General features: G+C 49.7%; 2 protein-coding genes and 1 long non-coding RNA gene across 15 annotated transcripts in view; 1 reads left to right on the top strand and 2 right to left on the bottom strand.

Moving 5' to 3' along the window:
- GPR55 (G protein-coupled receptor 55) overlaps positions 1 to 8343 on the bottom strand; it is a 16273-nt gene extending 7930 nt beyond the window's left edge. The window contains exons 1-2 of one of the 3 annotated variants that reach the window (XR_012373731.1): positions 6742 to 6852; positions 888 to 1167 (exon numbers count right to left, since the gene is read on the bottom strand). Coding sequence is in view for 1 of the 3 variants with exons in the window: in XM_025889844.2 (XP_025745629.1) it covers positions 6742 to 6856 (115 nt within the window). In the remaining 2 variants the exon portion in view is untranslated. Of the gene's footprint in view, positions 1 to 887; positions 1168 to 6741; positions 7012 to 8297 lie in introns of those variants that run through there. The other 2 variants (XM_025889853.2, XM_025889844.2) reach the window with 2 other exon arrangements.
- A 32384-nt stretch (positions 8344 to 40727) lies between these two features.
- Positions 40728 to 56255, bottom strand: LOC112837495 (uncharacterized). Of its 7 annotated transcripts, none has more exons than XR_012373726.1 (6): positions 56116 to 56255; positions 55664 to 55780; positions 53937 to 54051; positions 48371 to 48491; positions 42503 to 42665; positions 40728 to 41392 (listed from the first exon to the last, which is right to left on the bottom strand). It is a non-coding gene; the product is annotated as an uncharacterized lncRNA (long non-coding RNA). The 7 variants fall into 7 exon arrangements; XR_012373724.1 differs by having other exon boundaries at positions 53978 to 54051; XR_012373725.1 differs by having other exon boundaries at positions 40728 to 41381; positions 53978 to 54051.
- On the top strand, positions 52002 to 69651 carry SPATA3 (spermatogenesis associated 3). 5 transcript variants are annotated; one of them, XR_012373723.1, is made up of 5 exons: positions 52002 to 52818; positions 62767 to 62910; positions 64040 to 64293; positions 68628 to 68825; positions 69482 to 69651. XR_012373723.1 is itself a non-coding variant. In XM_025889815.2 (4 exons), the coding sequence occupies exons 1-3, from the start codon at positions 56630 to 56632 to the stop codon at positions 62870 to 62872; spliced, it is 597 nt and encodes a 198-aa protein (XP_025745600.1). In that variant the 5' UTR covers positions 56478 to 56629; the 3' UTR covers positions 62873 to 62910; positions 69482 to 69569. The 5 variants fall into 5 exon arrangements, 3 of the variants coding, with proteins under 3 accessions (XP_073733511.1, XP_073733508.1, XP_025745600.1); XR_012373722.1 differs by lacking the exon at positions 64040 to 64293 and having other exon boundaries at positions 69482 to 69647; XM_025889815.2 differs by lacking the exons at positions 52002 to 52818; positions 64040 to 64293; positions 68628 to 68825 and adding exons at positions 56478 to 56945; positions 60521 to 60695 and having other exon boundaries at positions 69482 to 69569.
- Positions 69652 to 70186: the final 535 nt, after the last annotated feature.

Raw genomic sequence — 70186 nt, 5'->3', positions numbered from 1 at the left:
GAGCCCCTCCCAGATGATCTCACATCTTTATTTTTTTATTTTCTTTAAGATTGTATTTATTTATTTGAGAGAGAGAGACAGAGAGAGCACGAGTCGGGAGAGGGGCAGAGAGAGGCAGAAGCAGACTCAGGACTCAGGACCTTGGGATCATGACCTGAGCCGAAGTCAGACCCTTCACTAACTGAGCGACCCAGGCGCCCCTGCTCACATATTTAAATGACATTAATATCGAGCCCTACAAACATCTGTGAATAAACAAACCAAATTCCTTGGAAACTCCTCTGAAAAACTGATTCACAGCAGAAGAGGTTTGAGGGAGAAAATTTGGACGCAAGGCTTTCCTACCCAACTGGGTTTCTGTGAAGGTGTGAAGATCATAGAAAGCCACCATCGGATAGGTGTGGCTTCCGGAAAGAAACAGACTCCAAGAGGCAAATATTTAGACCTCCACGAGATAATAACAATGAAGAATAAAAATACAGTTACGGCGAGGATAGTTACAGATGTAAATTTAAAAGAAAAACACCGTAAAAGAGGTCACTTAAAAAAAAAAAACAACAAGAGTTAAGACCTTAGGTCAATTCACAAAGAAGGAAGAATATCCTTGGGGTGTATGGGGCAGGGGGTGGGAGTAATGGGGTACAGGTGCAACAAATATTCCATAAAAGGAAATTAAAATTATTGTTCTATTTTGTTTCACTTTGATAATTACAGAAAGTGTAAGAATTTTTTTTATAACCTTGAAGTAACTAACCACTGCCTATTGAAAACAGGATGCTTATCTTCAAAATCACCAAAGAAGATAAAAACAAACAAATCGAACCCTATAGCAAAAGAGTAAATAGAGTGGAAAAAGGAATTTGAGGATAGAAATGACGATAAACATAAAAAATTCACACTTTCCTTTATTAACTAACATTTTTAGTTCAATTATGAGATACAACTCTTCATTGCTTATGTTGAAGATCACAGAGAATGATAGAGAAATGGTCAAAGTAGAAGTCCCATGGGGCGCCTGGGTGGCTCAGTCCGTGAAGCGTCTGCCTTCGGCTCAGGTCATGATCTCAGGGTCCTGGGATCGAGCCCCGCATCGGGCTCTCTGCTCAGTGGGGAGCCTGCTTCTTCCCTGCCTGCCGCTCCCTCTGCTTGTGCTTTCTCTCTCTCTCTCTGACAAATAAATAAATAGAATCTTAAAAAAGAAAAACAAAGTAAAAGTCTCATGGTGATATATATGGCAGACAAATATGAACAAAAAGGAAGTCAGAGTGGCAGTATTCATACCCAACCTTATAGAATTTCATAATAAACCCACACATCAGAACTAAGTTTATTTTACATTAATAAAGGAAAAATTGTGAAGGCCTATATAGTTATCTTGTGCACAGAATGACATCCTATAAGAACACGTGAAGTATAATTGCTAGAATTTCAGGGGCCATTGACAAAGACACACCTGAGCGGCAGACTCTCATATACTGTAAATTTGAATAGATGAAGTAGGCAAAATAGAAATTAGGATGTAGAGTTATGTGAACAATAGAATGAATGCAATTTAATTAATAACTCTTGAAGTTGGTTTTAAACAGAGAGGTAGAGGCGTCTGGGTGGCTCAGGTGGTTAAGCGACTGCCTTCAGCTCAGGTCATGATCCTGGAGTCCCGGGATCGAGTCCCGCATCGGGCTCCCTGCTCAGCGGGGAGTCTGCTTCTCCCTCTGACCCTCTCTCCTCTCATGTTCTCTCTCTCATTCTCTCTCTCTCAGATAAATAAATAAAATCTTTAAAAAATAATAATAAATAAAAATAAATAGAGAGGTAATCCACTTTTTTCTCGAGTATCCAAGAAACGGTTACCAAAATGAATTATCTGCCTACCAAGAAGAGAGTCTTCCACTTAAAAAAAAAAAAAGCAGAAATGATGTTGGCTATATTCTGAGCACAATATGTAGAAACCTTCTTTTGAACAAAAATCTCTTTTTGTTAAAACATTTTCACATCGAGTAATATGCCAGGGAAAGAAAATACACAGATACATCAGATGAATGATGTTCTTTCTTTATGAAGGGTATAAAAAATATATAATATGAAGACCCTCAGGAGACAAACAGGCAAAAGACAGTTCCCAGAAGAGGATTTACAAAGAGATAAAACTTTTGCTCATCATTTCAATAAAGAAGCCGGTAAGGGTTCTGTGAAACAGTCATCGATATGCTGGTGAACGTACACAGCTTCTAGATTTGATAACTTAGAGTACAAGTCAGAGAAACCTTATTAATCTTTCATCCAGTGGTTAAAAATTTACTTTAAGTAAATCAAGGAAAGGAAAGAAAAGTTGTGTACAGATAGTGTGTTTAACATTTTTTCTGATAGCAAAAAACACACACGCATTTAAATGTCAACCAGAGCTTAACTTCACGATGGTAAATCTACTCAATGGAAAATTTTTCTGTCTGATTATGTTACGTTTATGCTGACTATGTTAAGTAAAAAACCCACAAACTATAGAACGATACATTCAGAATGACTTCAACTGTGATTAAAAAAAAAAAAAACCACACATAGGGAAAAAAAACCTAGAAAAAAATTTCCATATGCCCAACATTGGTTACATTCTAACAGTTAGATGGTGGGTGCTTATTCAATCTTTTAAATCTTCCTCCCTCTCTCTCTCTCTCTCCTCTTGCTCTCTCTGTGTATATATTTTTCTACTTAATTGATGATGATATGAAAACAACTTAGCTTTTTTAAGTTGTAGTAAATGCTGGGAGAAAAGGAGAAAAATAAGAGTAGTTGTTGACTTTCCCTAAAAAGAAGAAAAGTCTGGGTGTGTGTTTGAGGCAAGGCAGGGGCGGGAGTGAGGGTCACACAAAATTTAAAGGAATGCATTGGACTAACCCAGGCTCAGCTGATGAAACATCAGTGTTGCCGGGCCAAAGATGAACACTTCAACAGGCAGCGTCTGACGGACGCGGGGACAATGCATGACAGAATTAGAAGTGACAGATGAGAGAGCAGGTGCCACTTCAGAGAGTAGCAATGGCAACAAGAACCTGATCTGTGATTAAAAAAAAAAAGTTTCATCTGTCCACAGGTCAGCCATCACATCATAAAAATTGTGCACAGCATAAGGAGTGAAGACTGACACAAAAGACATTCAAAATGCAGATTTCACCATGGAGAGTGGGTCAAGGGAAGGGAAGATATTTACAGAAATCCTCCCAAAGCTTGGACAGCTGTTAAGAGAAACAAATGTCGGAGTTAAAACTTAAATATTTTCTAAATTGGATATTCAGGTTAAATTATCTTTTCTATTGTAAAGGGACCCAAGGAAGAGAAAATTCACAATAGAAACTAAACATGAAAAAACTGCCACGGCTCTATGTAGACAGCAGGGGGGTAACCCTGTGGAGGTTTACACAAATGTAACAATTACATAATAGAATTACAATACTCCCTAACAGTGATAACACTCCCTCTAAAAAGGGGCATTCATTAAAAAAATAAAAATAAAAACCCAAACCTAATTTTTTTTTGCCGATAAGAAACACAGAGAAAACAAAAAGGCATAGACAGAGTAAAATGATAGGGTAATTTGGTTTATCAGGCACACAGAGCTCTAGAAAACAAAAAGAGAATATGACAAGTAATTTTTTTTCGTAAAAAGAATTGAGAGAGTAACACAGAGACTTTACAGAGGTAAAAGTTACAATGAATAATTAAAACAAAACACTTAATTTCTGTTCTAATGCACATAGCGAAGAAATATATAATGGGAACATGACAGAAATGCAAAAAGAAGTAGAAACAGAAATATAATTGTAGGTAGAGACCTTCATGCTCCCCTCTTGGAGTATCATCGATCAGGTAGACAGAGAAATTTTGAGCTCCAGACAGCCCAATTAAAAAGGCAGATCAGTGAGGACTAAATCATAAATCAAGGGAATACACTTTCTTTGGGAGAAGACAAGGATCTTTCACCAAATGGATCCCATTCCTGGGCCTCGCCCAGGACTTCAAGACAATGGCAAGTCTACCTTTTCTGTCTCAGACCACAAAGAAAGCACAACTATTTGCTGAGCGCCATGATATTAATAATATATAATAGGTACTTTTATGCATTCTCTTAAGTGATCTCTTCAGTAATGTGTGTCAGAGATAAAATCAGAACTACATTACTGAAATACTGGAAAGAACGAATCTGTATACACAAAACGCAGAGGTAGTCACAGCTTATGGGGAAATGGAAGTTCTAAGCATTCTTGCAAACAGGAAAGATGATGAGAAACAAGAAGAACCGGGCTATACTGAGGATCTAGAAGAGGAACTTGGGGTGATGGTGACCCTTCCACTGCTCTGATCACCTGTGCCCTGGGGGCTGTCTCTCTGCTCAGGCTGCATGTGGAGAGGCTAGGGGACCACAGCCCAGGAGAATATGTGGAAAGGACTAGAGTTGCTCACGATCTATAAAAGAATAGACATTTTAGCATCCCCCAATGCTCAAGACATGCTCCACCGTATGACTCCACAGAATGGGCTCCAGATGGCATCAAGAAGGACCTGCCTTGCTAACAGAGTATCTGACAGCAGACAGAGCAGTCTTGCTATGTAGTGAGCTCTCTGTCACCAGAGGTATGTAAGCAAAGGCAGGAGATCCATTTATCCAGAATGTTGTCAGGGGAATTCACACAGACAGAGGATTTTTTTTTCAATAAAATGGAATCTTCTGTCAATATATTAACGTATTCTAATGTTTAGTGAAGAGGAGAGAAAATAGCCTGTGTGTGAAGAGGGACGGGCCTGGGAGTCCAGAGGCCTCGGCTCCTGGCTCTCTCTGGCTGTGGGGCCTCCGTCTGGGCTCTGGGTTCTCTCCTCCGAACAGCAAGGCAGGAGCCCGTGGCCTCACCGAGCTGGCTCTCTCTGCTAACGGGCCAGGCTCTGGGCTCTGATTCCTGCAGCTGCCTGGGCCCACGTCCCACCTGGGGCAGCCCCAGGTGTGTTATGCCCAGCGGTGACACCTAAACCCAACTGTGTGGCCCAAGCCAAGCCAACCCTCCTTCCAGCAGCAGACGGACTTTGCAGAAACACCAGCAACGGTAAGAATGGAACTTCAGGAGGTTTGAGGGCTGAGAAGGATCCCCAGCCCCCCTCTCTTTTGCTGCCAAACTCCTCATCCACAGGGAGCACTGTGGTGTGAGCCACCTAAGAGAAGGGAGGGCCAGCCGTGGCCAAGCAGAGCTGATACAGCCTGAGGGCTGTAGTATGAGGAGGAACACTGCCCTGGACCAGTGTCGTCCAGGTTCCTTGCCTGCGATTCTTGTCTCCTCTGGGGGTGCAGCGCTGAAACCCACAGTTAGAATAAAAATATTTACTTGGATGCAGTCATCCGCCACTAACACCATAGCGTAAATAAGTCCATCTGTCTACATCTGAGCTAGGCTTTTGGCCGCCACGATGCGAAAAGGAACAGGGCACAGAGGGGACAGAGCACATAGAATCTCCCAGACTCCAAAATTTTGCTGGAGCTGCACCCTGAGCCTCACGGGTTGGAATGGAGTTGGAGGATGGGGGGTTCAGTTCAGGCACTTGAGCTGTGGCCGTCCCTGTGCTTAGTGTTCTGCGGTGGGAACTCGGCACATTCCTGGAACGTTGTTATAATCATGCCCATTTTACAGATGAGGACGGTGAGGCTCAGAGAAGCTAGAGTCTACCTAAGATCAAACAGGTGGTGAGGGGCCTCACTGGCACTCACATTGAGTTTCTCCTTTATCTTCCCCACCCCCATCCCAGCTCCCCATCAGCATCACCAGCAAGAGCATCCAATATATCCAGGAGTCCCCCAGCGACCCCCTCCTCACTTTCCGGCATGCCTGGTTCCACTTAACATCTCTTCTTTCCCCTCAGACTCTCCCCTCCCCTACTAAGAACCTCATCCCTTCCTTCAAATGCCCACTTCCCTGATCCATCTGCATCACCTGAGGTGATTTCCCTACTGTGGCCAAGTGGGGCCGGTCATCAGTGTACCATAGGGGTACACATAGGGAATAACCCAGTTACAATACATAAGAGCAGTCAAAGCTGCCCAGTTGCTTCCTGCACGATCAAGCGCTTCCATCACTTACTGCCCTCAGGAGCCCCATGAGGAAACAAACTGTCATTGCTCCCATTCTCCAGAGAGGTACACCAAGGCCAAGGTACACCAAGGGAAGTTTACACAACTGGTAAGTGGCTGGCCCGGGCTCCCAAGCCCAGCTGTGGCCTGCCTGGAACCTGTTGCTCAGGGGCTGTCAGGTGATTCCTGTGAGTGTGTCATCTTGGGCTGTGGGTGCTTTCCGGGCCGGTTCAAGGAGAGCAGGCAGTTGGACCAGCATGAGTGTTGGCACGCAAGCCCAGCTCCCCTGGGGAAGGCTCCTGGGCTACCTACCGTGAGGTCTCCCCACCCCAGCAAGAAACTGCAACCCTGAGTCAGATCAGGAGGAAATTGAGGGCTCGTAGGAAATGTCACTAACATCAGGAGTCCTCTGCCTGCCGTTGCTATTTTCACAGAGACTCGTGGGGGCTGCTGGGTTGCTGGGGTTCCGGCCTTCGGGGACACTGGGTCTGGGCAGATCTGGACAGAACCCAGGCCATGGAGGCCCCGCTGGCCTCAGAAAAGTTACCTGCCATCCGGAAAGCCAGGTCAGTCGGTGGCTCTGTGCCTCGGTTTTTGTAAGTGGCCCTGGTGGGGGGTGGGGGTGGGGCTGTTACCTGCTGGGGGTCCAGCGCAGCTGAGTGAGCTGAGAGATGTCATTTGTCCTCCCAGCTTGGTCACCAGTCTGCTCCGGAGAGCACCACTTCCCTCTCTGGGGCTCAGCTTCCTCATCGGTGAAATGAGGGGGTGGGACCAAGATGCTTTTCAAGTGGCTCTTTCCCTCTCGGGTCTGGAGAGGGGCCTTGCGGAGGGTCCCTCCCCACCAAGTGTAGAACCAGAATGGGGCAGGGGGAGCATGTTTCCAGGAAGAGGGTCTCCCTCCCATGACCTCTCATGCTGACTCAGCTTCCAAAAAGAGGGTGGGGGTCGTGGGGGTGCAAGGAGCACGGGGTGCTCGCAGAGGTGTTAAGAAGCCTGTGGAAAAGCCAGGCGTCACCCAGGGACAGCCAGCGTCAGGAAAGGCTGTCCTGACTTCCAGCCCTTTTGGGGCTTTAGGACGCAGGACTGCTGCCCACACACAGGAGGGGCGTAGGGACCAGGAGATCCCATTAGAGACCAAAGCCCGGGCTATTTTTACAGGCCGGGCATGCTGTGACTTTCGGGTGTCTACTGGAACAGAAACTCCCCGAAGTGGGCCTGGGTAATTCCTCCAAGCATATGGTCATCTCTGCAGAAATAGCAGCTGTGTGTGACTGTGGGGAGGTCACCTGGCCCTCCAGAGCATGGGCTCCCCATCGTTGGGTGAAGGGGTTGACAGAGCCAACTGTGACACCCTTTTAAGCTGTCACTGTGACTCTGCTCAGGCAGAACCAAGTTCACTCCCTGCTCCAGGCCCCCAGCTGGCCTGGGAGGGGTCAGCACTGAGGGGCTCTCGGAGAGCGGTTCTCCACTCCGCCCCTCCTCAAAGAGAGCCTCGCCCACCTCCCCTTCTGGCTCTCTTCTCTTTTTTTAATGAATATTTCTGTTGTATTGTTGTTCCTTCTTACCTAAAATTTTGAGTACTGCACCTGGTTCAAATACACTGGTAAACATATACAGTAAGATGTCTCTGCCCCACCACTGCCCAGTCCCCGCCCCCGCAATCCAGTGTCCACCTGCCCCTCGGGGTACCACTGACGACAGCTTCTTCCAGAGTGTCTGTACCAGCACACGTACATACGTGTTCTTGTTTTCTCCCTCTTTTAACACGAAGGATTGAGTCCTACGTGGGCTGTTCTGCATACAAGTCATCTCTCACCCTCCCTCTCTTGAAGAGCTTTGCTAATGGCCCTCATCAAGGGCGTTAATGGTGGACTCCCCGCAGGAGAGTGTGTGGGCCAGAGAGATTCTCCTAAGGGGTAGGCCAGGCAGGGACTTGCCCAAGGCCCCACCCATGGCTCCGGCCTGTTCAGCCAGCTCCTCTCCACACACTGGCCCTGTCCTGGCCCTGGGGAATCACAAATATGAAGACTTTTTTTCTCAGAGGTTCCTCAAACCTCCCAGAACCAGTCCCTCTGGTCTTGCCCACCCTCTCATCTTTCAGAACAAACCAGAGGCTCTGGGAGCCTGGGGGGATGGGGGAGGCGGTCCTGCCTGCCCACCAGCTGGGAAGCCCAGAGTAGGGGGCTCGTACCTCCAGTTTGACCAATGTCCTGAGCAGCATCTGAGCTCCACGAGCCACTTCCGTGTAGGGCGAGGAACAAGCCACTCTGATCGGCTTTGCCAAAGAGCGGCTCCCCAGGACCTGGGGACTCACCACACCCTCTCCCGTTGCTGCTTAAATTTGCTCCCTCGGTGATTAAAGTTCGCCCTGCACTCATGGGGCATCGCCTCCAGGCTTGCCCCCATGGGGCATCACGGGGCGTCAGAGCTGGGCCAGAGCCATGCCGGATGCCCTCCAATCCCACCACGGGGGAGCTGCTCAGGGACCAGGGACAAAGGACAAAGTGGGGACAGAAGATGCTAGAAGCACAGAGAACAGCCTAAGTGCAGACAGGAGGAGGGAGAAATGTGATGTTTTGGGTGAGGGCCAGGAGTCTCTGTATGAGACAGCAGCTGAAGCCTGGGTATGCGGGGGACAGGCAGAGCTGAGGCTGGGGGGTTGGCCAGACCGGAGAAGAGCAGGGGTGCTCAGAGGACCCAGGGAACAAATGCAATGGACCAGAAGCCATCCCGTCAAAGAGAAAGTTCTGGAACGGTATAATGCCTTTCTTCTCACGCCCATCCAAATCAGGACCAGCTACAGTGGGATGGGCAGTTCAGGGACTGGACGCAGGACAGACTCCCTCAGGTGGCAGGGCCAGGGTGGGGGGAGGGCAACAGCAGAAACAGGAAGGAATCGGGATGGGAAGGGGGTGTCTGAGAGAAGGGTCGCCATCACCTGAGGCAGCCTGATTCCAGTGAGAGCCATGCCCTCGTGTAGCTGCTTTGTAAACTTGGCTCCTTGCTTACCTTCGGTAAATTGCAGCCGTACATTCCTTCAGTCAACAAGTATTGTTTTTGTTCTTGTTTTTTTTTAAGATTTATTTATTTATTTTGAGAGAGTGAGAATGAGAGAGAGAGAGAGTACATGAGAGGGGGGAGGGTTAGAGGGAGAAGCAGGCTCCCCACCAAACAGAGAGCCCGATGCAGGACTCGATCCCGGGACTCCAGGATCATGACCCGAGCCGAAGGCAGTCGCTCAACCAACTGAGCCACCCAGGCGCCCCAACAAGTATTGTTGTCACAAGTTGTGACAACTTGTGATCACTAGTCACAACGAGTCTGTACCAGGCAGTGGTGATCAAGACAGTAGCATCTCTCTCAAAAACTCTTTTCAGGAGCTGGCATGACAAGGGGGGGTGAAGGCACCCGGCAGGTGTCTGGTACTTGATGACACTGAGCCCCCCAGCCCCCACTGGCATTATGAAAGCCTCAAGGGTCTTTGGGAAAAGAGCAACATAAGGAACAGGACCTTCCTCATTGCTGAGGGTACGGTCCCAGAAATAAGAGGAGGCCTCAACAGAGAAACTGAGGACCAAAAGGCAGGGAGAGCACGATGGGTCCAGCCCCTCTGTGCCCTCCCACCCTCTGATCCCAACCTCCAGGCTCTGCCACAGTTCTGTCCCCAGGCCCGTCCTATGCCTTCAGCCTGCACGACTCCCCTGGAGCAGAAATGAGGCGCTTTCCTGGAGTCTGAACCAAGTCCCCCGACACCCCTCCCTCCCATGCTGCCCCCTAGTTGCTCCAAAAGACAGCTGGACCCTAATCGCCGCCTGTAGAGATCTAAAACGTTCAGCCTCCTTGAAAGTGGGCACGGGGCAGCTGACAGCATCAACGTCAAGGCGAGGTGGAGTAAAAGACACCGCGCGGCGGGGGGAGCAGGGAGGGGGACAGCAACCCTTTAGAACTCACCCCTTCCCCTCCCACACGCCCCCTCCGGCTCTTACTGGAAATGTAGCCGTGAGGTTAAGGCATAAAGTTCTGGACTCTCAGACAGCTGGGTGTGGGCTTTCCTTCAGTTCCTGCCACCACTACTTGAGTAAATTGTTTTGGGAGCTCCCCGCCCCCCATATCGTCCTGCCTGTAGCCATGTATGGCCCTGATGGGACCCAAAGTCCCCCTGAGCAAAAGCTGTCTTCAAGCCAGCATACAGAGGGGGCCCTTCCCGTGAAGGTTACAAAGACCCGGGGGTTCTGGAAAAGATGGACATGCAAAGCTCCCCCTCCTGCTGAACTCCGGAGAAGAGGTTCTGTGATTTATATCGGAAAGACCTCCCACTTCCAGGGAGTTTCAGAACTCCAAGCAGAGGCCCCCAAGTTAACACAAGGGCTTCTCTGGTCTAGGCTCCCCGATGCCCCGTGGGGGTGGAAAGAGCTTCCTGGACGTTCCTCTGCTCCCACCTGGCAACCAGGGCCCCCTGCCGCTCCTGCCTGGGCCCTGGGCTCCTTGGCATCTGTCAGAGGCCATAGCCGCCAGGAGTTGCACTTGTATGTTTCCTAGGGACGTGTGGGGGGTTGGGAAGGGTGGATCCTTTTGAAATATTTTTCTCTTCATGTTTCCTTTTGCATAAAGTGTACTAAGTCTCTAGCCTACATGTCCATCGGGTGTGTAATACTCTCCTTCACACTTCTGTTATTAACTGTCTACCGTACTTTTTGTGAGTGTTTTCGCCCCACGCCACCCCTTCCCAACCCTCCCCCACGTGCGCACATTTTTATATTTGCTTTGCTGCATGGAAATTGTCCATTCGGGTGTAAGAGTATGTCCTTTTGTTCCCATAAACTGTCTTGGGCACTTTAATAATGTGCGTATCTTCACTGCGCCACAGTTAAAGTACGGTATTCATTTCCTTCCTGAAAATCTTCAAATTGATTTTTTTTTTTTAATCCTAAGTGGGAGGATAAAAAAAGACTTCTCCAATACTGAGCACCTGGCAGGTCAGAGCTATGGGGGGTCCCAGGCACCCCCCCCAAGTCCTCTCTAAGGGTGAAGGCAACACTCCCATTCTCATGCAAAAGCCCTTTGTCCTGGGGCCTCCTGCCCCCAGACTTGGAGTCCTCCACCTCTGCTGACTCATTGTCATCGAATACCTGCCCTTCCGGCCCAGCTGGGCTCAGTCTCCACAGCTATCACCCAAACCCTGCAAGGAGACTTCATTAATGACAGCAACAGCACCTTCCACCGTTTATATCAAGAGTCCTCGGGGTCAGTCAGCCGGCAATGCACTTTATAAATAAAATCAATTCATTCCCCAAACCGCCTATGAGGTATAGACTATCATTAGCCTCATTTACAGATGGGGAAACTGAGGTGCAGCACAGTCTTGAGCCTACAGGGTGCCCCAGGAGCACAGCTGGGGTTGGAAAGGGTTGCGCTCAAAGTGGTGGTTGTGGAGCTCCAGGACCCCTTTCCTGGCACAAGGTCGGCCCCATGCCCCCTCCCCCCCACATCCACGACACATTTCCCTCCAACTTCACAGAGAAAATCTGGCTAGTCAGGTCTGACCCTCGGGCAACTTGTCCTCAAACCAGTGCCGTCTGCACCCAGCCAACAACCCCAAGGCATTTCTGCTGCTTAGGGGAACCCACCCCCACCGGCAGCCCATCCCGCCTGTCTCCTGGGGGGGGGGGGACGTCCTCCCTCCCGCCAGTTGTCCCTGCTGCTGGTGAGGGCTGTCCGCAGGACGCAGAAAACGTTAGCCAAATGTCCCAGGAACAGAAATTCATCCCCTACTTGTTGATTTTGAAGGTAGGAAATTATTCATGAATTGGGTGGGTACTTGTTCTAAGGTGACCAGAAATCTTCATTTATGCATTCAATCATTTTAAAAACTGCAGAGACCTCTGTGAAAGTCTGTTAAATTCTGCTACATGAGGCATGGGATGTTGTATGAAGAGAAAGCTATTATGGAAGGGAAAGTTTTCAGTATTCATCAAAATAATTGGACCTACAGCTCTTCTAAATGAAGAGCACATGAGTATGAATATACACGTGATGAAAGGCACCCAGGCCTCGGGCAAACACCCGCAGAGTTCCCAACTCAAGAAGATGGCAATGACCAGGACAGTCTCCACTGGGCCCGAAGGTCACGCATCTTTCAGCTGCCCAGATGTGTCTACAGCCTGGCTCTCTGGCTGAGTCCTGCCCACCAGCCTGACCCAGAACTCCACACCCCGTTCCCTGACGCCACCTCTGTCTGGCTGGTTCCAGCCCGAGCACTGCCGCCCAGGGCCCCCAGAGGTCTCGGTTTCCTCATCTGGCAAGGGGCACAGTTGTGCTGCAGGCAGGGCTTCCATGCCTCTCCCTCAAGAATTCTCTGCCCCTGCAGTCACAAGAAACTCGGAAATCCTAAAGGAACAGAGGCAGGCAGATTCCAGAACCCTGGGTCAGGCTCTCCCCTGTTACTGGCAGCAATGAAGAAAAAGCAGTGTTACTATTATCCTGCTGCCCCCAGGCTACCCCCTTCCCTTCTTCCTTCCCTTGCCCCTTCCCCCCTACCTGCTGCCCTCCAGCCCTGCCTTCTGCAGGCCTCCACCCTGGGCCCTTGGCCTGGTGCTCCTCCTGCTGGCCCAGCTCGCCCAGCCAAGCTCCCACCTCTTGCCAGCTGGCCCCCTCCTGCCCTGGAAGCCCACAAGGCCCGCTGTCCCCCCAGGTTCCCTGGAGTCCCCTGCTGCCCCCGCCCTGCCAACCTCCCTTCCCCACCCTGCCCGCCCGCTTTCTGTCTGGCCTCCCTCTCTGCTCTTCACTCTGCCTTTGCCCTGCCCCTCCCTTCTGGCCCTGGGCTGGCCTCCAGCCACCTGGCCAGACCACTCAGCTGCCCCTACTCCCCTCACACCCAGTCACCTCCTCCCACCGTCTCTCTACCCTTGAGCCGTCCTGCAAACCTGCCCAGGGACCTGGCATCTCCGCCCGGGGGCACCTGGATTTCTGGGAGCTCTGGGAGTCGGGCACCTGCTGGGCACAGGGAGCAGCGTGTGCCTGGCCGCTGCGGGGCAACCCCGTGGGCCCCCTGGCCCCCCCCATCTCCCCAGTGAGTTCTCAGCCACGTGGGGGTCTGGCCTGGGTCATCCAGTGGGTGCCCTTCCTCAGGATCGGTCCACAGGCCCAAGAAAACGTGACAAGCTGCTCTGTGTCCACACTCGGGCCCCTCCGGGCCCTCAGAGTTCCCTCTGGGAGGGGTGGCTGGGCTCAGTGGACTCAGGGTACCTCTCCCTGCAAGACTGTTCCCTCCCTGGGGCCAAGCACAGCCCCCCTCATTCAGAAGGAGCAACGGCGCCCTGTGCCTGGTACATACCCCATTCCCCAAGCCAGCCTCCCCAGGAGACAGCAACCAGGGCTCCCTCTGGCAGAGGGAAGCTGTGGCGGCGGGAGGAGAGGTGAAGCCCTGCTAGAAGGTGCTGGGGCCTGGAGACTTGCAAGGAGGGGGGAGGAAGGGACGCCTGGGTACTTGGGGGGAGGCATTACCGGGTCTTCCCTACGCAGGCTTGGCCTCGGAAGTCCCTGACTTTGGTTCCTGAGGTCACGCCTGCAGCCACGCTAAAGCATCCTGTGCCCTAGAGGGCCTCTGGTCAGCCCGACCTGCTCCCACCCACCTTGCCTGCCCATGTTGCCCCTGGGATCGGACGCTTTCCTCATCCACCTCGTAAACTCCCTTTCAATGTTAACAGCTCAGTTTGCCCTCACGGGGCACTGGCCTCAGCACTTGTTTTGCCTGTTGGGGGGCCCCTTCGCCACCCTGGCTGTTTCAGAAGGCTGCCTTCCTCCGCTGATGACAGAACTTGGTGGCTTCTAACCCAGCCCTGGCTCTAGAATCACAAAACCTCAGTTTTCTTTTTTTTTTTCCTTCCTTCTTTCTTTTTTTTTTTTTTTTTTTTAATATTTTAATTACTTGAGAGAGAGAGAGCACAAGCAGAGGGGAGGGGTAGAGGAAGAAGCAGTTCTCCCCGCGGAGCAGGGCGCCCGATGCCGGGCTCCATCCCAGGACCCTGGGATCACGACCTGAGCCCAAGGCAGATGCTTAACCCACTGAGCCACACAGGCGCCCAAAACCTGTTTTCAAAAGGCCCAAGACCTCTCTGCACTTCTCTCACCGAAAGTTGGGCAAGGATCTCAAATTCAAAGTTTGGTCCCCAGCCACTCTCTCAGCAGCTCCCCACGCCCCCATCCTTCAGCTCCACTGGCTTTTTCTGCCCCAGGACCTCAGGAAGATAGGTCTGGAGACCAAACTGAGGTGACCAAGAGCTGTTCACAGCCTGAATCTTCCACCGAAAGCCCCAGCCCCACGTTCCTGGTGGCGGGGAAGGTGGACACAGGCCAGACGCAGCAGTAAAACCCAGGCTCGGGGCACCTGGGTGGCTCAGTCATTGGTTGTCTGGCTTCAGCTCAGGTCACGACCCCGGGGTCCTGGGATCGAGCCCTGCGTCGGGCTCCCTGCTCAGCGGGGAGACTGCTTCTCCCTCTCCCACTCCCCCTGCTTGGGTTCCCTCTCTCGCTGTGTCTCTCTCTGTCAAATAAATAAATAAAATCTTAAAAAGAAAAACAAACAAACCCAGGCTCGGCCAGTCTGAGGGCGGAGAGCAAAATCCCTAGAACTGCCCCAATCCTTGGGCCCCACCCAATGCACTCAGCAAGGATACTTCCTGGGCAAGAGGCAGCTTCCCCTCAGTAGACCCCAATGCTACCTGGGGTGGGGTGAGGGTGACCAACTATCCTGGGTGCCCAGGGCTATAGGGACCTCCAGGACAGTCCTTGACAAACAGGGCCGAGCTGGCTACCACGGGTCGGTGAGGAAGCTTTGGGGACTGGCCATGGCTCCAGTCTGCAGGTTTCTCTCCCTACAGAGTCCCCACTTCTAGCTGCCTGTGTCCAGAATGCTCTGACACTCTTTGGCTTCCAGGATGCACATGGGTCCCTCCTTTTCTCCTCCTGGACAAATGAGCACACGCAGGAGCCTTCGCTGCAGGGACTCCTGGGTCTGAGAGCCAACGCCGGGGGTGGAGCAGGTACTTTTCCTCTTGCCCCCACAGATGGCTGGCAGGCACCCCAGTTTCAACACCACAGGGAACCACATTTCCAAGAAAAAGCTCCCAGCGCCATGATGTGACAAAGGGGCTGTGTGTTACCTGGGGCTGCACTTGGCTGTCAGCCCGTGGGAATGTCTGAAACAGAGAAGCAGCTTCAGGTTACACAAAGCGGGGTTGCAGAGACTAGAGTGTGTGGTCCCTGGGCCCCGCAGCCTCCCCCAGCTCAGGGGATGAGCGGTCCAGGTGGTGAAGGACGATGGGACTTCACATGTCTGTCCATTATTTTCTCTGTCAGGAAGTCTGTCCTTCTTAACTGGCTCCTAGGGGGCGCAAATGGGGAGCATACCACTTTGCCATAAAAGGGGGCTTTGTGCAATTAGTTGAGTCCCCAAGTCCCCGAGTCCAGAATAATTATGCTGGATGTTGTGGTCTTTCCTCAGAACTTCACGGGCTCACAGCCAGAATTATACACACTGACCCTGAGATGCACACACACACCCATAGACACACATGCACGTGGGTATGTACCCCCCCACTCACACACGTCCACACCCAGAGATACACCCTAACCTAGAAACACACACACACAAACTCATCCAAAAATACATGTGCAGAGACACAAGGACCCACCCCTCCCCCCACACACACATTTATTCCCCCGTACACACACTCAGTTTCAAATACATGTATTTGTCAAGTCACACAAAATATTCAGACAAATCGGGCAAATGCGTAAGGAGATCTAAAGTCAGAAAACTACACATGCTCACACACACACGCAGAGCTAACTAACGCTCTCAGATGGCACAGTCCCGAACTACACGTAGATCCTATGCAGATCTGTCTAAACACATAACTGACCCACAGCCTCCTGTCCTCCCCGATGACCGTAGTTCTGGTGTCCCAAGTACACCATGCCCAGAGCCCTTAGCAGGAGAAAAGAGAGCAGATCATTCAAGAGACACCCAGAGAGGACAGAGCCAGGGGGCAAATTTGGCCTGAGCCAGTGACAGTGACATAAAGAGTCACCTTCCTGCCATATGGCACAATCCAATTTACACATGGCAGCCCACAGGCCAGGGGAAAGCCCCCAGACCTCCGACCACCTCAGGATGCAGGGGGAAAATTGGAAAATATTCCTGCAGCCTGCATTCCAAAAGTCTTTTGGTTCTCAAAGTTCCCAAACCCAATCAAAACAATTAAAGAATGAATCCTATGGAGAATTACATATGAGAAAATAACAACGCAGTGCTTATGAAAGTGAAACATTTGGTTAATTATGATGTATCTTGCATGAAAAAATTGTATTTGATTTTTAGCTACATGGAATAATACATAAGCTATACCATAGCTTTAAGAAAATAAACGGGTGGAGTTTTTTACAAGAATTACAACGATGCGAATAAACAAGCAGTTGACAATGGGAAACAGGAAAGAAAATGCAAGTGATGGGAGGAAATTCTCTTTTCCTACACTTCTGCAAAACGGGCAAATAAAAATTAAATCTAGCCAGCCACAGAGAATAAGGTCACTATCTCCAGTGTTTAGAGATACTTTCTTTGTAGAAGCAGAAGGAGTCCAGTTTATTGAGTTTGACACTGAGCACACTCCTGCTAATTTGTCATTTTGGAAAGATCCAGCTTTATGTACGATGTTTTAGTTCACTAATAAAGCATTAATGAGGACCTGCCATGTGCACGCCATTGGGGATACACAGATGAATACAACTTTCTTTAAACTCTAAGGTTTCTTGGAGGAGATGGCGCCTGAACTGAGGGTGGAGGAAACATAGAAGGAAATGTGAATTCCAGCAGTGGTTAGGAGACCAGGGGACCAAAATGAAGCAAGGATGTGGTTTGTGGAGACAACAGCGGTTCTGAGGCTTTTGACACTAGGACGAGATGGGTCATGGGAGAATTCGTAAGGAGAAGCAGCATGGGGCTTCAGGACTAGGCTGGCGGGGAAGAAGCGGTTCCACTTTGGACCCAAGGGTTTGGGGTACCCCAAAGTCCCACCCACTCTCCATGGGGATATAGAAAGGGGCGTGGTCAGGGTAAAGATAGCAGAGGAACCTTGCTGGTTTGTAGGAATAATTCATAGTGTAAGAAAATAATCAAGGAGCTAACTCCGTGGAAGAGAACTAGTAAAGGAGTTGGTGGAAAGACTGGAACCATGAAGACAGAAAGGAGCTGGTCAGAGGTAGAACAACAAGTCACAAAAGGCAAAGGAAGCACCAAGGCAAAGAGCTAGCCAACATGCGAAGGAGCCTAGAAGGTGAGGTGGGGCCAGTACTGAATCTTGGGAGGGAAAATCAAGAACATTTATTGACAGTGATGCTTTTAGAGGTCCTACCCACCCAGAGCACTAAGGAAAACATCAAGAAGTAGGTTTCAGCTTATGGAAATCAATTGTCTATCAAAACTTTGAGTCCAACATGATCCCTAAAGATAAATTGGCCAAAGCTTGTCATAACACAAAAATGAATTACTAGAAACTTATTTATCAGACAAGCTACCCAGGGCTTATATTAGGTGGCTTGGCTGGAGACTAAGTGGTAAGTAATATTTATGATGATTCCTCTTATATAAGTAGTACCTCTTCAGTCTAAACTGAGCCAGATCTCCTACGCCAAAAAATGTTTCCCTGGTTTTCTTTTTGCCTCTCTAGTCTCCCAAGTTTATTAAGAAATTTTAAAACACATGTTAACAAATTAAATGCAAATTTAACAAATTTTAAATTGGTGTCCTTGAATAAGATGGCCCTGATTCTAGGTTGGGCCTTATGACCGGAAACATTAAATAAAAATGTAGTATATAATAATTTGTAATTTTTTGTGTGTGGTTCTGGGTAAAAATGTGAGCCATTGAAAAATCTCGCTCTGGCTTGTTCAAAAAAAAAAAAAAGTCATGTGGCAAAAGTCCTCATCTAGGAGAACATTAATGCTAATTTCCCAAAATCCGTAAACCATGTAGCATAGATGCTGTTGAAATCACCAAATAAAATAGAGAATTGACCAAGGAGAGCAAGATGCTTGAATCCTTTAAAATTTGGTGAGTCATTCTCATATTAATAATTGGGAGACCTCACATAAAAAGCTAGTCAGGCAAGGACATTCTGAACAGCCACTTGAGAAAGTGAGGCTGTCGGGATGGGCTTCATACGGGATCGGTTTTCTTTACCATAGACCATGTAATGCTGTTTACTCCTTCTAAAATATATAAGAAGTACAATCAAAGTTCTCTTTCTATAACCAAATTACCAAAAGATGGTTGAGCCAGCCCTGCATACCTTAGCCTTTCGTCCTGTTTTTCTATGAAATGGTTTGAACAAGTATTTTATATTGCTTTGGAAAATATTTGCTATTTCCTGAGGGCATCTCGTCTGAAGGAAGGAAAGGTAGGGGCAGCTTAGCTGGTGCTGGTGGTGCTGGAATCAGGAGGACTGTAAGTGAAGATTCCAGATACTCCTTCGGCTTAATTCTCCCCGCTCTGGAAACTAGGAAACTCTACAGAATCCCAAGCAGTAGGCAAAGGACGGGGCTTGGAGGAAGCCCACGCACTTGGGCAGCCCTAAGCTCTCCATAGGATCTCATGACCTTGTTTCTTTTCATTCCTCTTGAGCCATTGAAGGACACCATTTTGGGTGGGAGGAAATAAGACCTCCAAGTCTAATCATTTGCTCATGAGAATCTTGATTCCAGCTGCATCTCTTCTGGGTCTCAGTAAACAACTCCCTTTCTTAAGAGCTCATTAAATGTTGCCCCCAAATATCACTTGAGAAGGAAAGCGGGCTACAACATGACTTTCATCATCTCAGCACCTGAGGTTGGAAGCATGATGCATCTTGGAAGCTTGCCTTAAGAGGACAAACGTGCAAGATGGGCAGTGATGGACCAGCTAACAATGAGCCCTTCTTAGCCGTGGGGCCTGGCTGAGCCTCTGAGAACCCAGTGCTTACTATTGCCCTGGGGCAGGAGGCTGGAGTGCTCTGGGTGACAGAGTTCCTTTCCCATGGAGCCAGGGCCTGGAGGGGACTGAGTGTGGACACAGAGCAGCTTGTCACGTTTTCTTGGGTCTGTGGACCGATCCTGAGGAAGGGCACCCACTGGATGACCCAGGCCAGACCCCCACGTGGCTGAGAACTCACTGGGGAGACGGGGGGGGCCAGGGGGCCCACGGGGTTGCCCCGCAAGCAGCCAGGCACACGCTGCTCCCTGTGCCCAGCAGGTGCCCGACTCCCAGAGCTCCCAGAAATCCAGGTGCCCCCTGGCGGAGATGCCAGGTCCCTGGGCAGGTTTGCAGGACGGCTCAAGGGTAGAGAGACGGTGGGAGGAGGTGACTGGGTGTGAGGGGAGTAGGGGCAGCTGAGTGGTCTGGCCAGGTGGCTGGAGGCCAGCCCAGGGCCAGAAGGGAGGGGCAGGGCAAAGGCAGAGTGAAGAGCAGAGAGGGAGGCCAGACAGAAAGCGGGCGGGCAGGGTGGGGAAGGGAGGTTGGCAGGGCGGGGGCAGCAGGGGACTCCAGGGAACCTGGGGGGACAGCGGGCCTTGTGGGCTTCCAGGGCAGGAGGGGGCCAGCTGGCAAGAGGGCCCTGTGCTGGGACATAGTGAGCCAGGCACGGGGTGCCCCAGGCTGCCCCTGTTCTCCCTGCCTTCCTCCCCCAGGCCTAGTAGTAAGGACCACGGAGAAAAACCTCTCCACTCGGACCCCTTCTGTCATCTGTCACTCACACAGTAATAACCTCGTGCTAGTGAGATTCCAAGATGGACCTCCAGGAGCCTTCCTGGGACAGTGACGGAAATTACCGGAGACTAGACGCTGCGCAGGGACAAACCTGATGGGGGGAAGGGTGAATCAACTCCTCTCCCACCTGTGACCGAATGGTTTTTCCTAGAACTTCTTCGAGCTTAACAACCGGTACTAGGGAACCTTGTTCCCTAGTTCTTAGATCCTAGAGCCCTAGAGTTCCTAGATCCCTAGATCCTAGATCTAGTGGACTCTCCTCGCAAGAGCAGCTGACCCTTAAGTCTCTCCTCGAGATCTTTCCTTGTCTCCAGCAAGTGCCCAAGGAATCCTGAACCCCTCCAGCCACCCCCGGGCCACGTGCTCCCGCACACCATGGCTCGGCGCCGCTGTCCAACAATTCTCAAGGGCCCAGGGCTGCCATCTTTCCTCTGCCACCTCTTCACTGACCTCCCCGCCCCTCCTGACCTCACTGACCTCATTATAAGGGCTCCTTGCGAACAACCCAAGATACCAGCACGTCGTTGAGAAGGAGCCCGGTGCCTGCCTCCCTCGTGCCCACAGAGGGAACAGAGCCCCAAGGGGAGGGTATGACAGAGCCCCAGGCAGGGTGTGGGGGTCCGAAAGTGAGGCTGGTGGGGTTGTTCCCCCTGCCCAGGTGGAGACAGGGGCAGTCTGTCGAGCCTCCCAGAGATCCCAGCGGCCCAGCCTGGCATGGGAGCCCCTGTCTGATCCCCACACACCCAGGGAGGGGGTGGGAAACCATGAGGTGCCTCGTGCTGTCAGCCCTGGGGGTTCTACATCAGGGACCACAGCGGGACCCTGAGCTCACGAGAGGGGGAGGAAGACGTTGAGCGTCCAAGCTAGAAGGAGTGGGGATAGGTTAACGCAGCCTGTGGGAGCTGATGGCCCAGGCCACGTGAGGCCAGGCATCTCTGTGGATGCCACTCAGCATGGATCAAAGAAGTCCCAAGGACTGGAGGCTGACGGGTCCCACACTCCCTGCACAGCCTCACCCCCACACGCATGCAAGCCTGGGGACAGAGGAGAATCCCGAGTTAACCAAGACTGGGGTCCTCAAAACAGAAGTTAAGTCCTGGGAAAAAATGAAGACGCTATGGTCCTGTCACACTTGAGTCTATGAGCAGGGATGTGTCCCGGCCTCATGAGCGTGAAGACTTGGATCCCGGGGGCGGGGGGGATCCCCACAAGTCTGGAGGCAAAGGGAAGAAAGCTTGCAGAGGGGACTGGAGGGGACATGGTTCCCGTAACCACTGCGGTTAGTTCAGAGGGAAACATCCACAGCCCACAGCCAAGATGACTGTGCCATGGCACGAGAGTTACCCCTCAGAGTGAGAGTGAGAATATCGTGCGTGAGCGGGGGCCCCAGGAGTGACTCACGCCGCATGATGTCAGTCAAGACGTTCAGACTCTCTCGGGAGTGGGAAGAATGTACCTGAATGCTCTGTCACAAATTTACACCGGGCTTGCCCGCCACCACTCCTCAGGAACCGGCCACCGTCTCAGAGAGGACAGAGAAGGCCCACTGTCTGCGGTCACACGGGGCATCCTTCTAGATGCCCTGCCGGCGAGGGGCACAACACTAGGCCTTCAGACATAGTGCAGCGCTGAATTAAGACTGCATCCCAACCACAGCCGCTCCCCTGGTGCAGAAGGTAGATATCCACACAGATAAGATGCCCCCATATCCTCCTCCGTGTTCGCTGGAGCCTGCACCGCTTCCTCCACCAGCCTCTACGGGAGGGAGGGTGCCAGCTGGCTCAGGCCCCGGGCTCTCCTTTGTGGTCACTGATCCTGGCCAATGGCAAGCAGAGAGAACACTAAAGAAGAGCCGGAGGCTCAGGTGATCTTTGCAAAATACAGTGCGGGTAGAGAGGAAAGCCCTGCAGAACACATCCCGGGGAGTGCGGTTGGGTGGCTGGGATTTGAGAGGGAGAGCCAGGGAGGGAGGGGGTTCAGGGAGGCAGCCGCCTGGGTATGGAGCGTTTCCAGGGGGTGTACTGGAGAGAGGATTCCAGTTATTTGCTGTGCATGGAGCAGGTCCTCCCAGACAAGTGACTCAGTTTCCTCAACAAACCAAGGACACGAAAAGAAAGGAAGGGGGGTAGACTGTTAAGAGAATTCAACGCATTTCCCTCCAAAGGTGCCCTCATTTGAGTTCTGACCTGGTTCAAATAAACCAACTGTAAAACGGCACTTTTGAAACAACTGGGGGGAAATCTGAGTATGAACTGGGTGGTAGATGGTATTAAAGACTGACTTTTTTTTTAAGATTTTATTTATTTATTTGACACAGAGATAGCAAGAGCAGGAACACAAGCAGGGGGAGTGGGAGAGGGAGAAGCAGGCTTCCCACCTAGCAGGGAGCCCAATGCGGGGCTTGATCCCAGGACCCTGGGATCATGACCTGAGCCAATGGCAGACACTTAACGACTGAGCCACCCAGGCGCCCCTAAAGACTGACTTTTGATTTTGTTTCCTATGATGATGGCACACGGCAGCTGCATTAAATGTGTCCTTAACAGGGGCGCCTGGGTGGCTCAGTCGGTTAAGCATCGGACTCTTGATTTTGGCTCAGGTCACGATCTCTGGGTAATAAGACTAAGCCCCAGCAGGGGGGGGGTTTGCTCTGTTTGAGATTCTCTCTCTCCCTCTGCCTCCGCCCTCAAATAAATAGATAAATCTTAAAAAAAAAGGAAATGTCCTTCCCCTGGGTGGCTCAGGCAGTTAAGCATCTGCCTTCAGCTCAGGTCATGGTCTTGGGCTCCTGGGATCAAGTCCTGCACCGGGCTTCTTGCTCAGCCCGGAGCCTGCTTCTCCCTCTGCCTGCAACTCCCCCCCCCCACCCGGCTTATGCTCGCTCGCTCTCTCTCTCTCTCTCTCTCTGACAAATAAATAAATAAAATCTTTTTTTTTTAAGAGTCCTTAACAGAACAGACACCCCCTGAAGTACTGGGCTGAGATGACATGAGGTCAGTGGAGGGATGAAATCCATGGAAAAATGTTGGTGGGAGTTGACTGTGGTGGCACAGTGTCCCCGGGGAGATGGGGTGGGGCCTGGCTGCTGACCATACCTGGACCAGGCTGCAGCCGGGGGGTACTTTCTCCCCTGGCAGTGACACAAACAAACCGGACTGGCCCCCGGGGCCCTTGGGGACTACCTGGGCCAATCAGGGTCACGGCAGGTGGGTGTTCAGTATGGTTCTTTAGGACTCTACTGAAGTTCTTTGAGACGCGCTCCCAAACCAAACACCTTAGTCACCTATTTTAGTGAACCCCACAAAGTAAGTAGGAACTGACATAGGTTCCTGCTTAACTGTGGTTGACCTAATCTACGGTCAACTTTCCCGTCATTGATTTTGGTATATTCAACTTTCCAACAGCCTCATCACCCTTGGCCACCAGACAGACCAACAGCTTCTGCCTCTTTTACACCCCCAACCTGGAGAAAGCCATTTGCTGTCCAATGGCCATTTGGAACTCTCGCCTCAAGCACCTGCCTGGCCAGGTGCCAACAACCGATAGTGCATCTTCCGTAGTTTTGATCTGCGCCGCCATAGTTTTGCTGGTCATGGGACTATTTCACTGAGGTTAGTCTTTATTGGTTTATGACTGTGAATGGAAAAGTGAAAGCATTGACACCAGCGGTAGGAAACAGCAATTCAGGGAGATGGAAGTCGTGAGGTGTGCAGAAGCTGCCAACCTTGAACCTCAGCCAGCCACATCCGAGACGTGAGCCAGGTGTGCTCCAGGGTGAAGGACAAGAACCCAATCCCAGAGTTCGAGCACAATCCGGGAAGAGTGCATCTAAGTTGCAAGGTGTAATTAGGGATTTTCTTGTATTTTCAGCCCAGGGGAGAGAGGACCCTTTCCACATTCCCTCCCCCCTTTCCCACTCACACCGAGTCTGTCGCTGGATTTGATGTCTTCAGGGTTTTTTGGTTTGTTTGGTTTTATTCAGTTCATTGTACTATTTACAATTTATTTGAAGAGTCTCATGAAAAGATCAATTCATACTTTTGTTTTCTGCTCTCCCTTTTCTGTACTCCATTTAAGAAAGAAAACCTTTTTTCCCCTCAATTCTGAGTATTGTCCTTTTTATCTCTTCTTTCCCACTTTTATTTCTTCTGCTCTTTCCATTCTTCTTCCTCACTTTTCTCTCATTTTTCTCCTTTCCCCTCCCCTAGCCAAAACTCTCATAACAAAAGTGGCACAGATAACAACACCTTCCTTCTTCATATGAATTGAAATTGTCTCATATCTAAATAGAGACTTAACGACATTTGAAATAAGCTTTTCATTATTGCTCATCCCATTCAAAGAGGTAATGTGTATATTTTAAAAACGCATCTTCACATGTAATCAAAGAACTGAAAATGAAAATGAGGTGTTTTATTCATGTTAAATTGGCAGAGATTTGTTAAATGGCAATTCTTAGCGCTGGCAGAGGTCTAGGGAGAAGGACCTTCTCTGGTGGTTTCTAGAAGGCAATTTGGCAACATGTATCAAGAGCCTTAAAAATAGGCTACCCTTTGACCCCGAGGAACACAAATGTCTACAGTTCCACTTTGCACCAGATGTAGCTTGGAATGGCCTGGAAGCTAAGAAGTGAGAGTTAGAAAGAACGTTTCCCCCTATCTTTGGGTCCCGAGAAGATTAAACTGGGGATGGAGGGTGGGGTACTGGACTTCAGGTAGAGACAAATGGTCGAAGGTGAGTCCTCTATGGGGTAGTAGGCCTACAGAGAGGGGGAAGCCTGAGAGAGAGCATCCTTGGGGAATTTTGGTGATGCCTGGTCCCACCCTTGGGTTGCAGAGGCTCAGGGAGAATGGATGCCCCAGGGAAGCTGGTTCTAAAGTGGCCAGAGGTGAGGAAGGAGAGACACCAGCAGCAACCAGGAAGGTTTTGTGGATCACAGAGCATTCCTCAGGGCTTCTGAGGTGGGCAGGATAATGCCTTCCCCACAAAGACATCCCCTTACTAATTCCCAGAACCTGTGAATGTGTTGAGTCACAGGGCAAGGGGAATCCAGTTTAGAGATGAAATTAAGGTTGCTAATCAGCTGCCCTAAAAATAGGGGGATTAGCCTGTATTATCCGGGTGGGCCCAATAATCACAAGAGTCCTTAAAAGCAGAAGAGGGAGACAGAAGAGAAAGTCAGAGGGATACAATATGAGAAAGACCCAACCCTATGTTGCTGGCTTTGAAGATGGAGGGAGGGGCCCTGAGCCAAGGACGTCAGGCAGAGCAGGCTCTGGAAGCTGGAAGAGGCATTCCCCCCTGGAACCCCCAGCCCTGCCAACAGCTTGGTTTCCACCCAGTAAGACCTGTGTTGGACTGCCAACTACAGAGCTGTAAGATAATAAATTTGTGGTGTTTTAAGTCACCGAATATAAGGTCATTTGTTACAGCAGACAGAGGACACTGACGCAGCTTCATAGACACTGTCAGGGAAGAGAACCTGGTAAAGGCCTGTTTATCTTGGGTCTCTGGGAATGTAATGAGGGCACTGAAGGCAGGATCACCTAGGAAGCTGTAGAGGTGAGATACATCCAGGCTACAAATGCCCAGTGTAGACCCCATCAAAGACCATGAGTAAGTTTGAATCTACACACGACCAGAAGAGAGGGCTGGTGGTCTGCTGGGTCTCCCGGAGCCACCTGCCCTCAGAGGATTCCCAAGGCAGGTCCTCAGTCTTGGAGGCTCCGAGATCTGGTGGGTGGGCCTTGTGGCGCTCACGTTAGCCAAGCTCATTCTGAGAACCACAGCCCCCAAGGCTGCAGGCCCGAGGGCTTCTGATGAGCAGGCCTTGTCTCGTTGGAGCCAAGATCCCCAGGGAGCAAAATCATAACCAGAAGGCTTCCGAGCAAGTTCTGTGACTTGAGTATTTCACAGCCATTGCTACACAGCTCGACTATCGTGTCCACAATAGCTGCTACTAGCACCAGGTCTGCTTTGTGTACCCTTGGGCCTGCTCTCCCCGGCCCACCCACCCCCACAGAGTGTAGATGGAGCTGCTGATGGCCCATCTATGACAGTCCTTTTTCAGTGTTCTCACAATGACAACCAAGCCCTTGTTCTGGCCCGGGAGCCATTCCGGCTCCTGAAGGGGACTTGGCTTAGTGCTCTTATGGGCCATTATCTGTGGATTTTAAACCTTAGCTTTCAGACAACAGTCTTATTTCCCTTCTTTCCACATCATTGGCAGAAGCCTAGAAGTTTCTGTGCACTGTCAACATCTCCCAATTTATCTGTTCTTGAGACAAAAAAAATATCTTCAGAGACAGGGGTGTGACTGTGACAGCCTGGGCATCCACATGGCTCTGGGTGCCCCCGGAGGCCATTTTTGTCCCCATCCCAGCCAGCTGCGAATACCAGCTTCACCTCTCTTTAATGGAAGCCCCACAGTGTGGGCCACCTAGCACCTCTTACCCAAGTTGCTCCTGCTTTGTCAGTTTGGAAGCCTCTTTGGCTTGAAGACCAGTCCCTCCCTCTCCATTCTCCTCTCAAAATCTGTAAACCTCAGATTCTCTGTAGTTTCCGGGGCTCTTTGTCATATTCGGCATCCTTCTCAACATCCCGACAGAAAGCCAACCATGAGGTCTCCCCTAACCCCCTCACCATTCACCACTACGTCGCTGTATGACCCTCAAGGTAAGGGATTTAACTAGTCTAAACCTCCTTCTTTCATTCCACAACTATTTACTGAGCACCAATTAAGTGCCGAGCAGTGACTTAGAAAAGCTGCTAGAGATATAGCAGTAAGCAAACCAAACCAAACCAACCAACAAACAAAAAACCCCAGCTTTCTGGGAGCTTACATCCAAGTGAGAGAAGACAGACAATAACTGACATACTTACATACAAGGTCAGGCTGGTGAAAGGTACCAGTGAGACAATTAAAGCAGAGAAGAGTGATGGGGATTGAAATTTGAAATAGGATAGCCAGAAAAGGCTTACTAAGAAGGTGAGGAAAGACCTGAGGAAGCTGGCTTCAGTTCCTTGTTTGTAACATGAGCACGATAATAATGGCATTTACCTCATCAATCGTCCTGAGGATCAATTAAGTTAATACACACAAAGCATTCAGGTTACTACCTGGCCGATTGTAAGTGCTTCACAGATATTAGATATTGTTATAATCATTACTTTAACAAATGCTTTTTTGAAGACTTTAGTGTTTTTCCAGCATTCGGTTTAGTCTGTGTTGGGAATTCAAAGATGGCCGCGTGACACGAACGCCAGGATGGTCTTTCAAAAATCGTAACACAGACGTCACTAATCAGCCAGCGCCCTCTGCCTCCCTGAGCCAGGAATCCGTCTTAACACCGTCCTCCAGAACCAGTCCTCATCAAACAATGGGAATCGGCAGGTGAAAAGAAACCAACGTGCCATCCCTTAATGCAATTGCTGTTAGGGACGGATTCATCTTTTGAACACCCCCCACCCTCCTTCCCCGTTTACTGTGTGACAGTAATTTCCTCTGTCCCCAAGAACTGGCATTCCATCTCATTCATCCTTCCTGTGACATGATCACCTCCATCTGCTCTGAGTGGCAAAGAAAAGAATAAGTCGTAGTCCGCTATTGACATGATGTAAGACAATCCAAATCAACATAGACGCTGTTAGTTGTCTAATTGTTCTGTTATTTCTTTAGGGATCACCCAGTAAAAAGATCTTAACTTGCTACTTTCTATGTTTCCCTGAGGGGACCAAGGGTCTGAGTCATGATTACAGGCATGTGTGACAGGGAGATCGGATGTTCTTGGGAAGGAAAGCGGCTTTCACACAGACTCCTTGTTCTTCCCACGTAATTGTGAAATTTCCACAACATAAACATACGCTTTTTTTCATTGCACTCTTTCCTGAGCCTGCTCGAGGCAGTCCTAGTGTCCAAATATAGGAGCGCATTAGTCGTATCCCGACTCAGGGGCCTAGTAAACATTAGCTCAGTGGAAATCTTCTTGGAACTGTAAAGCAAAACCAAATATAATTCAAGTGTACAGAATGATTTTACTTACCTTGGTGGACCAGATGTCCATAAAGAAGACACACAGGAAAATGCGGCCAGAAAAGATTACGCCTATGTCTTCAAGACAGATACTCTCTAATTTTCCCAAGGAGGGAGTCTCAATGCCTAGGCCAGTGGGAAGTCTTGTCCTAGCATTCATCTGGAAGCTGGGTTTTATTACAAACTTTTAATTTTTTAAGATATCAAACTTGCAAAAAAGTTGAAAGACACCCATTTACCTTTCACCAATTTTTCTAGCTACACATATATATGTATATCCATACCTTTTTTTGCTGAATGCTTTGAAAGTAAGTTGCAGACATAAGATCACTTTCACCCCTAAGTACTTAACCTGCTTCTACAAAAAGGAGGATAATTCCCTTATATAACCAAAATTCCATCATTGCACACAGGAAATGTAGCAGGGACACAATCATATTATGTAATAGACAGTCCCTATTCAAGTTTCCCCAGTTATCTCCTAAATGTCCTTTATATCCTTTTTGAAAAAAATTATTCTCTTGGATCCGATTAAGGTTCACACACTGTTTAATGTATTTTCAAGTAGAGCTGTCCCTCCACCATTTTTGGTCTTTCATGACATTGACATTCTCTAAGAGTCTTATGGACTATTCCCCAATCTCTGTTTGCATAATTGCTTCCTCATGATGGAATTCAGATTAACTATTTTTGGGCAAGATGCTACTGGAGGTGGTGTTATGTCCTTCCCTAATAGATAACATCAGGAGGCACAGAATGTTAGTCTGTCCCACTATTTATCAATCTGATTTTGATCATTTAGTTAAGGTGAGCTCTGACAGATCTCTCCCCTGTCCTTAATACATAATCTGCAAAAGGATACTTTGATACTGTATGAACATCTCGCACCCAACAGCGCTTCACTCAATGACTTTAGCATCTGATGATATTGACTGAATCCATTATTATGGGAGTCTGCAGAATGGCGATTATCCAATTCTATTATTCCTTCTTTATTTATTATCTGGCATTCCTCTGTGAAGACAAGCTGAAACCTGGGTCTCTGTCATAAATCCCATTTGAAGCAGCAGGAAATCCTCTGCTGGAAGTACAATTAAGCACAATGTACTATGTGGTCTCCAGTTCCTTCTCCTCATGCTTCTTTCCCTCCAACTGCTCCACGTATTGAGTGCTTTGTGCCCAGCGCTGTATAAAGTGCTTTCGGTACACCTGATCCCTTAATTAACTCCCAACCACCATGGGGGCTATGTGGGAGCAGTCTCATCCTGCGGATGAGGACACTGAAACAGAGAGAAGCCACTCGCCCAAGGTCATCTAGTAAGTGATGGACCTCAGATTTGGAACTCTGGTACATTTGACTAAAAACTCTATATTCCTGCCCAGCCACTTTCTTAAACCACTGTGTTATCCCTTTTTGTATACATATGGAACAATTCAGACAGTAAACAGTCCTTGATTTTTGTTGATTCCTAGAGAATTCTTTATCCTTTCTCCTGAGTATTGGCCATGCACAGCAAAAAGGCCAGAGGAATAAAAAGAGTAACCGTGGGATTATGGATCATTTTCCTTTTTCTCTTCATACCTATCTGTATTTCCCAAGTTTTCTACAGTTAACATGCATTGATGGTTTGGTCAAATTTTTAGTTGTCAAGATTCAGAAAAGCTCCTCCTAGGAGCCATCTGTTCCTGTTGGAGCCAGGCTCATGGGTTGGACATGTGGACGCATGTCTGGGCTTATGTGCTAGTTAGAGGCCTTTTAGTGACATAGGTGATTCATACTACACCAAACCAACTGGGGCAAGAATCCAGTTCAACTGATGGTCCATTTTCCCAGAGTCCTTATCACAGCCTGGCTTTGTGCAAGACTACAGGCAACCATCAAGGACAGAGAAGACTGAGCCTGAGCCTTGGACCTCAAACTGTGTACAAAGTAACAGCAAGACAAGGAAACACACAAGAAACAGTTTTGGAGAAGGACAAGATAAGAAATGCTTGGCAACAGAAAAGAGCAGTGGCCATCATCCCTGAAGGTCAGATACAGGAGAAGTTACTAAGGCTTCAACAAATTTCTAGAGGGGAAGTCAAAATCCCAGACCAGAAAATCATTACTCTGAGCGAGTTTGTAAGATTCTGGGCCTTTATAACTTTCTCATGTTTCTTATTTTTGTTACTCCCCATCTGTTTCCCTATAGTCTTCAGCAGAGGGAGGAAAATGCCTAAAAGAAGAATTAGTAGGAAGATAGAATCGCAATATCAAACTGTAGAATTCTGCAACACAAGAAGCCACCACAAGGCAACTCTCACCCGTAAAGAGCTTGGAAGTCAGTTCCTTCCATCCTCACAAGAAAAAAAAAAACCTGAACAAACTGAAAATCAACAGCTTTTCTTAGTTCTATTGGAGAATTGAGGCCATAGGGCAAACCAGTAGCCTGAAATCTGGAGAGCGGGGGGGAATACAGAGAAATGTGACTTACCGGGAGCAGAAGCTGCCATCGGAGCCTGCAATCCGTAGGAATAGGAACCCTCGAACAGTCTGATGAACTGCAGGAGGGTGAGTGTGGCCTAACCTGACAGCTAAAAGCCCTGGAGTCCCACGCTTGCCTGGGCTTTACTTCCAGGAGCCCCACCAGGCTCTCACTGTGAAGGTTCCGGAAAAAATCTCCATGTGTCAACCAAGGGGAGGGAAAAGTAACCATTTTCCAACACACTCAGGGGGAATGTAACCATTTTGAAAGGCCAGAGCATTTTGTTCTCTTTAATTAAGGCGTGAATCCAGAGAAACTGCTTTACCAGAGCCTTATGTGTCCTAGGGCGAAGGGCAAGGAGAGGATGCCAGCTCCTTCAGCCTGCCGGCCTCAGCTTTCATCACCCATCTGTTCCTGCAGGCTGTCCACCCCCTCCTTGAGAGCCCTCAACACTGTCATCATCAGCCTTTTTGATTCCCTGACAATTCCAGAATCATTGTCCTACCTGAGTCTGGTCCGGATGCTTGCTTTGTCTCTCCAGACTGCTTGGTTGACTTGGAGTATGGCTTGTAATTTTTTTGTTGCAGGTCAGATGTGATGTATGAGATAATAGGACCTGAGCTAATCAGGCTTTTAGTGTGTGGTTTTAGGTTAATCTGATGAGGATCTAGGCTGTGTTTAACATTTGCTGTAGTTTTTGGTGCCAAAGACTTCAGTTTCCTCTAGACTCCTGCTTTTAATTTTTTTTTTTTTCCCTCTTCTGTTGTTTTGGGTTTCCCTAAGAACTCCATCTTAAATTGTCTGTGTCTTGCAGCTCTCTCAGTCATAATCCACTTTTATTATACTGGAGTCTGTTGATATGGTGGTAAGTGTAGTGGGTGGAATAATTGCCCCCAAAATTCATGTTCATGTGGAACCTCAGAATGTGACCTTATTTGGAAATAAGATCTTTTGCAGATGTAGTTAGTTACATTAACATGAGGTCATACTGGATTAGGGTGGACCCTGAATCCAATGATTGGTGTCCTCATAAGAAGAGAGCACACAGGGATATGCCCAGATGCACAGAAAGAAAAACAATAAAGATACTGTTGAACCGAACAGCGCCATCGATCAACTAGATCCAGTTGGCATTTACAGAATACTTCACCCAACAACAGCATAATACACAGTCTCCTCTCGCTCATATGGAACAGTCACCAAGCTAGATCACATTCTGGGCTGTAAAGCAGATCTAAACAAGTTTAAAAGAATAGAAATCATATAAATTATGTTCTCAGACCATAGTGAAATTAAACTAGAAGTCGGTAACAGAAAGATAGCTGCAAAATCCCCAAATATTTGGAAATTAAACAACACATTTTTAAATGACATATGGACCAAAGAAGCCACAAAAAATTGTTGTGTAAATGAAAATGAAACTAAAGCTTATCAAAATTTGTGGGATGCAGCAAAAGCCGTGCTTAGAGGAAAATTTATAGTATTGAATGCACATACTAGAAAAGAAGAAAGATCTAAAATTAATAATCTATGCTTCTACCTAGAGAAACTAGAGAAAGAAGAGTAGTAGAAACCCAAAACAAGCAGAAGGAAACAATAGCAAGAATTGGAGTAAAAGTCAATAAAATTGAAAACGAGAAATTAATAGATAAAATCAACAAAACCAAAAACTGGTTCTTTGAAAAAAAAGGCAATGAAATTGTTAAACCTTTAGCCAGGGTAACCAAAGAGAGAAGACAAAAAGTACTAATATCAGAAAAGAAAGAGAGGCAGTCACTACTGAACCCATGAACATCGAAAGGATAATATAGGACTATTACAAACAACTCTATGCCCACAAATTTGATAATTTAGATGAGATGAACCAATTCCTAAAACACACAATCTAGGGGCACCTGAGTGGCTCAGTCAGTTAAGCATCTGACTCTTGATTTCAGCTCAGGTCATGATCTCGGGGTCCTGAGATCAAGCCCCGTACTGGACTCTGCACTCAGCGCAGAATCTGCTTGAGATTCTCTCCCTCCCTCTCCCCGTGCCCTCCCCCTGCTTGTGCTCTCTCTAAATAAAAATAAATAAATAAATAAATAAATAAAATCTTTTTTTTTTTTTTAAACCAGAATCTACCAAAACTCACATAAGGAGAAATAGATAATCTAAATAAGTCTATTCAAAGAAATTGAAAAGTCCTTCAAAAAAAATGAAAGCACCAGGCCCAGATAGTTTCACTGGTGAATTCTACCAAACATTTAAGGGAAAAAAAAATGATCTGACAGAAAAAAATGCTGCAAGAATTAATGGTGACTGGGAAAGGCATTTATTTTATAAACCAAAACAGTTATCAAGAGCTGTCCAATACATACAGCAGAAAGTAGACTGAGAGTTGAGAGAATGTGTTAGCTAGATAACTTTTTAAAAAACAACTTATCCTTTATAGTGCAACACATAATGCAGATCTACATGAGAATATTAAGCAGAATAACAAAGATTAAATTTTATCACAACTCTAATCTCTATAAAATTGTTTGATGTACTTGCATTTATAACATCAAACTAAATAAATTAAGATGGGCTCTCCAATTTTTAGTTATACAATTTAATTAATTTAATTATACATTTACACTATGAATCATTCAAGTAAAAGCCTAGTTTGGGGATTCTTTACGTCTCAAAATTTCGCAAGGTTGAAAAGTTCCAAACTCATGTAAAACAAAATCCACGACATACTTGATAAGGGATTGATATTCAGAATATACACAGACCTCCTAAAACTCAAAAACAAAAACAAAAATAAACAACCTGATTCAAAAACAAGCAAACAACTTGCATAGACATTCCTCCAAAAAAGATATACAAATGGCCTATGGAAAGCATAGGCCTAAGCGCATGGAAAGATACTCCACATAACTAACCATAAAGGAAATGCAATCAAAACCCCAGTGAATCCAGGGGCACCTGGCTGGCTCAGTAAGTGTGATGAGGAAAATCTGTGTCCGAAGATGGCTGACCGAGCCAGAGAGAGAGTCCCAGTCCTTGCCCTGGGGCATTTCCGGGTTCTTCTCCCTGCCCCGCCAAAAGTGCCAAATGGAAGTAGAAGTGTATAAATTACCCCCTTTTCTTGTGCTCAGGGCTCAGACCTTTGGAGCCCACCGGCGTTAAATAAGCCTCCTATCCTCCAAGATCTCCGAGTGCCGCTTGGTTCTTCCATGGGGCCATCCAGTCCAGGTTCCGTAACAGGCGGAGCATGCAACTCTTGATCTCAGGGTTGTGAGTTCAAGTCCCACGTTCCATGTAGATGTTACTTAAAAATAAAATCTTAAACATACCCACAAACGCTGAGTCCAAAGAAGACATACAGATGGCTAATAGACATGAAAAGATGCTCAAAATCACTCATCAGGGAGATGCAAATCAAAACTACAATGAGATATCACCTCACACCTGTCAGAATGGCTAAAATCAAAAACACAAGAAACAAGTGTTGGTGAGGATGTGGAGAAAAAGGAACCCTCGTGCACTATTGGTAGGAATGCAAACTGGGTGCAGCCACTGTGGAGAACAGCATAAAGTTTCCTCCAAAAATTAAAACTAGAAGTACAAAATGGTTAAAACGGTAAATTTTATGTTATGTATATTCTATCACAATTTTTAAATAAATAATAATAATGCATGATAGAGTATCCATATCAATTATTGTCCAAACTGGGACACTTCCGATTGTGGAAGTAGATGCTTTTAACAACTAGACGGAGACTGCAGGAGTAACCTGACTGTCCTGGGAAGCCCAAGGACCGCCCCCCTCCCAAGACCCTGCTCCGACCTCAGTTGAAAAATATCTACCTATCTCAGTTGAAAGTGTCTTTTTAGTCTGACAAATGTTCAGTGGAGTAAGTAGGGTTCTCACAATTAACAATGCCAAGAAATAATTATTCCTGTTTCATAATCTCAGACTTCAAAAATTTGGCCACGAAACTTTTATTTATTTATTTTTAAAGATGTATGTATTTATTTATTTTGAGAGCGTGCGCATGCGTGTGAATGGAGGGTGGGGCAGAGGGAGAGGGAGAGAAATCCTCCAGCGGACTCCGGGATTGAGCCCTGAGCGCAGAGCCAGACTTGGGGTTCCAGTGGATCCCAGGACCCTGTGAGAGCGTGACCTGAGTGGAAATCAAGAGGCAGGCTCTTAACCCCCCGAGCCATCCAGGCGCCCCGGCCGTGAAACTTTTTAAAATAAAATTGCCACAATAATTTTTACATATACTTCAGATTTGTGGTTTTATTCTAGAAGTCCGTCCCACTTGGGCACGCTCATGTGTGTGCGCGACCCACCCTTCCTTTCTGCCTTTATCCCATCCTTCCTTCCCTCACCTCCATTTCAGTCGCATCCATCCTTTGAGGTAGATCCCCCACACATTCCCCCCTCATCTGTCCAGCTTTGCCTGGTCCACGAGATAGAATTCACACCTCACTGGTACTTTACGTGGCTGGCATGAGGGTTACAAGAGACAATCTCGATTATCGAATGAATGTTATGAACATCTGTTCGGCCGCCAACCAACCCTGAAAAATAGCCATGATTAAAATCATTAACAGCCTTAAGGAAAACTACCTGGGACCTCCCCTCTTCAAACTCCTTGGGTTTCCAGGAGTTTGTGGGGAGCTTGAGGCTGAGGATTGGCAAAAGAATCCAATTTGAATCTTGGCCACTGTGGCTGGGGAAGGGGGGGGGTGGGAGACAGACATCTCTCTATTTTTCATATACAGGAAGCGGTAATTCTCACCCTCCCTGGTCTTGGGCTCTGACTCACTGGGTCCCCCAGCCCCCAGGACCTGGCCTCCTTGCTGCTAAGGCCCTGAGCAATACAGTAAGGTGTCTGGCTGAAAAACTCCCCCAGTGGGGAGCCGACTGGCCCTGAGAAGCACTACTCTCCCCATTCATGTGGTTTTGTTACAAGGCCTGGGTACCTCAGGCCTGGGCCAGGTTACCTTGATCACACCAATTGTTGTAGGTTCAAAAACAGTCCTAAAGGTCACCTGTCTCATTAAGTACTTCACACCCCTCGCCCCAAGTTAATAATATCACCTCCGTGTTCCTGTACTCCCATAATATATGGTGCAACTATATGCAGTAAAGATTCAATTTGAGGTTTCTTACAAATGTTCAGCTAACACCATGCTTTGTATATACCAGGATTCCTCTCCTATAGCCTTGGAATCCCTGGATCACCAACTTAAAAGACAACAAAGACTCATCCTAAAGGGAAATGGAAGCCTTAGGTAGCCTCATGAAACTAAAGGGCATTATGACGAGAGTACAATATGATTGAGAGTACATCTCAAGCTCGTGACAAAAGCATGTACTTTGCCCACTTCACACCCATTAGGATGGCTATCACCAAAAACACAGAAAATAAAAAGTGTCAGCAAGGATGTGGAGAAATTGGAACCCCTACACATCGCTGGCAAGAATGGAAACCAGGGCAGCTCCGTGGAAAACAGTCTGGCAGCTCCTCGAAGGGTTAAACGTAGAATCACCATATGGCCCAGCCACTCCACTCCTAGGGATACACTCAAAAGAATAGAAAACGGGGGCACCTGGGTGGCTCAGGTCATGATCCCAGGGTCCTGGGATCGAGCCCCGCCTCAGGCTCCCTGCTCTGCGGGGAACCTGCCTCTCCCTCTCCCACTCCCCCTGCTTGTGTTCCCTCTCTCACTGTGTCTCTCTGTCAAATAAATAAATAAAATCTTGAAAAAAAAAAAGAATAGAAAACAGGTGTTCAGATTGGTATAAGATTTATGTAAGAATGTTCATAGCAACACCGTCCGCAGGGGCCAAAAGGTGGAAGCAGCCCAGCTGTTCACCAGCTGAGAAATGGAGAAACGTGGCACACCCAGTCATAAGAAGCAATGAAGTCCCGATACGTTTGCAACACGGACAAACCTTGAAAACATTAAGGCAAGTGAAAGAAGCCAGACATCAAGGGCGCATACATATGATTCCATTTATAGGAGATGTCAAGAAGAGGCAAATCCATAAAGACAGAAAGCAGTGTAGTGATTGCCAGGGGCTGCGAGGAAGGGGAAATGGAGTGTAACTGCTTCATGGGTATGAAGTTTCCTTTTGGGGTGATGAAAATGTGGTTATACAGCATTATGAATGTGTTGAAAGCCACTAAATATACACTTTAAAATGGTTAGTGGTTGAGTTTTATGTGATGTGAATCTTATCTCAATTTTTTTAAGTGTGTATTTCGACTGAGGCAAGTGTTGGTCACAGAGACTGCCTCTCTCCTTGCAGTATTTAAGCTTAATCCTCCAGGGTCAACATCCCATCTCCGGAGCCACCCACATCCCAAGAGAAGCCAGAGGTCTGGAAGCCAGGGGCGGGAGAGGTCAGCCTGCTGCGTGACCTTCACCCTAATCTGGGCTTCCATCTTACTGTTTTCCCGTCACTCTCAGGGTCTGGGGGTCCTGCAAACCCCAGGAAGACCCGGGTATTTCCAATGCCCTGGTATCAAAGGTATCCCAGGGGCCTCCCTAATTCTCAGCGCCAGTTAACAAAAGCCAACACTGAACGTATTCCAGGGTGAAGTCAGAACATTCTCAGACAGGAGGAAATCAAAGTGAGCACCAGAGGTTCTATTTAAATTGGTAACAAAGTTCAGGGTAATATGACAAAGAGGAAATACAGTCTACTGTCTTTGTATAGGAAAGACGAGAAAATGAGAATACCTGTGTTATTTTCATGAAAAGAAACACAGGAAGTATAACAGAAACTAATGGAAAGGGTTAACCATGTTGGTGGGAGGGAGCAAGGTGGTTGGAATGGGGATGGCAGCGAGACTTCCCTTATATACCTTTTAAGGTCATTTTAACTTTGAACTTTATAAATGTTTTATGTGTGCAAAAAAAATTTAATTAAATTTTGCAAGTATGGGAGAAGGCAAACCCTACCCCAGAGTGCAAACAGGAACAAAACAAACTGATTACATATCAAACTGACAACCACACAGAGCAAGGAATGAATTCGAGTACTCGGACTGTACATTCCTAGTGGGATCTGTTCCAAGAACAAAATCAACTCCAAAAAACAATTTACGTTTTACTTGGTAGGTGTACTATTAGTAATACCATTGGTATTGTAATTCTGAAACTCTTTTATGCATAATATAGTATTAAGGAAATACATATTTTACTGTAAGAGAAAAAAACGCTAGTAATAAGTAAAAGAAGCTAAAGAAAAACCCTACAATGTTAAATTTGAGGTAGAAATATCAGTTTGAACTCATGATTGTTTGGAAAATGAGTTTCCAGAGCGCCTGGATGGCTCAGTCAGTTAAGCATCTGCCTTTGTTCAGCTCAGGTCATGATCTCGGGGTCCTGGGAGGGAGCCCCGCATCAGGCTCCCTGCTCAGGAGGCAGTCTGCTTCTCCCCTCCCCACACACATTTTCTCCCTCTCAAATAAATAAATAATCTTGTAAAAATAAGTTTCCAGTTTCTGTTCACTGACAGACCTAGAAGCAGCAACACTCTTGTACCAATGAACACACATCACACACTGTGTTCTTTTTTTTAAGATTTTATTTATTTGACAGAGAGCAAGAGAGCACAAGCTGGGGGACCTGCAGAGGGAGAGGGAGAAGCAGGCTCCCTGCTGAGCAGAGAGCCCCACACAGAGCTTGATCCCGGGACCCTGGGATCATGACCTGAGCCGAAGGCAAATGCTTAACCAACTGAGCCACCCAGGTCCCCTGTGTTCTTGTTTTCTAGCTGTCATTCACTACTAAGGGAACCAGGACTCCTTGAAGAAGTGGTTAATTCTAGGTCTGGGGCTTTAAATATGCAGCATGAGCCCAGAATATCTTATGGTGCCAAAGATAAATTGTGATCACGTGCAAGGGATGCGGGAGCTGACCTGAAGGACTCCCGCTGCTCAGTGTGGGATTATATGAACACCAAAATGGACAATGATGGCGTCAGGTTATAACACATTTTTTTTTTAAATCCATGAATCCACAGCGATTTTTAGGGAAAGATATGGGGGAAATTCCAGCTCATACATGTGGAAGGAATAAAAGAATGAACAACCACCACTTTGCAACCCCCCTTGTGGTACTTGATTCAGGCAAGCCTCGCCGCTGATGGCTCAAACTGTTAGGTGAGCAAGATACTCAGTTGAGGCCAGGCCCATGTGAGGATCCCACCAACTACTTTGTAATCGCAGAGGAGAAAACGGAGAGCCTCACTCAGCATCACGAAGAGGGCACAACCGACATTATCTGCCCTCTGATGTGACTCAAGTAGCAGTACGCACTATCACCTAGGTCGTACTCTTGCCCAACCTATTAAACCTGAATGTAGCCATAAGTAAATAACCAGATTAATCCAGCATTGGGGGACATCCCACACGCCAACTGGCTGGGACTCTTCAAAAGAGCCAGGGTCACCAGAACAAACCAATAGCCGCAGCGACACCATTAAAGGTGACAGACTATTTTAGATGCCAGGAGACTAAAGAGACATAACCAAACATCATATGGGAACCTCGACCGGAGTCTGGATGGCAGAAAAAGAAATCCAACTTTAAACGACATTTGGGGGACAATGGTAGAGATTTGAATACGGATGGCACACTGGATGCTATTATGGTTGTGAAAATGGTCTTGTGGTTTTGTGGCAGAACATCCTTAGTAGGAGATGCTGAGATATTTAGAAGTGAAGCATCAAGATGTCAGCAACTTGCTTGCAAATTGTTCAGCAAAATAAAAGTATGTAAAGTACGCAGAGAAAGGGGGCGAGAAAGAGAAAGCTAATATAACAAAATGTTAACAGTTGGAGAATCTAGGGGAAGGTGTGTGGGGGGGGTAGTTATTTCATGTAGTCTTTTTTCAACTTTTCTGTAGGTTTGACAATTTCAAAATAAAATGTCGGGGTGGGGGCAGTTGCAGGGTGGACGGAGCGGGTTGTAATAGAGCTTGCTGCCGGACCCAAGGCAGGCTGCCGCCCACACTGGAAGTTTAGAAGGGCTCCCTGAATTACACTGGACTAACCCTCCTTTGAAGTCTTCCTGACGGCAGCGGGAAGGGTGTACATTTCACGTTCCCTGAACCCCCTTGCCCCATTCAGCACCCACCATTCACAGACACTCTGAACCCAACACCCTTTGGAAAAGTTTAATGAATGGAAAACACAGCTGACAAACACCAGCCCGGTGGAAAAGAAGAGTCTCCCGACACCCCAAGCACTGGGATGGGCATTCCACACCCGCGCCAGGTTTCGGGACCTGTGAGGCTTCTGGCTGATTCCAACCCTGTGCTCAGGTGGGGAAGGTGGGGAGTCTACCTACCATATCAGGGGTTCCCCTTTCTTATCATCTAGGACACCTGGGGCTATTCCCAAAAGGATCTCAGACTCTGTTTCTTTGCAGCACCACTCTGGCTCAACACAGCATTTGCTCATTCATTCACTCATTTATTCAGTTGTTTGACAAGTACTTCTTGAGCACCAGGCACTGTTTGGGGCACTAGGGACACCCCCAGAGAACAAGCAGCTGTGGTTTCTTGTCTCAAGGCGAATTGCAACCATGACAAAGGCCACGGAGGGAGGAACAAGGGGCCAACAGAGCTGGTAAAGGGAAAACTGCTGAGGTGACATTTCAGTGACAAGCAAGACAAGCAATCTGGGGCTCTGGGGCTGGGATGGGTTTGGGGGACGATGAAGAGGAGGGGGTCGGGGGAAAATCCCAGGGTTCTGACTTGCATAACCGGCTAGATGGTTATAGCCTCAAAGGGACATCCTGGAAAAGGCCAGCAGTGAAGAGGGGTGACCATCCTCCACGCAGGTCACTGCATGACAGCCAGGCACACAGAGGGGAGGCGTGGGCCAGCCGAGGATCTGTGAGTCATCGTGGAGGCTCTCTGTGTGGCCGGAGCCTGCCCTGCTCCTCCGGAAACCTCCCCCACCACAGCCAGAAGGACACACATGAAAGCCTTCAGTCCTGAGCAGTCTTCTTTTATTTCGTTCTTCGGCAGCATCTCCTATCCCGATGGCCAGGCTCCTCTGGCTTGCTGGTTGGAAGGATGCCTTTCCTTCCTCCCCTGGAGGTGGTGAGGATGGGAGGGAGGAGAGGGGGCGTGGGGAACACACGCGCCAACACACACACACACACACACACACTCGTGGGCACACACACACACACACACACACTCGTGGGCACACACACACACACTCGTGGGCACACACACACACACACACACACACACACTCGTGGGCACGATTCCGTTTCTCAGGATTTGCTACCCCGCAGGTGTCGGATTCACTCTGTAAAAGATTGGGGATCATTTTATTTACCCAAATTTGGAGGAGGGAAGGCTCAGTGTGTGTGCTGGAGAACGGAACCCGTCTCTGCTACACTCCTGCTCCACGGTTCCCTAACAGCAAGAAACTCTCGGTGCAAGTGCACTCCACGCGGCACAAGACGAGGGGACGGTCTCACTTGCAGGTGGACAGGGGGCAAAATGGGGCAAAATCGGGCACGTGTGGAAGACGAGTCTCAGGAGTGCAAGCCCCCAGGAATTTGTAGAAGATGTGGGTTGGGATGTGTGTTCATTTCCTGGGGCTCCTGCAACAAATGCCCATCAACTTGGTGGCTCACAACCACAGCAACTGACGGTCTTGCCGCTCGGATGGCTCCAAGTCCAAAATCAAGGTGTCGGCAGAACCACACTCCCTCCGGAAGCTCTAGGGGAGATGTTGCTCCTGTGTCTCCCAGCTTCGGGGGGCTCCGGGCGTTTGCTGGCCGGTGGCTTCAGCACTCCAGCCTCTGCTTCCATGTTCACACAGCCTTCTCCTCTTCGGTCTGGGCATCTCTCCTCTGTGTCTCTCTCAGGAGGACACTCGTCATAGTAAATCCGATTTAGGGCCCATCCAGGTAATGATTCCATAGACAGACCTCTGCACCTCGAGATCCTCAGCTATGTCTGCAAAGAGCCTTTTTCCAAATTAGGTCATATTCGCAGGTCCCGCGAATTCTAATGTGGACATCTTTGGGGGGCCACCATTCAACCCACTACAGGATGAGACTCTCACACGACACGGGGGATGGGAGGCAGTGGTTATGCTTTCTTTCTTTCTTTCTTTCTTTCTGGCGTGGTACTGGCAGCTTGTGGTCAGGGCCACTCATACCAGAACTGTGCTGAGAAACCCATCACTCCCTCCGGCTCTTGCCACTTCTCAAGAAGAAAACAGAAGGCATTCTGGGAAATGCTGCTGGGCCTCAAACCCCTTCCCAGCTATGCAAATGATAACCCCTCTTCAGGGCCCATTTCCAAGCCACCCCAGGCCCCAGCTAGCTCATTTTCCCGGGGACTCTATGACCTTGGGCCTTGATCTTGTTTGACCCCCTGGACATGCATTTGCTGACTGCCCACCTTATGCCGGACCCAGGCTTCTGAGAAAACCCATTTGGCAATTAACTGCTAATGGCTTTGGCACGCTAGCCTTGGACTCTGCTCTGGGAAGTCCCAGATTCCCTGAGGGGTGAGCAGGAGGTTCAAAGGTCAGTACAAGAAACGAAAATTCCTTTAGCCAAAATCACTCTCAGAGATCACCTATAAACCACCAAGAGCCAGATCTTGAGGCTAAAGCAAAACTCAGTTTGTTTCCTTGCACTGTAGGCAGGCTATTCCTTGCCCTGGGGCAGATCTACTTTGAAAATGGAGGTGGCGGGGAGGGAAAAGGGATTTTTCTCTTTTCTTTTTTCATTTCCAAGATTTTCATAGTTGGCTTTCCTACATTATGGGCTTGTGCATGGCAAGTCACTGTGTATTATTCTTCTCATGACCCTGACCCACACTCCCTGAGGGCAGAAGGAAGGCCCCTAATCTCCGCCCCCTTAAATGGGCCAAAGAACAGTCCGTGCAAGGCTGGGCAGAGAAGGTGTTGGATAAAGTCACTGAGGCAAAGTAGGGAGGAAGAGGGAGGATGCTCACACCTGTGACTCTCACTAATCCAAGTGACTCTAAGATATTTTCCCAAACAGAGATTGTTCCCACCAAGAGGAATTCTGGGATGAGCTGCTAAGAGAGGGTTTTCTCCTCACCTCATTGCCCAGGTCCAGTGCCTCTCCAGAGGGTCGCTGTGCCCGGTGCCTGACACAGAGTGCAACACATAGTAGATGCTCATCAAAGGTTGACCGTCCCAGAGAATTCGCAGATCTGCCAATCTCAGTCAGGGCTCTGGGGCTCCCTGTATCAGTCAGCATTCTCCAGAGAAACAACCAAATACGATGGGAAGAGAGAAAGAGAGAGAGAGATTTGTTTTAAGGGATTAGCTCACATGATTCTGGAAGCTGGCAAACCCAACATCTGCAGGGTAAGCTGGAGACCCAGAGAAGAGCTGATGCTGCAGTTTGAGTCCAAAACCATTCTGCTGACAAATTCCCCCTCTCCTGAGGCAGGTCAGCCTTAAGGCCTTCAGCTGATTGGATGAGGCCCACCCACATTATGGCAAACAGTCTGCTTTCCCTAAGTCTACTGATTTGAATGTTAAGCCTATCTAAAAAATACATTCCTAAAAACATCTAGAATAATATTTGACCAAATATATGGGTGCCAAGTTGACACATAAAATTAGCCACCACACTCCCCAACAACGGCCAAGGCCTTCTGGGGATGGCTGAGGATTCTGGTTCTCCCTCTCATTCTGTCTGCCTTTCCCTTCCAGGCTGGGCTAACCCTGAGGCTCTCCCCTGCCCTGTTCTACCCAAAGAGATCCAGGTATCTGAACTCCTCTTCCCTGGACCTTTCTCTTTCCAGCCAGGCAGTTCCCAATACTTTGGCAGCTCCCAGAGTTACGTTCGCCCCAAAAGTCCCTCTAGATAGAATCAAGGGTTGGTGGCTGTGCCTGGGTGCCTCTCCTGCCCCGCCCCCTCCTCCTGTTCCTCCCTCCCCACCGCATCACTGCCAGGCTGGACCAGCAGGAAACAAGATCAGTCCTTGCCCTCCACCCCAGGGCAAGGGCTGAGTCCCCGGAGTCATTTGAGCTGAGTCAACGAGGAGATATCTTTGTGGAGATGGAGGAAAGGAAACAGGACACACAGGAGGGCGCAGGTGGCTGCATCTCGGTTCAGCCCACGGACTCGTCCACAGTCAACAGCAGTTCTGGGCGAAAGGGGCGAGCGGTGTGCTTTGGAGATAGAGCTCCAACTCTGCACCCAGCTCTTCCTGAACCCCTAGCCCTGTCCCTGGGGACTCCCCAGGGCCACCTGGATCCCAAAGCCCCCCGGATCCGAGAGGAGGCACCTTTGATCTTTCCTTCTGCCCTGATGCTCGGATCCCGGTCCTCCGGGACCGCAGCCCGGCAGCGCCACCTGGTGGTCGGCGCCGCTCAGCCCGCTTCGGGCATCGCCGCGCAGGCCAGGACCCCGGTGCGCGAGGGTGGAGTTTATGCTGCAGGTGACTGGTCGCCTGCGAATCCAGGAATCCCCCGTGCACACCTCTATAACGAATCCTCCTTACCACGGCAGGACTCCGTTTGATTCCCCCTTTGCATTTCAAGAGTAGTGTGTATTCATTATAAAAAACACTGGTAAACAAAATCCCACGTAAAAGGTTGCTGGATTAAAACAAACAAAAAAAACCAGGACATCTTGTTAAATTTGGATTTGGGATAAACAATGAATAATTGCGTGGGACTTGCTTGTTCTAAAAAATTACTCGCAGTTTATCTGAAATTCAAATTTAACTGGATGTCCTATTTTTTTTATTTGCTAATCCTGGCACCTCTATATCCATAACCTAGTTACACTCAAGTTAACACATTAAAGTGTATTTATGCATCTTTTTAAAAAAAAACTGTATGTACATTTTTTTTTACCCCACAAGCGGAGAGAGGCTCATAAGGTAGACTGTTCTACAACCTAAGTTTCCTATTTAACCACAACCCATGAACGTCTTTTAATAGCGTCAAACGTTCTCTTATAGCCTAGTTTTCCATGCCGACATACTATAAGACTCTTAGACATCTGGACATAATTATAATGTCCTAATCCCGTTCTTTTTTTCAAAGACCTGACTGCCTTGGTCCTTCCCTGGTTCCCAAGAATTCACCACCGGGCTTGCTCTTCTCTGCCCTTGCTGTAGGAACCTGTCTGAATTCTGCAACATAGGTAAGCAACAAGTGTGCCCTTCCTCAGAGAAACACTGTGACTCCTAGCTCGGAAATTAGACTCTGGGGTCAAAGCCCTCCCTGCTACAGCGCCAGGGCCTCGGACGTGGCCTGGAGCTGCTCGGTGGCAGCCTCCTTGACTGCAAAGTGGGGCTGGTGATCATGGTAGGGTTATTGGGAGGATTAGCCTTTCTCTTCCTCATGAGATGGCAACCTCAGGGTGGACAAGAAGTTTCCATGTCTGTCACGGTCACCACCATATCCTGATAGAATACACTTCATGCTTGCATATCACAGGCACCCAAAAAATGTGTTGACCAAATGAGCAAATTTCAGATGCTTTCCCACGGGAGGAAAGAGTGTGACTGTCCACTCCGGGGGAGATCGTGCAAGGCTGTTAGGATCTGTTATAAGATGAACTGAGGCATCTTAAAAATGTTAAGCATTTATTTGAGCAAAAAATCAACTCATATTGGCCAGCGCTAAACCAGAAGTGGTTAGGGGCACTTAGCTGGTCAGAGTCATGGGGAAGAGAGACAGAGAAAAGTACAGAAGCAGAGAAAGGAAATTATTTGATTGAATGTAGTTGAAAGCCTCGTTGGCTGTTCGTGATTGTTTGTCCTTAGCATTTTGATTTCTTAACCCTGAGGCACTAACAGGCATAGATTTTGGTTTGCTGACATAGGCTGACACAGCACTAAAGACACATCAGCTTCATGGCTTCCTTGTTGAATTAACTGAACAGATCTGAACTGCATTCTAACCACAGGTTCCTGAGCAGCCAGATTAGCCTAGCTGGCCTCTCCCCACAATAACACAGCTCCCACACTTCTGGCTCAGGTAACTCAGTAGCTCCGTGAGCTCCTTCTGCAGCAGAAAAAGGAAGTCTGTCCAATGTCTGGGTGGGCTTCCGGTGAGATAGTCCAGACGTGGATCCTTGCTCTTCCCCTTTCTAGGTATGTGACTTCCTAGTAGTTTCTTATTGCTGCAAATGACCGCACCCTTAGCATCGTAAAACAATGCAAATTTGCTATCTCACCATTCTGCAGGTTGGAAGTCGGACACAGCTCTCACTGGACTAAAATGCAGCTGTGGGCAGTGCTGGGTTCCTTTCTGAAAGCTCAGGGGGACATCCCTTTCTCCTGTGGACTGAATGCTTGTGGTCCTCGAAAATTCACATGTTGAAATCCCAAACCCAAATGTGATGGTGTTTGGAGGCAGGGCCTTTGAGGAGGTGGTTAGGGCTTGCTCACGGATGGGCTGAGTGCTCTTACAAGAGAGACCGCGGGGAGCATGCCCACCCCTTCCACCATGTGAGGACGGCGAGAAGATGACTATCTCTGACCCAGGAAATGGGTTCTCGCCAGACACCAAATCTGCTGGCGCCTTGATCTTGGACTTGCCAGCCTCCAGAGCTGTGAGATACATTTTCCTGGTTTATAAGCACCGCTGGTGTGTGATATTCTGTTACAACAGCCCAACAGTCCTGACTAGGACAGCTCCCTTGCCTTTCCCAGCCTCCACATGCTGCCCACATTCCGTGGCACGTGGCCTCTCTCCTCCAACCTTAAAGCCAACACTCTCGGCCTTCTAGAGTCACATCTCCCTCTGACTCATCCCTTCTGCCTCCCTTTTAGGACCTTTTAATTATATTGAGCCTACCTGGATCATCCAAAATAATCTCCCTATTTTAAAGTGAGGGACTAGCAGCCCTGATTCCATCTGAAACTTTAATTCACTTTTGCCAGGTAACCTAACAAAGTCACAGGTTACAGGGATTGGGACGTGGGCGGCACCTTTGGGGGACCATTATGCTGCCTACCATGACCTAGAGTAATTATATAACTTCCAAGACTCTGTTTCTTTCCTTTTTTTTTTTTTAAATTCAGTTAATTGACATATAATGTATTATTAGTTTCAGAGGTAGAGGTCAGTGATTCATCAGACGCATACAACACCCAGTGCTCATTACATCACGTGCCCACCGCCCAGTCACCCATCCCCCCACCCCCCCCCCCCCTCTCCACCCACCCCCCCCCACCTCCCCTCCTGCAAGCCTCAGTTTGTGTCCTATAGTTAAGAGTCTCTTATGATTTGTCTCCCTCTCTGTTTCGTCTTATTTTTCCCTCCCTTCCCTTAGGCTCCTCTGTTTTGTTTTGTAAATTCCACATATGAGGGAGATGATAATTTTCTTTCTCCGATTGACTTATTTCGCTTAGCAGAATACCCTCTAGTTCCATCCACGTCGTTGCAAATGGCAAGATTTTATTTTTTTGGATGGCTGAAGAGTAATACATTGTATGCATACACCACATCTTCTGTATCCATTCATCTGTCGATGGACATCTGGGCTCTTTCCACAGTTTGGCTATTGTGGACATTACAAGCTATCTTTTCAAAGACACCTGTCTTCTGATCTGTTAGCCTTACTGAACCTCACATTTTCTATGAATACACTATATTTTAAAACACCTGAGGCTATATCCTTATCTAGGGCTCCTCTATGGCATCCAGACGCAAGGGCAAATGACCCAAACGGATGCAAGGCCTGGCACACACCTCTCTTACCTGTTTACAAACCTCTGGATACAACCTGGTATCTGAGCAGGACCTTTCTGACTTTTCAAAGTTGGCAATAAGAGCTTTTATGAGATTTGAAATAGCAAATCCTTTCTTATCAATATCCCTTATTATGAAAACACTTTATGTTGTAAATATTTTAGTCAGAAAAGTTACCCTTCAAAGGAAGGAAGGGTTAGTCGTTTGGTTAGAACAGAAATTCCCAATCTTTTCTCGATGTGCCCTTAAAACTGTGTCCAGAAGGCTTTACCACCTGGAAGCCTAAAACAAGTAGGGGGAGGAGACCCTTGTTCCAAGTGACCCCCTCACCCCCTTGCTCACCCAACCTCCCCTTCCCTCCCTCTCTCCCCACGCCATATGTCAGGGTTAGCCTCCAGAAGCCAGAATGATGGAGGGTTTGCCCCACCTCAGCCTCAGGATGCTGTGTTCCTTACTGCATCCTGGCAACTTGCCGCCCGTCAAGCCTGGGTTTAGATCCCAGACCTAACACTCTCTAGCTGATTGAATTTGGCCAACTTACTTAACCCCTCTGAACCTTGGTTTCTGCATCTAGAACTCGGAGACGGTGCCCTATCTATTGGTGGGTTGTAGTAAAGATGACATGTGTACACCCAGCACACGGAAGGACCTCAGATAATGGGGGCAATTACTAGACACAAAGAGGAATCTGTTAAATGTCCCTCAATATCTGCTTACCCCTTCTTCTTCTTCTTTGTAATAGGAGCATTAACTGGGTGCCTGGCCACCCAAGCGGAGGCCACAAGTCCCAGGCTCTCCTACAGCCAAGGCGGTCACGTGGCTAGTTCTGGCCAATGGAATGTGAGTGGAATTGATGCACCCAACTTCCAAATCATGCCCTAGAAATGATGCTACCTTCCCCTCCCTCCTGCCTCTGTACCCTCTGTCTGGGAGCTGAAGAGTCCTGGGCCAGCTGCCCTGGAGGCAAGAAAGGAACCACCCCTGGATCGCTGACCCCAGAAGAAGAAAATGTCATTTCTAAGCCACTAAATCCTTGGATCTCTTTGTTACATCAACTTAGACGAATCATGAAGGAGTTCAAAGTTGTTGAAGAGGAAAGATTTTCCTTTCTGGGTTCTTTAGTTGGTCTAATAATTAAATTGACACAAAACAGATTAACAGGAGAAAAACAAATTTTTGTACATATGGGAGCCCCATAGAAATAGGAGACTCAAAGACATTCGGGCAATCGAGGCTCACATACCATCTCGAGCTGAGGAACGAGACAGGGGCCTGGGGCCCCAGAGGGAGGACAAGTCACAAGAAGATGAGAAGAGCAGATGTTTGGTCATCAGATGCTGGCCCTGCCACGCAGGTAAGTCTCTCTGATTTAAAAAAAAAAAAAAAAAATTATCTCTGGTAATAGCTCTCTTTCTGGGCCAGGCCCCCTATGTAGATGCTTTTAGGCAGTGAAGAGAGAGTTAAAAGCTTTTCCTGAGTCTTTTGGGTCTTGATTGCCTTCAGCTCAAAATGTTCCACATGCCAAAGTGACACATTTCAGGGTGGTATAGTCTGCTCCCCTCCAGAGTGTATGCTTGGGAGTCTTAGAATTCACTTTGAACACTTGTACATCCAGCCCCCACCTTTAGGGCCACTTCTGCCATAAGTCTCTCTCCCCCCAGAAAAAAAAAAAAAAATCCCCCAGAAGGGCTGCTAGGGAGGCCTGGACTCCAGCTTCATCCTTTTACTCTGTAAAGTCACCTGAAGCTGGTAGCCCGGCCACCTCCCTGCTCCCCTCCCCAAGCTGCGTCTTCACTGTGCCCAGGGGTGTGGCTTAGGTGGGACGTAGGTGGGACCTTTGTCAGTGGCACCTCAGCCTTAGCCTTCTGATGGAGGACAGCCCACCATGGCAGACAGTTAAATACGAGGGTCCTCTGATAACTGTCTGACTCGGTGAACTGAGGGTGAGGAACACAGCATCGCCCTGCCCCTGGCAGCCTTGGGCTGCTTTCACGCCCAGTCAAGGGAGACAGGGCAGGAGAGGGAAGCACCGTTCTCTCCTTAGAGTTCAGTTCAAATCTACCTTTTGGGAGCCTGGGACATCTAGTCCTTCCTAACTGGTCCTCCCCAGTTCAGAACTTGATAAAGCTGGTTTAGAAAGTGCAGGTCAAAGGGTACCTGGATGGCTCAGTTGGTTAGGAGACTGCCTTTGGCTCTGGGATGGAGCGCCATGTCAGGCTCCCTGCTCAGCAGGAAGTCTGCTTCTCCCCCTCCCCCCTGCTCATGCTCTCTCCCTCACTCACTCTCTGTCTTTCAAATAAATAAATAAAATCTTAAAAAAAAAAAAAAGTTCAGGCCAAGCCCAGGCAGGACCTCCTTCCAACCACGGTAATCCAAATCTTAAGACTTCCACACTCAGGGGCGCTTGGGTGGCTCAGTCGATTAAGCATCTGCCTTTGGCTCGGGTCATGATATTGGGGTCCTGGGATCGAGCCCCGTGGGCTCCCTGCTCAGTGGGGAGTCTGCTTCTCCTTTTCCCTTTACCTTCCCTCCCCACCCCCACATTTGTGCTCACTCTCTCTCTCTCAAATAAATAAATAAAATCTTAAAAAAAAAAAAAGGCTCCCACACTCGGGTCTGCCTGTGGAAAGGTGAACGGACACCTGTGTGGCCGGGTGGGCAGGTCTGATTCATCCTGCATGAAACTAGCATCAGTTTATAACACAGTGACCCGGCACCCTAGGGAAAGGTCACCCATGAGTTCCCTGACTCTGACCTTTCCGATGTGCTGAGGAAGGGGGAAGGGGCTAGAAGTGTTCTTACCAACACCATCCAGATGGAAGGTGAGCTGAGTCTCTGGTCCAAGGCAGAAAAACCGGGACAAGGGGAGTCCCTCAACACTGTCCACCCTGCTTCTGCAGAGCTGTGGGGGTGTTCTACCTTTACCCCATCTTCCCAAATTCCCTGACCGGTGGGATCCTGCAGCTTTCAGCAGGATCTCAGCTCAGGGGGGTGGGGAGCCTTCTGATGGACAGCTTGCTTTTCAGAGTCTTTAATTTTTACATTTTTTAAAATAATTTTAAACAACCTAATAGAGCTCCTTTAAAAAAAAATTAACAAAGGGAAAAATTTTCCCGCCATCAAATTCTAGTCACTGTGGCTCTCTTGAATACCTCTGTCCCACCTCCCCAGGGCATAGAAAGAGTTTTTAATGCTTTTTTTGTTTGGTTTTGCTAAAGATCTTTCTGGCACTTTGGTGCCCTGTGAGGTACCTATTGGTCTCTGCCTCCAGTTCCTTGAAACCCTTGTAATTTCTTAAGTGAAAAGAGCGCTGGGAGCATCTTTCATTCTAATATTTGGTCATTGACTCTGTCCCTGACAAGGAGCTCCCAAATCCTGTGGGATTTCCTGGGTGACGGGAGTGGCTTTTGTTCTAATGAGGTGATTCTGCAGGTGATTTCTGTTCTAATGAAGCGGGCTCCTGGATGGGGGCTGGTCACAAGAAAGACCACGCCATGATTAAAAATTTGGGATTTTTCAGCCCCATCTCCCATCCTCTAGAGAGGGGCGGGGGGCTGGAGATGGAGTTAATACTTGATCATGCCTACATGAGAAAGCCTCCACAAAATCGCAATAGTGTTGGAGTTCGGAAAGCTCCCAGGTTGGTGAACGTGTGGAATTCCGTTCAGGGAGAATGGTGTGCCCAGAAGTGGGATGAAAGCTCCGCACCCCTTCCCACAACACCTTGCCCTGTGCATTTCTTCCATCTGGATGCTCACCTGTGTCTTCTATAAGTTGTTTTTTTTTTTTCCCCAAAGATTTTTCTCTGAGAGTGAGAGAGAGAGCACACAAGCAGGGGGAGGCTCAGAGGGAGAGGCAGAAGCAGACTCCCCACGGAGCAAGGAGCCCCAAGTGGGGGCTCGATCCCAGGACCCCGGGATCATGACCTGAGCCGAAGGCAGACGCTTAACCGACTGAGCCACCCAGGCGCCCCTTCTATATCCTTTGATAATAAACTGGTCAACAGTAAGTAAACTGTTTTCCTGAGTTCTGTGAGCCATTCACAGCAAATCAGTTGAACCTGGGGAGGGGACTATGGGATCTCAGATTTACAGCCGATGGGTCAGAAGCACAGGTAACATCCTGGACTCGTAATTGGCATCTGAAGGTGGGGGGCAGTCTTGTGGGACACCGCCCCTGATCTGTGGGATCTGATGCTATCTCTAGAAGATTGTGTCAGAATTGAGTTAAATGGTAGGACTCCGAGCTGGTGTCACAGAATTGCCCCATGTGGGGAAAAAACACACAGATTTGGTGACCAGAAGCGTCAGAATGCAGTTCTGTGTGAGGAGCAAAGGAGAAACACGGGAGGAAAAGACGGGATTTTTCAAATACATATCCATAGGAGACCCGAGGGGACCCCCAAACCATCTCCCGTAGCCCAAGCAGTTCAGGCTAGAACCAGGACCCTGGCTCCCAGGTCATCCAGAGAGTAGCCGGGCTGAGCCCGAGCAAGGCCGGCCTCCCAGGCTCGGCCACCCCGAACTGGTCTCTCTGGTCCTCACGGCTTTTCAAATGTCCCAGGTGCAGTGAGCATCCGGATCCACTGCTTTTTATGATTATTTTTTCACTGCTTTTTAAATATCTGCAAGGTGCATAAAAATCTGTTTTACTTGGAGGTTTAGGCATAATGATCCATCCCCGAGATAAAAGGATCTGCTCTTTTGACCCCAAAGACATACAAAATGACAAGAGAAACTAAGCGCCCGTGGGCTTTGCAGCTGCGACTTCCCTATGTTGGAAGATTTCCAAAAAAATAGAGGGCGGAGGCCCTGGGTCAGGACAGGAAGAGGTAGGGCGCAGGGGTATTGTGACATGCTCCAGGGAAGGGCCCCTTGTCCCGTGGCCAGCGGCGGCCCGGGGCGCAGAGGGGCAAGAGAGCCGGACCGGACATGGAGCCTGGGGCCGGGCCCTCCAGGGCCCCGCAGCCCGTCGAGGGCCACGGCCAGATACTGCTGTTCGGCGAGCTCTGGAAGCGGGATGAGCGCAGCCTGACCCTGCAGGCCCCGGACGATCATTCCGCCGGGCCCTCGTCCACCCGAGCCACGAGCGGCCACAGCAGCTCCGGCAACTGCGCCACGCGGCGGCGCAAGCGTCCCGGCGACAGCTTGCGGCTGAGCGCCGACTGCCCGGCCGCCAAGTCCGGGCGCTGCACGGAGGAGAGGCCGCGCGACCGGTGCCAGGCCGCGTGCGAGTGCAGGGCGGCCCCGGCTCCGTCTGAGAGCTCCGGCTGCGAGGCGACCGAGGAGCCGGCGGCCGGATGCCGGGATCGCCGCCCGCCGCCCGCGCCGCCCGAGCACAGCGCCCGGCTGCTCCTGGTGCTGTGCCGCGCGTCGGCGCTGCGCTCCAACCTGCCGCGGCTGCAGCTGCTCCTGCAGCAGGTGCACGCGCGGGACGGCCGGCCGCCCGCCGCGCTCGTCGGCATCATCGTGCAGCCGCGGCCGGAGGAGGAGGCCGAGGCGCGCCGCCGCATGGAGACCCTGCTCTGCGGCGCCTTCGCGCCGCACAGCCCCTCGGTGGAGGTGCACACGGCCGTGTTCAGCCCCAGCCGCTCCGACTGCACCCTGGACATCCAGCCCGCCGCCAGCCGAGGGCACAGTGCCAGGGAGCGGGGCTGCGTCCCGCTAGTGGATCAGGAGACGCAGACGGATGGTGAGGGGCCCGAGAGCGGGCGGGGGCGGGGGAGGGCTGCAAGGACGGAGGGAGTGCCATCCTGGTCCAGGGGAGTGGACAGATCCCCCATGTCACGGTCCCCCTCCTGGTTTGGGTGAAGACTAATTAGATTTCTCACCCCAGGTGTGCTCACTGGGGCAATCTCTGGTCAAAAGTGTTCAAATGTATTTAAGTGGTAGAGTTACACTTCCCACCCACCCCACCCCACCCCCGCCCCAGGCCCTTCCCCCCCACCCCTGCCCTGAACTCTGAATCACACTTTTGCAAGGTACAGATATGGGACTTTGTAGGACCCAGGCCCACTCCCTCTTTTCCACATGCACTTATTCTTTGCTTGGTTCTGTAGGCTTCTCCTCCAAGGGAATCATAATTTACAATAAAAACCTGCCCGGTGTGAGGCAGGCACTGTTCTAAGGGCTTTTCACGTCTAATCCTCACAACTATGCTCTGGAGGAAGTTCTGTGTCAGAATTCCTACTCAGCACTTGAGAGCTTGCCTATCAAGGAATCCAGGCCTGTGGCCCCAGAGGGTTAATCTGTGGGTCTAGAGCCCTGGACAATGGGCTCTGGAATGAGCACCGGGAGGCTCTGTCTCTGGAAGTCCCCTCCAGAGGGAGGGAAGGAAACGCTCTGGGCAGGGAGTTCCAACACCCAGTTGCCCAAAGCTCTGCCACCCTCCTATTGGTGACCAGAGAAGGTTGTCCCCTCTGAGGACTAGTTACCTTTCCTGACAGGTGGGGGCCGAGGGCCAGCTGGTGTCTGAGGTGTCATCCAGCTGTAAGATGCGAGCTTCAGGACAAATGTTGACACGCTTGCTGTTGGCGCCCTGGACACAGCCAGAGGGCCAGAACCACTGGGTGTGGATTTTCACACCCTCAGAACCTTATCCTGACTTCGCCTCCCTCCCCTTAGACTCCATCTTCTCACAAATAGCGCACGAGATCGTTCTGTGGCTCCCTGGTCGAGTAGGAGAGCCCCTTGCCTGTGGACTGTTCCGTGATCCTCAGCTAAGGCCAGAAAACCCCAGTCCATCTTTGAAAATAACCCCTTAAGTGATGCAGTCTGTGAGGTACCTTGGCCCTGATCTTCCATGCTCACCCTGCCTTCGGTGGTTTCCTGCTTTGTCCTCCTACCCTCACCTTCAAGAAGCTTGTGTTGAGCCTCTTCTCTGGACTTGGGCCCTCCAGGGTATTCACAGTCTGGGAGTAGGGAACTCGAGAGAGGACAGGAGAAACATCACTCTAACACCACGCAATATATGATCTGGGGCTCAGGGAAGGAGGGGTCACTTCCAGTTGGGGATCTGAAGAAGGGCTGTATGAGGAGATGGGTCCACTTGAGATGGATCTCGACGATGGGAGGTGTTTTGACAGAGAGAGAGGGGCCTGGTAGAGGGGAAGGGCTTTCACAAATGGAGGAAGGCAAGCCTCGGCGCTCATAGCTGGCAAGAACTGGACAAGGTGGCGGCGAGGTGGTCGGTACACCTGGGACACTGGTCTGTGACCGTGTTATAGAGGAGTCAGACTTCCAGCCGGGAACTTGGGCTCCAGCCAGAAGGCAGAGGGGGCCAAGGAAGACCTTCTGGCAAAGTATCACAGTGCCGTTCTTCCTCATCCCTCTGGGCCAACCTCTCACTCCACGAGGGCCCTCTCCCTGCTTCTTGGGGCCACCCTTACAAAAGAATCCACCCATATTTTTCTGCACTGCCATAGAAAAACTCCCCGCTCCTCCCGAAGCCTGAGCCTCTGTGTTCCTTCCACAGCTCTCCCCAGGAACAGGGACCTGTTTTCTGTGCCACTTGGCTCCTTGGTGTGAAATGACACATTCCTTTCATCTCTACCAGGAAATACTACCCATGAGTGTTCGCCCCTTATCTAATTCATTTAAACCAGTGGTTCTCAACCAGGGGCAATTTTCACACACACACACACACACACACACACACACACACACACACACACCTGGAGACATTTAGCATTGTCTGTAGACCTTTTTGATTGCCACAGCGGGGTGGGGTGGGTGATGCTGCTAAACTTCCTACAACACACAGGAGAATTATCCGGCTCAGACAGCAAGGATTTATCCGGCCTCAAGTGTCCATAGAGCTGAGGTTGAGAACCTCTGATATAAATCAGGTTGAAGCCCCAGGCAAAAGCCCATTGGTGTCTGAAAATCTAATTTTGCAGAGATAAATGCCTTCGGAGTTCCTGAACTGTCTGCTAAATCTGGACAGAGTCCCTGACCCAGGTTTCTGGTCTCTCTGATTCTAAGTTGACTCCCGGAGAGGGATCCATTGCTCTTAACTTGAGAGAATTACCACCTTCTTGTAGATTCACCTGCTCCTTGAACCTCCTTGTGCTGATGGTCAACCGAATTCAATCCGACTTTATTGATCTGAGCTATCTTCCACTGCTAATCCTTGGTGCCTTTTTTTAAGGAATTCAGTCTTCTCACTCAAGGGATTTTTTTTTAGCCCATTGATTTTTAAGACCTGTATAATTATCTGATACCCTATTGCCTTCTGGAACCATGAAATGAAAGAGCCTTGAATGGGAACTTAGCCCTGTCGATGCTTCCAACCAGTCCTGTGATCTTGGAAGGTGATTTAACTTCCCTAAACCTCAGTTTCTCTTCTGCAAAAAGAGAATCATTAAGGTCTTTTCAGGCTCTAGAATCCCGAAAATATTTTCTGTCATTTTACATTTCACATCGGGTCTGGTCTGGCGTGGAGGTGCCTTCTAGCAATGTCTGCCCTAGACCCTATCCTGGGCCAAGAGCATTACTGCCCCCACCCAAGAGCACAGGGTTCACAGCTGAATACTCACCCACCTAGCGATGCATTTATGGTGGAGGTAGAGTCTTCTAATGTGAACACATTCTGTGTTGCAGTCACAGTGTGAAGTTTAGGGCTGTCTTTTAAAAATGTCTTATCCACTTCCATCCTGAAAGGAAAATCATATTTTTACCTTCACGAAATATTCATAGTCCCCTAATTGACCCGACGAGTTTGGGGTTTGAGGGGTAGTCTGTTGTTGCCGCAACTGAGTTCAAAGAAAGTGTAGTTTTCCAAACAACTGTTATGCTTATAGGGGAAATCCTTTTGCCAAAAGCAAGGGTTCCTATCAAAGTTGGGGGTCCCCAGCCCCTTCCCACAGTGGGGAGGGCAGGTTTTGGAGCTACTTTAAGATCTTCTGAGTGAGGAGGGAACAGCTGAAATGGGAGAAGCCGTGGACCTCCCATGGACCCCCAAATCTTCAGTAAAGCGCCTAAAACTCACAGAATGCATGGTGAAGTCGTTTGTTGGTTTTTGGTATGTGGAAGCCGGTGACAGAGCTGAGCGTCACAGCCAGGGTGTCTAAGAGTGAAACAGAGAGCACATAGGGACCCAGGAACGCACCAGTAGAGAGGTGCCTGAAGGAGGCGCTCTGGTCGCAGCATCGTGGGGGTCCAGGATGTCACCATCCCTGTGGCCAGGCCTACCCAGGTCCCTGAGGGCCCAGCAGCAGCCTTCCGCCCATCCCAGTCGCTGGGGAGGCCGGAGGACAGCAGGCTGGTGTGGGCAGAGAAGACTGTCCCCAGAGCCCTGCCATAGGAACCACCCTGGCTTTTGTGACCTCACGGGGTGGGGGGTGGGGGGGGTGGGGGGGTGGAGGTGACAGTTCTCTGTGGGACTTAGGTCCATCCCGAGGCCAGAGCCTTCCCCCAGGGCAGGGGCAAACGGCCCCTCTAGGAGGGAGCCGGAAGATTAGGCAGCTCCATGTAGGTCCACGTTTAGGTGAAGAGAACCCACCATGAGGAAGGGCAAAAGGAAGAAGCCGGAGTCCAGACGCCATGGCTCCACCTCACTGCGGGCCAGCTCCGAATCCACGCCACAGAACGCCAGCTCCGAGTCCACCCCGCAGCAGCCCAGCCCCGGATCCACCCCACAGCCCAGCCCCAGATCCACCCCGCAGCCCAGCCCCGGATCCACCCCGAAGCCCAGCTCTGAATCCACTCCCTGCCAGTCTGTGCCCCAGGCTCTCCCAGCTCCCAAAACCAACTCCTCCACCCGAGGCCTGCTGCCTCAGGACACTAACACAAGAGCATCTTCTCAACCCAGGAAAACAGGTGGGCAGGCCTCTAACTCAAGAACTTCTAGCCTTCCTGCTGATGGAGTCCTAGGGTCCCCCAGAGGCGGGTTCATTTCGGGTAGTGGTGCATGGTTGACGTGTATTCTGGAACTGTGCTGGTGAAGTGTGAGGGTTTGGGGTTTTGTTGTTACCCAGGACACCAGGATTCCTGGATTTTGCCATTCCTCACCACCCTGAGTCTCAATGAAGGCAGCCACACATACATATTGACATTGCACTTGGCTGGTTGGTGATACTAGCTTATCAGGAGTCGGAAGTGCCATGTGGCTGCTCAAAAATAAAAACCAAGATGTGTTAATAGAAGTATACAGTTTAGGACAAGGGAGGTGGTCATACTCTGTCCTCATCAGGCTATCCTTGTGTGCTGTAAAAGATGCCTAGCAGTCTAGTCCAAAGAAGATAATGGGGGATGAGGGGGTGGGAAAGCAAGAACCATTTGATGTATGAGATTTGGTTGAAGGAATTGGAGGAAATCTGTCAAGTAAAAGATGTGCGTAGACTTGTTCCATGTTGCCCTCAGATGTCTGACTAAATGGTTGCCAGATAAAATATAGGATACCCAGTTAAATTTGAATTTCGGATAAACAACAAATAACGTTTTAGTGTAAGTGTGTCCCAGATATTGCATGGGCATTCTGTATTTTCACCTGCTAAATCGGGCAGCCTTACCCATGGAAGACGCTAGAGACAGGCAGATTTCTGCTCAACACGAAGATATTTCCAAAAATGAGCTCTGCCTGAAAATGGAATGGCTGTCTAGGAAAAGTAGTCCTCCATCTTCTTGGGTAGCCAGAGTCTGAATGAGCATTGGATTGTGTAGAGGGAATTCGAGTGGAGTTTGGGAGACAGGCCGGTTAATACTACTACTACTACTAATAATAATGGTAGTAACTAACTGTTATCCCCAAGCATTTACCATGTACCTAGCATTCAGCTCAGCTGTCAGTGTGAATCTTCCCATTTAACAGTCCTGTAAAGGAGGTGTTATCACCATGCTCTCCCTTTTATAGGTGGGGGAACTGAGGCTCAAAGAAATCAAACAGCACACTCTCAAGCAGGCACTGGTAGCACTGAGAGGGGGACCTCCATCTATTCTGACTCTATAATCCTCACTCCTAACTGCAGCATTGACCTTCTGGTCCCAAGAGTCCCAAGTTTCCCCAGGAGGAAGAACACCCTTCTCTGAGCTTCTCTTGGCTTCACCATGAGCCAGTGCCGGTGGCTCTATGGTCCTGAGCAGGCCACACTCTCTGGGCCACAGCTTATTCCTCGGGGATGGTGTGGATATAAACTAGACGTGAGGTGTGAGTGAGAGAGCTAGCTCCAAGCAATTGCTGGGACAACAGTATTTCCGTGGCTAAGCATCAATTCATTTTTTTTTAAGATTTTATTTATTTATTTGACAGAGAGAGACACAGCGAGAGCAGGAACACAAGCAGGGGGAGCGGGAGAGGGAGAAGCAGGCTTCCCGCGGAGCAGGGAGCCCGATGCGGGGCTCGATCCCAGGACCCTGGGACCATGACCTGAGCCGAAGGCAGACGCTTAACAACTGAGCCACCCAGGCGCCCCAAGCATCAATTCATTCTTAACATGTAGAAATGGTTTTGAGTGTTACATATTGCATATATTGTGATCATCAACCACTGATGGAAACATTTCTGGATTACGGCCTTCAGAACTGATATCTGTAGAAAACAAAAAGTTCCATTCCCACATCTTTTGTGGAATGCGTGTGGCTCACCCCTGGGGAGGAATTCTGCTTATTGAGAAGACCAAGCAGGAGACAGGGGTAGCCTGCCCGTGGTTATAGTGGACACCCTGCACTTTCCTACCAGAGGAATTTTCTCCCTTTGAGCCAGAGTGGGAAAAAATGTTGGTGATAAGGGATGAAGGCCTGTACGTCAGGGCGCCATTTTCTAAAATCCAAGTTCTTTTTAAAGGATTTTATTTATTTATTTGGAGAGTAAGAGGGAGAATCTCAAGCAGATTCCGAGCCAAGCACAGAGCCCAACATGGGGCCCGATTCCATGACCCTGAGATCATGACCTGAGCCAGAATCAAGAGTCAGACACTCGGCCAACTGAGCCATCCAGGCACCCCTAAAATCCAAATCTTTTTGGATGCAGAAAACACTGTAGTTTCAGAAAGTATTCACCTTCCACTAAAATGGCTGTAATCAAAAGGTGGACAGTAACAAGTGTTAGGGGAAGCTGTGGAGAAACTGGAACCCTTGCCCATGGCTGGAGGGAACGTAGAACGGTGCAGCTGCTGTGGAAAACAATCTGGCAGTTCCTCAGAGGGTCAAACGTGAAGTTACCGTATGACCCAGCAATTCCACTCCTGGGGACATACCCAAGAGAACTAAAAATAGAGCATCCATACAAAAACGTGCACGTGAATGTTCACAGCGGCATTAGTCATGATAGCCAAGAAGCGGGACAAACTCAATATCAACCACCTGATGAATGGATAAACGGCATGTGGTACGTCCATACAACAAAATCCTATTTGGCACCACTGACACAGGCTACAACGTGGATGAGTCTCAGACACATTAGGCTAAGTGAAAGAAGCTAGCCCGCCAAAGCCCACATGTTGTATATGATTCCATTTATGAAATGTGCAGAATAGGCAAATCCATTGCCCAGAACTGGGGGGAAGGTGGGGAAAGGCAGTGACCGCTAACGGTCCTGGGGTTTCCTTGGGGAGGGAGGAGATGAAAATGTTCTGGAATTAGACAGTAATGATGGTTTTACACCTTTGTTAATAGACCAAAAACCACTGAACCCTTTAAAGGGTAAATTTTATGACATAGGAATTAAATGTCTATTTTAAAAAAAATTAACGAAGCAAAAAGATAAAGCATGCCTTTTAGAATCCTTTCCTTCTCCATTGGAGAAAAAGTATCTGTCATGGGCAGGTCTCAGGAGGAAGTGTGCGGCATCTGCCAGGTTGAGCACTGGCTGCGCGGAGCGTACGCTGGAAGAACATGTAGCTGTGTCAAGAAGCCAGGACCGAAGTCACTACCCAAGGTGGGAACTATTTGCCAGAAGCCCTCCTGTGTCACCGCAGATGGCGCCATCTCTGAGTCCTGCTGGTATCCTTAGCAGAGGACAAACGGGAGAGAGGTTTGGGAAAGTGCTTCAAAGACTGTAAATTGGAGGAGCCACTGTCTTCTGGATCGATCAACGAACCCCAGAAGAATGGACCGTGTTCCAGTGGAATCTCAGGGTCGTGCTCCCGCCGCGGTCATTTTCTGTGAATTCCAAAGAAGGAGCACCAAACGAGTTAGAAGCCCTGAGCTGAAGCCCACTTCTTCCAATCTACTTGTTGTAAGGCCACATCCCATCTATGCTTTGAGCCTCAGTTTCCCTGTTTGTAAACTGAGAATAAAAACTAATGGCACCATTATTTTGAAATGGCCCAGGGAGCTCCAGTCTATAAAGCAACCAGTTTCCCCAGCAGCTAGTCTTCTCTCCCGTGTCTCCCTAGCTCTCCCCAGCCTCCCGGAGGCAGGGGGTCCCTCATCTCTCTCCTTCTCTGTCCATCCAGGGGCTGTGACTCGTGCGGGCCCGCGGGCCTACTGTTCCTGTTCCACTTGCCCCGGCAGCTCTGCTTGCTGGCGTCGCCTGGGCCTGTGTCACAGCCGCATCTTTGATGTCCTCCTTCCTCGGGTCTGGCCCACCATGCCAGGGAGAGGATCCCCAAGCCTCCTCACTTTCTACAGGTTCTGGAGCGCATGGGGGGCTGGACCCTTGGGGCCCTCCGTTCCCAGGGCCGGGCTCTGCCCCGGACCATGTTAGCCGCCATGTTGTAACTTCTTCTTGAGAATTCCGGGAGGAAAGGAAGCCTCTCCGGGGTGGTCACTTCCCGGGGTTTGGTGCCCTGCCCTTTCCAACCTTGGAATTCCTTACCAGGAATTGCTTCTTTAGGAGGCTTGTGTTTCTTTTCTCCAGAGGTGCACTCCTTCCTCAGAGGATACTCCCTCACAGCCCTTAGAAAAGTCCCTGTCCCTCAGAGCATTGTGATTAAATGCTCTGTTGGGCCAAGGGGCCTCCTTCTGTGGCCCATACCATAGCTGAGAGCTTCAGGTTCTTGACCTGCATATGAGTTTTCCCCAGAATTTAGTGATAAATACTGATTGCAACTCACATGGCCCGTTGGTAAGAGCAAAACCTCCACCCCCTTCAGAGGGTTTCATAATTTCTGGCAGTCTCCACGGGGCCATGCCCCCAGGCTCCCTCCCACAGCATCATCTGCAGTACCTGCCTTTCCTTTCCTCTCCCACGAAGCCTTCAGGAGAAAGCCACCTGGTGGCTTCTGCTTCCGCTCGAGGGAAGACCCCTGTGCAGAAAACAAAACTAAAGACAGCAGTCCGCTTTCCCAGTGGTGCAGGGCTATGTGCCTCCCTCTGCCCCCGGCTCTGGGCCCCAGAGCAGCCAAACCTGTACTCAGAGTCTCACCGATGTCCACGAAGAGACTTCCCACTTGGGGATCTCATACCCCTACACCAGGCGCAGAACCCACCCACCCCTCACCCTCTTCCTGGTCTCTCCCCCACCAAATCCCCTCTCTCCCCAAAGCACCATCTCTCGGACATAAGAGAAGCAAACAGATACCCAGGTGTGTTGGGAGAACATGTGTAGAGCTAAAAATACTCTACAGTCCGGTAAGTCCCATCAGGGAAAGACCTGCCCGCCACTCACCTCTACTCTCTTCCCACACCCTTAGTATTTCTGTCCATCTGGTGTCGACGAGACGTGCCGTGGATTCCGTATCGCTTTAAAACCAACAAGTGGGAACACCTCCTGGGCGTAGAATACTAGGCGCTATGAGGAAAACCAGAACAGGGAACTTGACCCTTTAAAATCATACAGTCTACGTGACAAGCTGAGACGTGTACATTTAGAAACTCAGATGGGAGCCAGGAAGTGACACTTTCCCCATAGAAGTTCAAAGAGCTTCAGAAAAAGAAGGTGCTCACTTCAAAGTCGGGGTCCACAGAGACTTTGTAGTGTCAATGGTATCTATCCGCACTGAGTCTCGAAGGGTCTTGGGATCTTCCCATGGCTTACCATGAAAAGAGAGTGTTCTAGGTGGAGAGAAAGTTAAAAGCAAGGCAGCTCAGCATTAGGGAATGGTGGGGATGGGGCAGAGATGCAGTGTGGCCAGGGTGAGACCTGTGGTCTCAATTCTGCTCAAATTATAACACCAGCTTCCATAATCTTGACATTTCTCCGTGGAACGGAATGTTGGATCTTGGCTTTAAATACGTATTCACATTAAACACGATTCCCTACTTTAGCAGGATCGTTGTCCAAATGGATATTGCGTTTTGTGAAAGCCTTCCTCACAGTCATTAGCACGATGGTACATCTCCCTTGCCCGCGTGGCGGGCATCACGTGTGGCTTCCCCAGATTCTTCTTCTCCAAAACAGAGCCACATGATAGAACCTACTTCACAGGGTTGTTGTAAGGCTGGAGGAAGACCCTGGGTGTGAGATGTCTAACATGGGGCGGGGCATACCGCGGCCTTAACCGCCTTCATACCCTGCTCCCTGAGTGTCCCAGGGAGCTGGCATCCCGGGCTTGCCCATCCTCAGAGTCAGGGGTCCCATGGCAGGGATTCACTGGGTGGGGTGGGCAGAGCTGGATTCCCTTGAGAGGAACATCAGTAGCGGGGAAATGGGCGTTCCCGACATCCTGAGGGGACCCTACCATTTCTGCTTCCCCTGTCTGTAGACAGGCACTGGAGTCCAGCTTCCCCCAACCTGTGGGCTTTCTGCTTTGCTCTACAGAAAACCTACAAGGAAACACTCCACTCACCGTAATTCACGTGCTCCAAGCTCTCGGGACTGCTGCTGTGGCTCTGGGGGCCCTGGGAGCTGCCTATTACACCATTGAATCCTTGTGAGCAAACCCCCAGGCCCGCGGTCCGGCAGGTACGTGGACCCCCTTTGTGCCTTCACCGCCTGGCAGAGGTAACCCTCAAGCCCACTGGGTCACCGTGCCCGCAGCGCAGGGCTGAGGGAGTGTCTGTCCCTTCTCAGAATAAAGGAGGAATTTATGGGTGGACCAAGCCCCAGCCTCTCAGGGAAAGCTTAAGAACCGAGTGACTTCCTGACCTCAGGGTCCACTGGCCCGGCCCTCTCAAGCAGCCCTGACACTCTTGGACGATGCTAGACCCACTATTGGGATTGTCAAATCACAGCACCCCCAACCCCCACTGCGGGGGGTTCCCTAGTCACAGATCCCAGGCAGGAAGAAGCCGGAGAGGGGGAACAGAGGTTCCCGTCCCTCTTCGGGACTTCCCTTGGAACTTTCTCCCTGTCAAGTGAACTATCCCTTCTGAAGTGCTGCTTATCTGTCATGGCCTGGTCCCACCCATTTCTTCCATAAGCTCTTCCCCCACTACAGTTCCAGTGATTTCTCCCCTCTTTTTAACACTGTTTTCTCCAGCCTATTCCATCCTGAATTGGGGATGATTTTTTGGTACCTATGTGGCCTGTCTCTGCAACTATAGTGCACGATCCTTGAGGGCAGGGAGCATCTCCAGCCTCCCCTGTCTCAAGCCCGGCTCCTGGGGGCAGAGCCTGAGACAGGGATTTGGGTGCACAGGATTTATGAGGGAAAATGGGAGTGAGGGAGGTAAGAGAGGACAGAGGAAGGAGTAGAGCAAGGGGGAGGTCTCAGCTGGAGTCCAGCCTCAGCCTGATCCCAGGGGAGCTCTGGTGTGTGAATTACACCACAGAGCTGGTCTCACCTGTGCTCCTCCATCACTGAGGCATTGGCAGTAGGGCTGGGGGTGGGGAGTGTATATCTTTGTGGAAAAGCGGGTCCCGTTTGTCCTCCCCTGAGAACAAGTTCCTGGGGAAGGAGGCAGTTTTGAACTGTTAGCAGCCAACATTCACAATTCACAGGAGCCGGGGAATGGATGCACCAGCCCAGAAAGAGGATCTGGGTGGGCACCAAGAGCACCCACAGTTGTCCCCATTGTCAAGTCCACTGGCAGTGAATGCCTAATAATGGGGGGTGGTCAGCTGGTAATGCAGCTTTTCAACCCACGCCCAGACCTCCACCAGCCACGGGAATGGACAAGGAATGGCCACAGTAGGGCACGTGCTCGAAGCATCTCAGAAGCCCAACCCAAAAAGTAAACTCAGCAGCCACTCAGGGGCTCTGCTGCCTGATCAAGGGACTTCCGGGGAGGAATGAAAGCACCTAAGCCTCATGTAATACCACAGCAGCTGAGAGCCTCGGTTTCCCCGTCTGTAAATAGGGAAGATCATGGGACCTGTCTTGAGATTGTTGGAGTATGAGATAAGGTGCTCCGAGGACAGGGTTGGCCAGTTGGCCGGTCTTGTTACTATTACCATCGTGGGAGTGGTCAGAAAGATGCAGGCTTTGGGGGTCGGGGCTGTAGGTTCCGGTCTTGGCTCTGCTACCTGGGAGCTGGGTCTTAGGGGATGCATCACTTAACTCTCTGTTGAGAGGCATGTCGTTGCTAAAGAAGGACGAATAGTAACTATCTCCTGGGGGGGGGGGGGGCGATGGTTTTGAGGATTAAATGAGAGGATGTTCAGACACGCCAGGCCGGGTCACAGGGGTTGGGTAGATGGTGGTGATGGGCAGTCTGAAGAATGCCCCTGAGCTAAAGCGTTTTGTCCTAGAGGCTCCTTACAAGAGGGGCCATGGTGCTCCCTTGGGTTCTGCCCCTGGCGGCAGGCAAGCTTGAGGTCAGATCCCCTCCCACATCCAGTAGCTCTAGGGCCTGGAGCAAATTCTTTAACTCCTGCCATCTTCTTGTTAGATGGGGTACTAACAGTACACCTCTCACTGGGTAGCTGGGGGGAGTGGGTGAAAAGTACGCATGTCAAACACTTAGCACAGAGCCGGGCACAGATGAGGCATTCAACACAGCCGCTCCCCCATCAGCATCATCAACATCGCTTCTTAACTCAGTGTTCCCCAAACTCGGCCGAATTTGACACCCGCACTATCCTTACTCCTTTTAAAATTAGCTTTCTTTTTAACTTAAATGCATTTATTTTCAAGGGAAATTTGAGTCTGGCCATAAATGGAAAATCCTATCGCTTGCCATAAAAAGACTCACAGTAGATAGAAATCCAAAATGTCGTGGAATTCTAGCTGATGAGGATGCCTGAGAAAGGCTCAGCTTTGAAGTCGGTGCCCTGTGTGTTCCAAGGACACCCGTTGGACGTTAAGACAGGCAGCTCCACGCTGTGACGTTGTCTTCTGCTTTAACCGGGGTTGAAAGATGAATGGCAGGGATGTCAGTTATTTAATGTGTTGTCGGGTGCTACCTGAAGCACCTCATTAGTTCACACGGTGCTGAGCCCTGCATGGAGGGGCCCAGGGAGGGGAAGAGGGAGATGGTTGACAGCAAGGAGGGGGAGTGGAGGGGGTGGAGAGGGGGAAAACGGGAGGAAGGGAGTAGAATAGAACCCCATCCAGGGCCTGGAGTAGCTCACTCCCCTGGCACTGAGAGTGAAACCGTGCATGAATTTCACACAACTCACCTCTTTCTTCCGCTCTGAGGAGTGACTCCTTATGTCTTCTTAGGGTGGGCCCCTTGCCCGGATGCAGGGCTGGGGTGCCGCTTTCTCGGGGCCAGATACAACCAGCCCAGGGACAGAACTCCCACCTGACAGGCTGGTCCTCGCAGGGATGGACTTCCTCTCTCCACCCGGAGCTGTCCGTCACCACTCCGATCTCCCTTGAGGGAGAGGGAGACTGTGCCACCCACCCTGAGTGGCCTGAGACAGGCTCCTTCCCAGGCTCCCAGAGCCCATGCCTAGCGACTCTGATGAGGTGGCCTTTCCCCCCGGTCACCCACTGCTTTTGCCAAACTGCTGTTCCAGCACTGGGTTGGAATGCTCATTGGCACTGGGGCACTTGAAATGTGCTTTAACTGACCTGAGCAAGGCCTGGCTTCTTTCAGACTTGCTTCTGCCAGAGCCTGCGCTCCAGTATCCTAACCCCATCGTTCAGTGGACACTAGGAGTCTGGGGTCTGATTATGGTACCACCACAAGGGGTCAGGAGAGGACTTTCTAGAAGCCTAGAAGTTGCAGTCACAGTGTGTCCCACCCTGACTCCCCACGGTCACCCCCTCCCCCCGCACTAACCCCTGTAAACAGGCAAGTGGGCCAACACAGCTGTCCCATGTCAGTACTGACCATGTGCCCAGCACCACACTGGGGACCGTGAGACATGAAGACACAGTGCGACACGGATGGCCAAGTCCACCAACAGGCCAAGGCAAGGCTTGGGACTCAGAAGTCTGGTAAAGTCTGTGGATTCCCAGGCAAAGGGGGCAGGGGATAATAATTCCCCTGGAGACAGAAATGCTTATCTGACATCCAAGCTAGAGGGCAGAGTCCAGATGAGGAAAAAGAGTGTTCATTAATTAAATAATGCATTCATTCATTAAATATGTCTTGGGTACCTACGCTGTGCTATAGGAGTAAACCAAGACAGACAAAAGATCCATTCCCCCTCCAGGGAGCCTGCATTCCAGTGGGCACAGACAGACAATGGACAAGTTAATGAATAAACAAGATGCCTTGATTTGGTGGCAAGTGTTATCAAGGAAATCAAGCAATAAGGTTGATCTGATAAAGAGCAGAGAAGGGCAGGTGAGCAGGAGGGGATGCTGCTGGCGATAGGCTGGTCTGTGACAGCCTCTCTGAACTGAGATGCATAGGGCAGAAGGAGCCAGACGATGCAAAGCTGGGGGAGGAGCGTTCTTACAGACAGAAGAACCCATCCAATCATTAGGCAGGAAGGAACCTAACATGTCTGGGGACCAGAGAAGAAGTCAATATGGCTGGAGCTCTGGCGGTCAGGATGGCATTGCAGGGGAGACCAAGGTCAGGCAGGGCCTTGAGGACTTCATGTTCTAGATGTCTCTCAAGTTGCTGGTTTTGATTTCAAAGATCTCAAAACAATCCCAGTGCCTGTGGGCTAGAGGATGGGGAAGGGGGAGGAGGACCAGGTGGGGATCATCTGCACAGGCAAAGATGGTGCTTGGACCACGGGGAGAGCCGTGGAGGGGACATTACGGGGCCGGAACCAGCAAGTCTTGCTGAGAGATGGGATGAAGCGATGAGGGAAAGGGAAGCCTCAAGGATGGCTCCTTGGGGTGCCATTGCCAGAGGTATCAGGCACAGGAGGGGACGGAAATCAAGAGTTCTGTTCTGTTGTTATTATTGAGATGTTGGACTACAAAATGGACGTGTCACGGAGGCAGATGGCTGCATGGAAGTCACCAGAAAAGCCGGTGGGAGTGATTGGTAAGAGCTGGGATTTACAGCCACAGGCAGTGGCCAAGATGACTCAGGAAGAAGACATAAATAGAGCCAAGAACCAGGAACCAAGGCCAGGAAGATGTCATTTAGAAGGCTGGTAGTTAAGGAAGGTGCCAATGGAGAAGACACCTGCTGTGGGTCTGCTCTGGGTCTAGGCAAGCATGCAGGGTCCCATTAAGTTCTCAGAGATAGGGAGAGCAGGTAGGTTCAGGTCAACATGTGGTGTCCACAGGTAGGGAAAGGCAGCACAGGTAGGTTCAGGTCAACATGTGGTGTCCACAGGTAGGGAAAGGCAGCACAGGTAGGTTCCGGTCAACATGTGGTGTCCACAGGTAGGGAAAGGCAGCCAAGAGACAAGAATCTCGGCGGAAGGGGCTGGTGAGCAGGGCTGAGACCTGGGGTCATAAGGATCCTGCCACTACATTTCTGTTTGTTCTTGTGTTCCTCACGGAGTGTGGACAGACAGACGTGTGCTTCCCTATCCTGGTACTAGGACCCACCCCCACGTGTAAAGTGGACGGCGGAGGGCGGGCAGGGGCCCGCCCCAGCACCCAGGTTCACGGCCTCTTCCCCTCTTGGCTGGATGGGCTGACCCAGGTGCTTCTGGACTCTAGCCCTTCCTACGCGTCCTGCATTTTCAACCATCGCCCTCAATGCCGATCCTTTTGGTGCAAAAAGCTTTCACTGCCTCATGAGAAGAATGCCGTAGCTCGGCAGCTGAATGAAACGTACCTACCTCTAAACAGTTAAGGTGCTTGGTAAAACAGGAAAGTGTTCCCTTCTGACTTCTCACCTCTTCAGTCAGCTGTACAATTGAAAGTGTGAATTGGTAGGTTTCCAAATGCCATGAGGCATTTTAAGACTTGGTTTGATAAGTGGAATGTGGGTTAGATTTTTTGGTGCTACAAATTTCAGAAAACCTAATTCAAAATTGTAATAGGGAGATCATCTCAGGGAACACTTGGGAAGCAGCAGGGATGGCTAACTCAACAGGGTCAGCAGGGACCTGGGGACTTACCCAGCTTTCAGCCCTGACACCCCTCAGCAGAGGAGGGGCAGGTTCCCCTCATGGGCAGATAGCTGGAAGAGCTCCCAGAATGCCGTCCTCATACCTGACCGTCAGAAGCAGGGAAAAGGCCACCTCCTCCTTATGTCTCTTCTTAAGACGTTTTTCCCAGAAGCCCCTGCCCCTGGCATACTTGCCCTCTAATTGGGGTGACATGCCCCTGAATTGGGTCTCATGCCTCTTTGACAAATTAATAGCATAGGGAGTTAAATTATCATGACTGGATTAGCCCAATCCAGAGCTCTCCCTATATTCTACCCCAGGTCTGGGGCTGGGGTTGCTTCCCTTTGCCGGGCAAAGAAGTAGAACATCCAAACCAGGTGGGACCCTGGCCAGCATCACCCACTACAAGAGACCGGAGTGTTTGTAGAAGGTTCTACAGTAGCCGAGTGCCAGATGAACTCCAATGTCCGGGCGTGTTGGCTTGGACAAGCGCTTGAACCACAGAAGGCCCCCTGAGGGTATGTGAAAGTTAGTGTGTGCGTGCGTGCGAGGGGGAGGTGCGCTGGGTCATCCTGAGTTCCAAAGGCTCAGCCATTCGACCCCGTGCAAGGGAAATAGTTTGGTGTCCTTCTCAGTCCAGAGACTAAAGAACATCTAATGGCAGTGGCAGAGCCTCCTCTCTGGGAAAAGGTGTTTCTAGAATCTTTCTTAAAGCTTGGTAAGCCCGTCTCTTAGCATCCCACCGGGAATGAGAAGGCACTCAAAGCAAGGGGCTGCTTCCCCTCTCCTTTTGAGCAGTGAGCACAGTAAAATTCACTGCCACGGCCCCGTTTTGGGGGAGCGAGTCTCCACTGCAGCTGCTGAGGACCCTGGGAGAAGGAGAGAGAAAAGAAGGCACCAATGTTGACGGAGCCAAGTATGAGCCAGGCACTTTGCATAAGCGCGTTACAGCCTGAAGGGAAACACCAGGCTCCAAGTGGCTGTGTTTGGATGAAAAGGAGGGTGGACAAGAGAATGGAAGAAATTTGAATCCTAAATAATTTATTTTTCCACAAGAGGATCTTAACAGCTGAAACCTCCTCACCCACGGGGTTGTAAAACTGGAAAGCCACCAAAATTCCAAGGTCGTGGAATGTTGTCTAAGCTAATGGCTCTGTCCTTATTTTTCTTACAGATCCAGTTTCCATCAAGGATCTCTCTTGTCACCAAAATAGAACGGAAAAAAAAAAAAAAAAGAATTCTGTTTCATGAGTGTGTTTTACCCAGAGAAACAAAGCTGGACTTGGCAAATGGGTTGGGAGAGAAGTGTGGGATGAGTTTGTAGAGCCCCAGGCAAATGAGGGGAGGGTCCTCCTGTTCTTGTTGGGGACCACAGATCCAAGGGGGGGCAACTTTCTCTGCACATACTCACAGAACAAACTGCTTCTGATTTTCCCACTCTAAAAGCAAGAATTACACAACTCGATTCAATACCTAACATAACCAGTCAACTGCACTTCTGGCCAGTGGTAATCCCCGTTAGCGGGAACAGGAGGAATGCACTGCCCCCCTTCCAGGCCTGCACCTTGGGGAACAGGGGCTCCATGCCCGGGAACACTCTGTCTCTGGGAAATGGCTTCATTTATCCTCACCTGTGATGGGAGAGGTGCAGGGCAGGGCAAGGCGCGACTTGCCGCCTTGTGGTCTGTCCCGTGACTTTGCTGCACCCAGCCGGAGCCTGGTGGGTCTTGAGCAGCTGAGGCAGAGGTCTTAGTTCAGAGGGATCCCAGGAAACACCAGGAGGGGAGAGGGGTATGAAACAGGGAAGAGACGACAGTCAATTCAAGGACAGTGGCCACTGGGGACAACTGAAGCTTAGATCAGCTGGGGCAGCCCCGGG

The sequence above is a fragment of the Callorhinus ursinus genome, unplaced genomic scaffold, assembly GCF_003265705.2.
Source record: "Callorhinus ursinus isolate GAN/ISIS: 27379988/994484 unplaced genomic scaffold, GSC_fseal_2.0 scaffold2, whole genome shotgun sequence".
Lineage (NCBI taxonomy): Eukaryota > Metazoa > Chordata > Mammalia > Carnivora > Otariidae > Callorhinus > Callorhinus ursinus.
This window is presented reverse-complemented; position numbering and strand designations above follow the sequence as displayed.

Coding starts and splice junctions, on each gene's coding strand:
- SPATA3 (XM_073877407.1), top strand. CDS start 52,059: ATGGAGCCTGGGGCCGGGCCCTCCAGGGCCCCGCAGCCCGTCGAGGGC. Junction 52,819..60,520: donor TCAGGAGACGCAGACGGATG/GTGAGGGGCCCG, acceptor CTGTCCATCCAG/GGGCTGTGACTCGTGCGGGC. Junction 60,696..61,699: donor AGCCTCCTCACTTTCTACAG/GTTCTGGAGCGC, acceptor CCACACCCTTAG/TATTTCTGTCCATCTGGTGT.